Source organism: Syngnathus scovelli, unplaced genomic scaffold (genome assembly GCF_024217435.2).
Source record: "Syngnathus scovelli strain Florida unplaced genomic scaffold, RoL_Ssco_1.2 HiC_scaffold_23, whole genome shotgun sequence".
Lineage (NCBI taxonomy): Eukaryota > Metazoa > Chordata > Actinopteri > Syngnathiformes > Syngnathidae > Syngnathus > Syngnathus scovelli.
Window position 1 is genome coordinate 78,166 of NW_026061323.1, and position 62,893 is coordinate 141,058.

Sequence of the window (62,893 nt, forward strand, 5' to 3'; positions counted from 1 at the left end):
ACGCTAAGCCAAAAAGACCTACCGCCTCTGAGATTGATTTCAGATAAATGTTGTCAACCCAACAGTATGTACTACAATTAACCCAGTAAAACTTTTTATTTGGCAGCATGGTGGAGCACTGGTTAGCATGTTTGCCTTACAATGCAAAGGTTGTGGGTCCGATTTCGGCTACGGACTTTCTGAGTGGAGCTCGCATGTTCTCCCCATGCCTGCCTGGGTTTCCTCCTGGTATTCCAATGTTCTCCAATGTTGAATAGACGTGCATGGTAGGCCGACTGACGACTATAAATTGTCTGTAGGTTTGAGTGTTAATGGTTATTCGTCTATGTGTGTCCCGCGATTTGGTGACAACCAGTTCAGGGTGTCCATGACTACTGCCCAGAGTGCGAGGATGTGCTCCAGCAAAGTAGCACTACTCTGTGAGTAGGCATGTTCAGAGAGCAAGAGTGCGCTCCACTCCTATTAAAGGGTAACTCAACCCAACATTTTCTTTAAAATATGTTATATATGCCCACAGGAGCCGAAATACATCATTCTTATTAATATTGCGTCCTTGGAATGAGATAAGTAACAAAATTCACTCGTTCTTATCCATCACAGGGGGGCAACCATATTGCCACTCGCTGCCGACTAAAAATGACATCACAGTTGCCAGGTCTCAAGTCAAAAACAATCGCAGTTCAGCTTTAGAAAACTGGTGAGCAAAATAGCCACCCGTTCAGATGGTGAAAAACAGGTGGATTTTAACTGTTACGTTCATATTCAACAAGTGAAAAAACATCCCTGCGTTTCAACTACTTGGGCAGCTGAGTCACGCCGAAAGTTACGTCATGCATCCTAAAAAACGGCCTTCGGAGAACGCACCCTGTGAATTTGGACACAGCTCCCGACTCCCAGCTGGCCTGGGAACTCCTTGGGATACATCGGGAAGAGCTAGAAGAAGTGGCTGGAGATAAGGAAGTCTGTGCTTTCTTGCTGAAAATGCTGCCTCTACGGCCCAACCTCCAGATAATCGGTAGATGATGTATGTACGGATGACAGGACAAAAATTCAGTATTTTTACTGGGATAATTATTCACTTTGTAATTGTAATCTAATGGACTTTAAAAAACAAACAAAACAAATGTGCTCTATGCGCTAAAAAAAAATAAAATAAAAACCAGGACCAATAAAGCATTTAGATTTTGTTACATTTTATTTTAAAGATATCACTCAGATGTCCCTATGGAGAGAAAAATGCACATTATAACACAAGATACGTGCTGATGACAAAAATGTCATCTTACTTGGCAACAACACCATCATTCTTTGCCAGCCTGAGGATGGAATCATCAGACTCCCCCTGTTTTGCATTTAGGAGAGAACACACACATGTAAAAAACCACAAGCATTTGAACCATTGAACACAATCCAGGATGACTCACCATTCTGCGGATGGCGCCACAGATGGCATAGGTCTTGAACTGACCGTTGAAACGACCCGTGACATTGTCCACCTGTAGCAGACATAGTTGAATGAATGACTTTATTTCATACATAGAAATACGTCCACATTACATACAATACAGAACGTACATAGAGCTTGAACAAGGACAAACTATATACAGTGTCTGACAGAAGTTCTGTCGCTTGTCCATGTTGTAGAAACAATGGCTTATAACCTGACTTTGACTCACCCAAATGAGGTGTAATGTATGAAAATAAATTTGCTTCACTGCAGAAATATTGATCTTTTAATGAACACAGAAAGGTCAGAGTTTGGCAAACCAAGTTTTGTCGGCTTGTCATACAATACACCCAATCCTAGCAAAACCTTTGCAAGTTAGAAGGCAATATCAACATACTAAAATGTCAAGAAATATTAGCTACCTCTTCCCAATTGTTAGGGTTTTTCAGATTATCCTTATCGGATGATTATGTTGGAATGCAACCGGTAATAAATAACCTACCTTGTCTCATCCTACACAAGGTCGTAAAAGTTCCCCCTGATATGTTTTGGGCTTCCTATTCAGTCTACACCAGCCCCCACTCTTAATAAATATGTCCTTGCAGTTGGGAGGGTTTTCAGACTTCATTCCTGAGCGAGTGAACTCTCCACCTGCAGGTGTCTAAAAGGACTTGCTTGTCTCCCGTGTGGTTCTTGCAAAATAAGTTAGAGTGAGCACAACTCTAACACCTTTTATGATTGGTGTTAGAGATTTGCTCACTCACACTTATTTTGCAAGAACACCACGGGAGACAAGCAAGTTCTTTTAGACACCTGCAGGTGGAGATTTCACCCATTGAAGGAATGAAGTCTGAACCCTCCTTCCTGCAAGGGCATATTTATTAAGAGAAACAGAGTGGGGGTATGAGTAGGCTGAATAGAACGCCCTTGTTCTAGATCAAGGTGCTCCAGTACTGGCCAGCCCAGTCACCAGACACGAACATCATTGAGCATGTTTGGGGTAGAATGATGGCGGACGCTTGGAAGACAAAACCAAAAAATCTTGAACTCTTGAGAGGCACGCAAGACTGCATTCTTTCCTGATGATTTCATCAATATGAATCATTGTCGAACCGCATGGATGCAGTCTTTCAAGCTCAAGGACATCAATTCAGCTACAGCTTTTTCAATTGCCTGTGATGGGTGAGTCGAGTGACGCGACCGATATCGAACAGACACCGCTGCTATGCAAGTACGTGAACTCTAATGGGCCGCAAGAAGAAGTGATCAAATTGACACCACTATTTTTCTTTAGATTATTTTAATAATAGGCATACAACTTATGTATTGACACTATGTTGCATTATAAAAGGCTTTTAGATTTTTAAGGCTCCAGACAGGTATGTTTTTTGTTTTTTTTGGGCCGATATGGCCCTTTGAACATTTTGGGTTGCCGAACCCTGGCATAGACAAAGAGACGTGCTTACGAGCAGTGTTCCCTCTAAGCTGCGCAATTGCGGACTGGTCGTGCAGTCTTGGCGCACATGAAATTACATGCTGCGCACAAAATACAATTCAGCATAAACTGATTGATTAAGATCTACTGTTAGACGTACTCTAATCTAATTAAGTGGATGAATGATTTTCTTTCTGTGCCTTTTTGTAGTGTAAATCAGTAATTGACAGTTGTCCAGCCAATGATATGTTTCACTTAGGCTACATAGTATATGTATGACACATATGTGTCCTGCCTATCCATGCAGTGCGGCAGAGTCAAGCGATGCAAATGCTAAATTAGCTAATCATGGCGAAACGAATGAGCAGCGACACATCCACTCGCCAAGCCAAAATAAATAAGAGATGCTTCTTTTAAGTTTGGATGGCTGTCGGAGTGTGTGCAACTACAAGAGGAAACAGTGAAACTGGGTGAGATTTTCTCTTTTTGAATGAGAAAGGTCTCCTCTGCAAAACATGCAGTGAAGCCAAAGTGGCGGGCGAGTTTACGGAGGGAAAAATACGGAAGAAATGGAAGTTGGACTACCTCGCGCGTCACATTCAGCAGAAATGTCATTTGAAAGCTGTTGGAATTGTACAAAGACTCAAGATGGGAGAGCGGATCGGTACGTTATTGCAAAGAACGCAAAAGATCGACAGAAAAGGAACGAGCTGTCACACAAAACAAAATCCGACCCCGAGCAAGTTAAAGTTCTCATTGACAAGATTTATTTATTTATTTATTTGTTCATTCATTCATTCATTCTGGTGTTGCACACAGTGGTCCACAGTGTGCACAGGGAGCTTGTGCGTTTGCACAGTCACTTGAAAAATTAGAGGGAACACTGCTTACAAGGCACAATTAGAGCTTTCTGGAAAGCCAGGATCATTGCAGAAGAGCAACGTGACGACAAGACAATATGGAACTTGGCATGTTTCATGGCAAACTTGCCCAATTGTTTAATTTGGATACAGAAGTCATGGACTTGGACGGATTTGCATATAAATATCTATTAACAATAATGTGAGTACATAGAGTACATGGTTAAACAGTAGAATAAAGTACAACCAATCTCAGTGTCTTGGTCCTATAACTTTTTGTTTACCATAAGTCATGCCATAAATAGGCCCGATAATGCGCTCTATGTGTGGATTAAATACAAAACAGACCCTGCAATTGTGCCTTTTAACCCCAAGTGCCTTATTGTGCCAAAAATACGGTAAGTTGGAAAAAGATTACCTCTGCTATGTTGATCTGTACGGAAGCGTGGTCCTTGGCTCCGATGATCCGGTTGCTCGCTAACCGCTACAAGACGTCTACTCGTCCTCCGGCCGGGCTGCTTCAACCCTTGCCGGTTCCCCAGCGTCCCTGGTCTCACCTGTCAATCGACTTTGTCACGGGCCTCCCCCCCTCAGAGGGAAACACGGTGGTCCTCACGGTGGTAGACCGTTTTAGCAAGATGACGCATTTCATCCCTCTGCCTAAGCTCCCATCTGCGAAGCAGACGGCGTCCATCATGGTGCGAGAGGTGTTTCGTCACCACGGTCTCCCACAAGACATCGTGTCAGACCGAGGACCTCAATTCGCTTCCACCTTCTGGACGGAGTTCTGCTGACTCCTCGGCGCCACGGCCAGCCTCTCCTCGGGGTTTCACCCTCAGTCCAACGGTCAAGCGGAGCGCCTGAACCAGGAACTGGGCAGGTCTCTCCGATGCATGGCCGCCGGGGACCAGCGCGGGCGGGTCCAACAGCTTCCCTGGGTAGAGTATGCTCACAATTCCCTTCCCAGCTCGGCCACGGGACTTTTGCCTTTCCACTGCGTCTTCGGGTACCAGCCACCCTTGTTCGCCCACCAGGAGCGTGGTGCGGCGTGCCCGTCGGCCCAGGCTTGTGTCCGCCGTTGTCATCGTGCCTGGGCGAGGGGCCGGGTCACTCTTCTCCGCTCTGTTTCAGGCTGCGCCCGCCAGGCGAACAAGCACCGGACGCCGGCTCCGGAGTACAGAGTGGGGCAGCGTGTGTGGCTCTCGACGCGGGATTTGCCGCTGCGAGCGGGATCCCGCAAACTGGCGCCCCGCTTTGTTGGACCGTTCCCTATCCAGAAGGTGATTGGCCCGGCCGCAGTCCGTCTATCTATTAACAATAATGTGAGTACATAGAGTACATGGTTAAACAGTAGAATAAAGTACAACCAATCTCAGTGTCTTGGTCCTATAACTTTTTGTTTACCATAAGTCATGCCATAAATAGGCCCGATAATGCGCTCTATGTGTGGATTAAATACAAAACAGACCCTGCAATTGTGCCTTTTAACCCCAAGTGCCTTATTGTGCCAAAAATACGGTAAGTTGGAAAAAGATTACCTCTGCTATGTTGATCTGCACGGAAGCGTGGTCCTTGGCTCCGATGATCCGGTTGCTCGCAGAGCTTTTAAAAAGAAAATAAAAATAATAATTTAAAAAACAGTGTTTCCATTGATTAATAAAAATACAGTCAAACCTCGGTTTTCAACCACAATCCGTTTCAGAAGGTTGAGAAGCAGATTCAAGTTCAAGTTTACTTTATTGTCAAAAATCCTATGTAACAGGGTTACCACAGAAGTTTGAAATTGCGTTTGACCAGTCTCCAATGTGCAGTTTAACTAAAAACATTTAAATAAGACATTGACATAAATCTCTTTCTTTCTCACACACACATACACACAACACACACAACACAAACACACACACAGCTAACTTACTCATACTGAATTTACAATTTCTTTCTCTGACATATTCATTCACAACATAAACATAGACAATGCACACTTACACATTGCAGTCATTCAAACACTAACATGCTTATAAACATGTGCAGTACTATACAATAAAATACTCTCTCTCACATTCACACACACGCACACACACACACGGTGTGTAATAAGAGTATTGACAATACAGACCCACACACACACACACACACATACATACACAGCAGCAGAAGTACAATCAGTGGTCATAGAAGTAAAGTGAAAAAGTGTATAACTGTATATAAGGTGCAAGAGTAAAGTGCCAAGTGGCATGGTGACTTTGGAATGTTCAAGTGGTTTTCCTCAGTGTGTTCATGAGTCTGATGGCTTGAGGAAAGAAGCTGTTACTCAGTCTGCTTGTGCTTGTTCCTATCACACCAGGTGATGAGTTGCTGTACCTCCTCTCTGTATGCTGAGTCATCGTTGTCTTTGATGAGGCCCACCACTGTTGTGTCATCTGCAAATTTGATGATGTGATTCGTTTCAAATCTGGCAGAGCAGTCGTGGGTCATCAGCGTGAACAGCAGGGGGGATAGCACACATCCTTGCGGCACCCCGGTGTTTATGACGGTGGTCGCTGAGGAGTTGTTTCCGACTCTGACTGTCTGCGGTCTGTTCGTTAGAAAGTCCAGCAGCCAGTTGCACAGTTAAGTTCTGACGCCTATTGTACTCAGCTTATTCACCAGATGTTGGGGGATGACTGTGTTGAACGCAGAGCTGGAGTCAATGAACAGCATCCGCGCGTGACTGTTTTTGTTCTCCAGATGAGCCAGGCAGAGGTGGAGTGCTGTTGCTATGGCGTCATCAGTGGAGCGCTTGGGGCGGTAGGCAAATTGGTATGGGTCCAGAGTAGTGGGGAGGGTGGATGTTAAGTGGGCCTTCACCAGTCTCTCAAAGTACTTCATCATGATGGAAGTGAGTGCTATGGGTCTGTAGTCATTCAGTGATGATGCTGGTGACTTCTTGGGTAGTGGTACGATGGTGGTAGCTTTGAAAATTGCTGGTATGATGACTTGGTTCAGAGAGGTGTTGTAGATGTCTGTGAGGACGTCAGTGAGTGAGTCTGCACAGTCTCTGAGCACGCGCCCGGGTATGTTGTCTGGACCTGCAGCTTTCCTGGGGTTCACCTTGAGTAGGGTCCTCTTCACGTCCGCTGGGTCCAGTTGAAGTGTTGTGCTGTCTGGGTGTACTGGGGTTTTTGTGGGTGTTGTGGTGTTGTTTTCTTCAAACCGGCTGAAGAAGGTGTTGAGAGAGTTGAGGAAGTCTATGTTGTCCTCACACGGTGGGGGGGATGGTTTGTAGTCTGTGACTGACTGGATGCCTTGCCACAGGCGTCTTGGGTCTTTTGTGTCTGTGAAGTGTGAGTTGATTTTTTGACCATATGCACGCCCCGGTGCAAGTTGGCCCTAGCAGTCTTGAGGGCCTCCTTGTCCCCAGACTTGAAAGCAGCGTTGCGTGCCCTCAGGAGCTCACGTACCTCCCTGGTGAACCAGGGTTTTTCATTTGCTCTCACTGTAATGTCTTTGGTGACGGTTACATCTTCCATGCACTTCGTTATGTATCCAGTTACAGAGTCTGTGTATTCGGTGAGGTTGACGTCCTGGTTGGTGGTGGCCGCCTCCCTGAAGACAGACCAGTCTGTGCGTTCAAAACAGTCCTGTAGAGCTGCTGTGGAGCCCTCTGGCCAGGCCCTGATCTGCTTCACAGTTGGTTTGCTTCTCGTCAACAGAGGTCTGTAGGCTGGAATTAGCATAACAGAGAGATGGTCTGATGAACCCAGGTGGGGGTGGGGAAGGGCTCTGAAGGCCTGTCTGATGTTTGCGTAGACCTGGTCAAGTGTGTTTTCTCCCCTTGTTGCAAAGTTCACACACTTGTGGAAGTGTGGCATTACTGTTTTCAATTTGGCCTGGTTGAAATCGCCAGCGATTATGCAGACCAAGTCCGGGTGTGTGTTCTGTAGTGTACTCACAGACTTGTACAGTATGGAGAGTGCGTCCTTTGTGTTAGCGCTGGGGGGGACGTAAACAGCTGTGATGTTGACGGTATTGAATTCACGCGGTAGGTAGAATGGACGGCAGTTGAGGGTTAAAAACTCAATGTTCTCTGAGCAGTGACTTGTAGTAACTACAGCGTTTGTACACCAGTTGTTGTTAATGTAAATCCACACACCACCTCCTCGAGATTTACCCGTGCTGGTGTGGTTTCTGTCCGCGCGGAAAGTTGTAAACCCATCCAGTTTAATGGCGCTGTCCGGAACGTTGTTGTGAAGCCACGTCTCTGTGAGGATGATCGCGTTGCATTCTCTCACCTTTCGTTCTGTAGTTAAGTCCAGCTTGAGATAGTCCATTTTATTTTCCAACGACCGCACGTTTGAAAGGAGAATAGATGGAAGTGCTGTTTTGTGAGGGTTTCTCTTCAGTCGGTGTTTGATGCCGGCTCGGGAACCTCGCCTTCTCCTCCGGCGTGTGCTCAGACTCCACCGCCGCTTCAGCTGCTTCCAGTGTCGGCTGGTGGGGGAGGGGGAGCCCGCTGCCTCAGAGGTTCCTTTGTCTCGGGACATTATTCCAAGACCGCGAATAGTTTCGCGATCCATGGCAAAGTTAACTCCGGATATATCCTTTGTGCAGTTGTTGCTTCTAAGTCCCAATAGTGTACTTCTGTCGTATGCGATTCTCGGAGACGATTTGGACGGTACATTTAACACAAAACACACATTTTTATCGGGAGCCGGCTTGGCCGCAGCCTCACAGGGCGCCGCCATCTTGGAAAATTACGTTTGGGCACATGTTGAAGGTATGTGCGCAAGTCTTCCTGGCTATAGCAGATGGATTAGTGATTTTAAAAGTAAGTCGATTCTGTTTTTTACCATGATAACAAATTAGTATCGAGAATTGTGGAAAATCACAGGTATTGGTACCGACGACTGAAATTCTAGTATCGTGACAACCCTGGCACACGCACATAAATATGTCAACGGGGCAAATTGCTAGTCCGTGGGGGTTGACAGTGTGCCAATTGTGTGAAGCCAGTCTTTCCACCCTGGCCTCCAAATATCTCAACCATTGTCCCCTTCAAGGATTGACGTTCGACAAGCGCATTTTAAGTACCACAACCATTACATTTGCTCACCATTTACGAGGGACGTAGAGGTCCACAAATTCACCAGCGTCATTCTGCATGTTGATTAGCAGGTCGTCTGCAAAGCAAAGCTGCAGAGAATATTTTATGTCAACAATTTCACTACACACTCCAATACTTCCATTCATCCATCCATCTTGATGCACACATTCAAAATAGCCACAGCAGTGCGTTTTAATATAATTGGCTCACATGACCTGGGAGCTATTGAGCAAAAACGCTATTAACAGTATTAATTCATTGAAAAGAATTTAAGCATTCATCACATAGAGCCTATTTGGAACTATCATCCTTCACAGTTTGGGGTCAAAAAGTCACATGACCTGGAGCTATTGAGCTAAAGCGCTAACATTTATAGTCATAAATTCACAAAAAATATTTGAAGCATTCGAATGATATTATGAGGTGTATCTCAACCAGCCTATGTGGACTATCATCCTGCACAGTTGGGGGTTAATAGGTCACATGACCTGAGAGCTATTGAGCTACACCGCTAATATTTACAGTCATGAATTCACTCAAAATATTCGTAGCTTTGGAATGAAATTCTAAGAGGTGCATCTCAACCAGACCATGTGGGGCTATTATCCTTCAGTTTGAAGTCAATAGGTCACATGACCTGGGAGCTATTCAGCCTCTTAGAATTTCATTCCAATGGTTAAAATATTTTTAATGAATTTATTACTGTAAATATTAGAATTTTAGCTCAATAGCTTCCAGGTCATGTTACCTATTGACCCAAAACAGTGGAGGACGATAGTCCCAAATGGGCTGGTTGAGATACACCTCCTAGAATTTCATTTGAATGCCTGCTTGTTTTAAAATTGAATGTATTACTGGAAATAGAATTTTACCTCAATAGCTCCCAGATCATGTGACCTATTGACCCCAAACTGTTGGATGATAGTCCCACATGGGCTGGTTGTGATACACCACTTAGAACTTTATTCCAATGCTTCAAATATTTTAAATGAATTTATAACTGTAAATATTTGCATTTTTCCTCAATAGCTCCTGAGTCATGTGACCTAATGGCCCGTGATATTGCAGGATGGTCGTCCCACATGGCCTGGTTGAGATATACATATTTTCAGTTGAATGCTTATTATTTTATCCGATTTATTACTGTAAATGAGCATTTTAACTCAATAGCTCACAGGTCATGTAACGTTTTGACCGCAAAAATTGCAGGATGATAGTCCCATGTTGAATGCTCCTCAGATTTTTTTAAGAATTTGTTAATTTGATATACACGGATGAGATTTACACATTTATCATTTGGAAAAAAAACGGACGCGTTTACATGTTATCACACTATGCTTTCCCTTCGATCTCTTTAACGGCATTTACATGCTATCGTAATGCAATGCTTTCCCTTCGCTCTCTATACCGGCGCTTACATACTATAGCACTGCCCTGCTTTTCCTTCGCTCTCTTTTAACGTAAAGCCTATAATATGGGCACGCTTCCCGTGCGACTGGCTTGATCGCAGTGTTACCTGGAAGCGAGTCGAACCGTTAAAGCCAGAATTAAACCCAGAACGTCTGCACTGCGAGACGGACGTGCTAACTAGTGCATCACCGTGCCACCCCAACCCCTTTCTCGGCTAAATCGCAATCTCGCGGAATGCAACGTGCCAATGCGTGGGGGTGTAAAACTGACCAGAAGACTCTTAGCATAGCAACTAACATGTGGAACGTCCACGCGTACCGGCGTGGAAACTGCCAATTAAACTGCATTTTAACTTTTTGTCCTCTAAACAAACACACACAGTAACGCTATCTGTTTAACGACGATAAACGTCGGTAAAATACACGGTAATATCACCGCATGTGCTCGTTTAAGGCGGTTCCAGAAAGAGAGCAACGCAGAGACTCACCGTAACCGACAAAAGGACGACGAAAAGGACAGGCCACCCCTTCTTCTTCTCTGATGGTATGACGGTTGACGGCAGTTAGCATCCGTTGCGGCCACACATCAAAAACGTAAAGTCTAAAATTTCAAGAAGCATGGCAGTCATATACAAAGCAAAAGAATTACTGGATTATCATTCACTTCGTACACTTTATTGTTCTCTTGTCTTGCCCTGTGCTGAGGTTTGGGGGAATACTTATAAAACTTCACTACAGCCACTTATCATTCTGCAGAAAAGAGCAATAAGGACTATTCATAAAGTCAACTACTTGGAACACACAAATCCACTTTTCATACAATCCAAACTATTGAAATCCACTGACATAGTATCTTACCAAACAGCAATCATCATGTATAGCAAGTAAGCAAAACAACTACCAGAAAATATCCAAAACTTATTTAGGAATCGGGAGGGAGGTTATAAGTTAAGGGGGAATCACAACTTCAAAATCTTAAACATAAGAACAACCTTAAAAAGTTTTTGCATCACTATAACTGGGGTCAAACTATGGAACAGCTCAGTGGCCTAGTAGTAGAGTGTCCGCCCTGAGACTGGAAGGTTGTGGGTTCAAACCCCGGCCGGGTCATACCAAAGACTATAAAAATGGGACCCATTGCCTCCCTGCTTGGCACTCAGCATTAAGGGTTGGAATTGGGGGGTTAGATCACCAAATGATTCCCGAGCGCGGCACCGCTGCTGCTCACTGCTCCCCTCTCCCCCAGGGGATGGATCAAAATCACATGGGGATGGGTTAAATGCAGAGGACAAATTTCACCACACCCAGATGTGTGTGTGACGATGATCATTGGGACTTTGGGACTTTAACAATCTAAGTGAGGAACTCAAGCAAAGTCCAAATATCCACCAGTTTAAAAGAATGTACAAAAATATGTTGTTTAGCGGGTACAAAGGCTAAAAGTGCCAAAGGGCTACACACAAGTTAAAATGAAACAGAAAAATAAGTGTGAAAGTGTATCTACTTGTGGTCTGTTGTAGAATTACAGTATATGTTGAATCATTGGTTTAATGCACAGGTGTCAAACTCAAGGCCCGGGGGCCAGATACGGCCCGCCACATCATTCTATGTGGCCCGCGAAGACAAATTGTGCATCAAATTTATGTGTCATTACTAGAATTGCAAATTGTCTTCACTTGTAATATCTTTTTAAAAAAATATTTGACCAGTTTTTACTCGTCTGATTTGAAAACGACTTATTTGTCAGTTTGTTTTGTAGCTTTTACTGTATATAATAGTGTTAAGAGTAAAAGTGATCAAGTCATCACAAAAATCACGAAAAAAATCTTATATAAGACGCACCTGACTATAAGCCGCAGGGTTCAAAATTTTGGAAAAAAGTCGCGGCTTGTACACCGGAAATTACGGTATGTGTTGGAAATGATATACTTTTTTATCATTGGATTCTATGTATCTGCTTTTGTGTGCAAGATTCTCCGCAGTATGTGACCATCTAGCCTTGTGAAAATGACTTGGGGGCATATGGCCGGCTAATGACTGGAGTCATTAGCCGCGCTATACAATAAGCCCCATAGTTAGCTAGACATGTTCAGATCATGATTGTCATGGGATGGGTGAAGCAGACAGAGGTCTTATTTAAGTTGAAGTCATGAGTACGGCACAGGGATGTATTCCCAGGGCCACTAAGACTAGGTCTTTGTTAAGCTAATAGTCATGAGACGTCCATACTGCTCCGTCCATAAGAGTATCCCATTTGTTCTGTGGTAATGAGATAACTATGGAATGTACTTCCTGCCTGGGAACCTACCCGATCATGTACACTTGCCCCTTTGTTTCTCTCTCAATAAAAGGCACGGCTAAATTCGAGCAGAGCGCAGATCTCAGCCACACTTGTTGCGTGTGTTTGGGGTGCGCCCTTCTGCGCAGAAGAAAACGCTAAGCCAAAAAGACCTACCGCCTCTGAGATTGATTTCAGATAAATGTTGTCAACCCAACAGTATGTACTACAATTAACCCAGTAAAACTTTTTATTTGGCAGCATGGTGGAGCACTGGTTAGCATGTTTGCCTTACAATGCAAAGGTTGTGGGTCCGATTTCGGCTACGGACTTTCTGAGTGGAGCTCGCATGTTCTCCCCATGCCTGCCTGGGTTTCCTCCTGGTATTCCAATGTTCTCCAATGTTGAATAGACGTGCATGGTAGGCCGACTGACGACTATAAATTGTCTGTAGGTTTGAGTGTTAATGGTTATTCGTCTATGTGTGTCCCGCGATTTGGTGACAACCAGTTCAGGGTGTCCATGACTACTGCCCAGAGTGCGAGGATGTGCTCCAGCAAAGTAGCACTACTCTGTGAGTAGGCATGTTCAGAGAGCAAGAGTGCGCTCCACTCCTATTAAAGGGTAACTCAACCCAACATTTTCTTTAAAATATGTTATATATGCCCACAGGAGCCGAAATACATCATTCTTATTAATATTGCGTCCTTGGAATAAGATAAGTAACAAAATTCACTCGTTCTTATCCATCACAGGGGGGCAACCATATTGCCACTCGCTGCCGACTAAAAATGACATCACAGTTGCCAGGTCTCAAGTCAAAAACAATCGCAGTTCAGCTTTAGAAAACTGGTGAGCAAAATAGCCACCCGTTCAGATGGTGAAAAACAGGTGGATTTTAACGGTTACGTTCATATTCAACAAGTGAAAAAACATCCCTGCGTTTCAACTACTTGGGCAGCTGAGTCACGCCGAAAGTTACATCATACATCCTAAAAAACGGCCTTCGGAGAACGCACCCTGTGAATTTGGACACAGCTCCCGACTCCCAGCTGGCCTGGGAACTCCTTGGGATACATCGGGAAGAGCTAGAAGAAGTGGCTGGAGATAAGGAAGTCTGGGCTTTCTTGCTGAAAATGCTGCCTCTACGGCCCAACCTCCAGATAATCGGTAGATGATGTATGTACGGATGACAGGACAAAAATTCAGTATTTTTACTGGGATAATTATTCACTTTGTAATTGTAATCTAATGGACGTTAAAAAACAAACAAAACAAATGTGCTCTATGCGCTAAAAAATAAAAAAAATAAAATAAAAACCAGGACCAATAAAGCATTTGGATTTTCTTACATTTTATTTTAAAGATATCACTCAGATGTTCCTATGGAGAGAAAAATGCACATTATAACACAAGATACGTGCTGATGACAAAAATGTCATCTTACTTGGCAACAACACCATCATTCTTTGCCAGCCTGAGGATGGAATCATCAGACTCCCCCTGTTTTGCATTTAGGAGAGAACACGCACATGTAAAAAACCACAAGCATTTGAACCATTGAACACAATCCAGGATGACTCACCATTCTGCGGATGGCGCCACAGATGGCATAGGTCTTGAACTGACTGTTGAAACGACCCGTGACATTGTCCACCTGTAGCAGACATAGTTGAATGAATGACTTTATTTCATACATAGAAATACATCCACATTACATATAATACAGAACGTACATAGAGCTTGAACAAGGACAAACTATATACATACAGTGTCTGACAGAAGTTCTGTCGCTTGTCCATGTTGTAGAAACAATGGCTTATAACCTGACTTTGACTCACCCAAATGAGGTGTAATGTATGAAAATAAATTTGCTTCACTGCAGAAATATTGATCTTTTAATGAACACAGAAAGGTCAGAGTTTGGCAAAACAAGTTTTGTCGGCTTGTCATACAATACACCCAATCCTAGCAAAACCTTTGCAAGTTAGAAGGCAATATCAACATACTAAAATGTCAAGAAATATTAGCTACCTCTTCCCAATTGTTAGGGTTTTTCAGATTATCCTTATCGGATGATTATGTTGGAATGCAACCGGTAATAAATAACCTACCTTGTCTCATCCTACACAAGGTCGTAAAAGTTCCCCCTGATATGTTTTGGGCTTCCTATTCAGTCTACACCAGCCCCCACTCTTAATAAATATGTCCTTGCAGTTGGGAGGGTTTTCAGACTTCATTCCTGAGCGAGTGAACTCTCCACCTGCAGGTGTCTAAAAGGACTTGCTTGTCTCCCGTGTGGTTCTTGCAAAATAAGTTAGAGTGAGCACAACTCTAACACCTTTTATGATTGGTGTTAGAGATTTGCTCACTCACACTTATTTTGCAAGAACACCACGGGAGACAAGCAAGTTCTTTTAGACACCTGCAGGTGGAGATTTCACCCATTGAAGGAATGAAGTCTGAACCCTCCTTCCTGCAAGGGCATATTTATTAAGAGAAACAGAGTGGGGGTATGAGTAGGCTGAATAGAACGCCCTTGTTCTAGATCAAGGTGCTCCAGTACTGGCCAGCCCAGTCACCAGACACGAACATCATTGAGCATGTTTGGGGTAGAATGATGGCGGACGCTTGGAAGACAAAACCAAAAAATCTTGAACTCTTGAGAGGCACGCAAGACTGCATTCTTTCCTGATGATTTCATCAATATGAATCATTGTCGAACCGCATGGATGCAGTCTTTCAAGCTCAAGGACATCAATTCAGCTACAGCTTTTTCAATTGCCTGTGATGGGTGAGTCGAGTGACGCGACCGATATCGAACAGACACCGCTGCTATGCAAGTACGTGAACTCTAATGGGCCGCAAGAAGAAGTGATCAAATTGACACCACTATTTTTCTTTAGATTATTTTAATAGTAGGCATACAACTTATGTATTGACACTATGTTGCATTATAAAAGGCTTTTAGATTTTTAAGGCTCCAGACAGGTATGTTTTTTGTTTTTTTTGGGCCAATATGGCCCTTTGAACATTTTGGGTTGCCGAACCCTGGCATAGACAAAGAGACGTGCTTACGAGCAGTGTTCCCTCTAAGCTGCGCAATTGCGGACTGGTCGTGCAGTCTTGGCGCACATGAAATTACATGCTGCGCACAAAATACAATTCAGCATAAACTGATTGATTAAGATCTACTGTTAGACGTACTCTAATCTAATTAAGTGGATGAATGATTTTCTTTCTGTGCCTTTTTGTAGTGTAAATCAGTAATTGACAGTTGTCCAGCCAATGATATGTTTCACTTAGGCTACATAGTATATGTATGACACATATGTGTCCTGCCTATCCATGCAGTGCGGCAGAGTCAAGCGATGCAAATGCTAAATTAGCTAATCATGGCGAAACGAATGAGCAGCGACACATCCACTCGCCAAGCCAAAATAAATAAGAGATGCTTCTTTTAAGTTTGGATGGCTGTTGGAGTGTGTGCAACTACAAGAGGAAACAGTGAAACTGGGTGAGATTTTCTCTTTTTGAATGAGAAAGGTCTCCTCTGCAAAACATGCAGTGAAGCCAAAGTGGCGGGCGAGTTTACGGAGGGAAAAATACGGAAGAAATGGAAGTTGGACTACCTCGCGCGTCACATTCAGCAGAAATGTCATTTGAAAGCTGTTGGAATTGTACAAAGACTCAAGATGGGAGAGCGGATCGGTACGTTATTGCAAAGAACGCAAAAGATCGACAGAAAAGGAACGAGCTGTCACACAAAACAAAATCCGACCCCGAGCAAGTTAAAGTTCTCATTGACAAGATTTATTTATTTATTTATTTATTTATTTGTTCATTCATTCATTCATTCTGGTGTTGCACACAGTGGTCCACAGTGTGCACAGGGAGCTTGTGTGTTTGCACAGTCACTTGAAAAATTAGACGGAACACTGCTTACAAGGCACAATTAGAGCTTTCTGGAAAGCCAGGATCATTGCAGAAGAGCAACGTGACGACAAGACAATATGGAACTTGGCATGTTTCATGGCAAACTTGCCCAATTGTTTAATTTGGATACAGAAGTCATGGACTTGGACGGATTTGCATATAAATATCTATTAACAATAATGTGAGTACATAGAGTACATGGTTAAACAGTAGAATAAAGTACAACCAATCTCAGTGTCTTGGTCCTATAACTTTTTGTTTACCATAAGTCATGCCATAAATAGGCCCGATAATGCGCTCTATGTGTGGATTAAATACAAAACAGACCCTGCAATTGTGCCTTTTAACCCCAAGTGCCTTATTGTGCCAAAAATACGGTAAGTTGGAAAAAGATTACCTCTGCTATGTTGATCTGCACGGAAGCGTGGTCCTTGGCTCCGATGATCCGGTTGCTCGCAGAGCTTTTAAAAAGAAAATAAAAATAATAATTTAAAAAACAGTGTTTCCATTGATTAATAAAAATACAGTCAAACCTCGGTTTTCAACCACAATCCGTTTCAGAAGGTTGAGAAGCAGATTCAAGTTCAAGTTCAAGTTTACTTTATTGTCAAAAATCCTATGTAACAGGGTTACCACAGAAGTTTGAAATTGCGTTTGACCAGTCTCCAATGTGCAGTTTAACTAAAAACATTTAAATAAGACATTGACATAAATCTCTTTCTTTCTCACACACACATACACACAACACACACAACACAAACACACACACAGCTAACTTACTCATACTGAATTTACAATTTCTTTCTCTGACATATTCATTCACAACATAAACATAGACAATGCACACTTACACATTGCAGTCATTCAAACACTAACATGCTTATAAACATGTGCAGTACTATACAATAAAATACTCTCTCTCACATTCACACACACGCACACACACACACGGTGTGTAATAAGAGTATTGACAATACAGACCCACACACACACACACACACATACATACACAGCAGCAGAAGTACAATCAGTGGTCATAGAAGTAAAGTGAAAAAGTGTATAACTGTATATAAGGTGCAAGAGTAAAGTGCCAAGTGGCATGGTGACTTTGGAATGTTCAAGTGGTTTTCCTCAGTGTGTTCATGAGTCTGATGGCTTGAGGAAAGAAGCTGTTACTCAGTCTGCTTGTGCTTGTTCCTATCACACCAGGTGATGAGTTGCTGTACCTCCTCTCTGTATGCTGAGTCATCGTTGTCTTTGATGAGGCCCACCACTGTTGTGTCATCTGCAAATTTGATGATGTGATTCGTTTCAAATCTGGCAGAGCAGTCGTGGGTCATCAGCGTGAACAGCAGGGGGGATAGCACACATCCTTGCGGCACCCCGGTGTTTATGACGGTGGTCGCTGAGGAGTTGTTTCCGACTCTGACTGTCTGCGGTCTGTTCGTTAGAAAGTCCAGCAGCCAGTTGCACAGTTAAGTTCTGACGCCTATTGTACTCAGCTTATTCACCAGATGTTGGGGGATGACTGTGTTGAACGCAGAGCTGGAGTCAATGAACAGCATCCGCGCGTGACTGTTTTTGTTCTCCAGATGAGCCAGGCAGAGGTGGAGTGCTGTTGCTATGGCGTCATCAGTGGAGCGCTTGGGGCGGTAGGCAAATTGGTATGGGTCCAGAGTAGTGGGGAGGGTGGATGTTAAGTGGGCCTTCACCAGTCTCTCAAAGTACTTCATCATGATGGAAGTGAGTGCTATGGGTCTGTAGTCATTCAGTGATGATGCTGGTGACTTCTTGGGTAGTGGTACGATGGTGGTAGCTTTGAAAATTGCTGGTATGATGACTTGGTTCAGAGAGGTGTTGTAGATGTCTGTGAGGACGTCAGTGAGTGAGTCTGCACAGTCTCTGAGCACGCGCCCGGGTATGTTGTCTGGACCTGCAGCTTTCCTGGGGTTCACCTTGAGTAGGGTCCTCTTCACGTCCGCTGGGTCCAGTTGAAGTGTTGTGCTGTCTGGGTGTACTGGGGTTTTTGTGGGTGTTGTGGTGTTGTTTTCTTCAAACCGGCTGAAGAAGGTGTTGAGAGAGTTGAGGAAGTCTATGTTGTCCTCACACGGTGGGGGGGATGGTTTGTAGTCTGTGACTGACTGGATGCCTTGCCACAGGCGTCTTGGGTCTTTTGTGTCTGTGAAGTGTGAGTTGATTTTTTGACCATATGCACGCCCCGGTGCAAGTTGGCCCTAGCAGTCTTGAGGGCCTCCTTGTCCCCAGACTTGAAAGCAGCGTTGCGTGCCCTCAGGAGCTCACGTACCTCCCTGGTGAACCAGGGTTTTTCATTTGCTCTCACTGTAATGTCTTTGGTGACGGTTACATCTTCCATGCACTTCGTTATGTATCCAGTTACAGAGTCTGTGTATTCGGTGAGGTTGACGTCCTGGTTGGTGGTGGCCGCCTCCCTGAAGACAGACCAGTCTGTGCGTTCAAAACAGTCCTGTAGAGCTGCTGTGGAGCCCTCTGGCCAGGCCCTGATCTGCTTCACAGTTGGTTTGCTTCTCGTCAACAGAGGTCTGTAGGCTGGAATTAGCATAACAGAGAGATGGTCTGATGAACCCAGGTGGGGGTGGGGAAGGGCTCTGAAGGCCTGTCTGATGTTTGCGTAGACCTGGTCAAGTGTGTTTTCTCCCCTTGTTGCAAAGTTCACACACTTGTGGAAGTGTGGCATTACTGTTTTCAATTTGGCCTGGTTGAAATCGCCAGCGATTATGCAGACCAAGTCCGGGTGTGTGTTCTGTAGTGTACTCACAGACTTGTACAGTATGGAGAGTGCGTCCTTTGTGTTAGCGCTGGGGGGGACGTAAACAGCTGTGATGTTGACGGTATTGAATTCACGCGGTAGGTAGAATGGACGGCAGTTGAGGGTTAAAAACTCAATGTTCTCTGAGCAGTGACTTGTAGTAACTACAGCGTTTGTACACCAGTTGTTGTTAATGTAAATCCACACACCACCTCCTCGAGATTTACCCGTGCTGGTGTGGTTTCTGTCCGCGCGGAAAGTTGTAAACCCATCCAGTTTAATGGCGCTGTCCGGAACGTTGTTGTGAAGCCACGTCTCTGTGAGGATGATCGCGTTGCATTCTCTCACCTTTCGTTCTGTAGTTAAGTCCAGCTTGAGATAGTCCATTTTATTTTCCAACGACCGCACGTTTGAAAGGAGAATAGATGGAAGTGCTGTTTTGTGAGGGTTTCTCTTCAGTCGGTGTTTGATGCCGGCTCGGGAACCTCGCCTTCTCCTCCGGCGTGTGCTCAGACTCCACCGCCGCTTCAGCTGCTTCCAGTGTCGGCTGGTGGGGGAGGGGGAGCCCGCTGCCTCAGAGGTTCCTTTGTCTCGGGACATTATTCCAAGACCGCGAATAGTTTCGCGATCCATGGCAAAGTTAACTCCGGATATATCCTTTGTGCAGTTGTTGCTTCTAAGTCCCAATAGTGTACTTCTGTCGTATGCGATTCTCGGAGACGATTTGGACGGTACATTTAACACAAAACACACATTTTTATCGGGAGCCGGCTTGGCCGCAGCCTCACAGGGCGCCGCCATCTTGGAAAATTACGTTTGGGCACATGTTGAAGGTATGTGCGCAAGTCTTCCTGGCTATAGCAGATGGATTAGTGATTTTAAAAGTAAGTCGATTCTGTTTTTTACCATGATAACAAATTAGTATCGAGAATTGTGGAAAATCACAGGTATTGGTACCGACGACTGAAATTCTAGTATCGTGACAACCCTGGCACACGCACATAAATATGTCAACGGGGCAAATTGCTAGTCCGTGGGGGTTGACAGTGTGCCAATTGTGTGAAGCCAGTCTTTCCACCCTGGCCTCCAAATATCTCAACCATTGTCCCCTTCAAGGATTGACGTTCGACAAGCGCATTTTAAGTACCACAACCATTACATTTGCTCACCATTTACGAGGGACGTAGAGGTCCACAAATTCACCAGCGTCATTCTGCATGTTGATTAGCAGGTCGTCTGCAAAGCAAAGCTGCAGAGAATATTTTATGTCAACAATTTCACTACACACTCCAATACTTCCATTCATCCATCCATCTTGATGCACACATTCAAAATAGCCACAGCAGTGCGTTTTAATATAATTGGCTCACATGACCTGGGAGCTATTGAGCAAAAACGCTATTAACAGTATTAATTCATTGAAAAGAATTTAAGCATTCATCACATAGAGCCTATTTGGAACTATCATCCTTCACAGTTTGGGGTCAAAAAGTCACATGACCTGGAGCTATTGAGCTAAAGCGCTAACATTTATAGTCATAAATTCACAAAAAATATTTGAAGCATTCGAATGATATTATGAGGTGTATCTCAACCAGCCTATGTGGACTATCATCCTGCACAGTTGGGGGTTAATAGGTCACATGACCTGAGAGCTATTGAGCTACACCGCTAATATTTACAGTCATGAATTCACTCAAAATATTCGTAGCTTTGGAATGAAATTCTAAGAGGTGCATCTCAACCAGACCATGTGGGGCTATTATCCTTCAGTTTGAAGTCAATAGGTCACATGACCTGGGAGCTATTCAGCCTCTTAGAATTTCATTCCAATGGTTAAAATATTTTTAATGAATTTATTACTGTAAATATTAGAATTTTAGCTCAATAGCTTCCAGGTCATGTTACCTATTGACCCAAAACAGTGGAGGACGATAGTCCCAAATGGGCTGGTTGAGATACACCTCCTAGAATTTCATTTGAATGCCTGCTTGTTTTAAAATTGAATTTATTACTGGAAATAGAATTTTACCTCAATAGCTCCCAGATCATGTGACCTATTGACCCCAAACTGTTGGATGATAGTCCCACATGGGCTGGTTGTGATACACCACTTAGAACTTTATTCCAATGCTTCAAATATTTTAAATGAATTTATAACTGTAAATATTTGCATTTTTCCTCAATAGCTCCTGAGTCATGTGACCTAATGGCCCGTGATATTGCAGGATGGTCGTCCCACATGGCCTGGTTGAGATATACATATTTTCAGTTGAATGCTTATTATTTTATCCGATTTATTACTGTAAATGAGCATTTTAACTCAATAGCTCACAGGTCATGTAACGTTTTGACCGCAAAAATTGCAGGATGATAGTCCCATGTTGAATGCTCCTCAGATTTTTTTAAGAATTTGTTAATTTGATATACACGGATGAGATTTACACATTTATCATTTGGAAAAAAAACGGACGCGTTTACATGTTATCACACTATGCTTTCCCTTCGATCTCTTTAACGGCATTTACATGCTATCGTAATGCAATGCTTTCCCTTCGCTCTCTATACCGGCGCTTACATACTATAGCACTGCCCTGCTTTTCCTTCGCTCTCTTTTAACGTAAAGCCTATAATATGGGCACGCTTCCCGTGCGACTGGCTTGATCGCAGTGTTACCTGGAAGCGAGTCGAACCGTTAAAGCCAGAATTAAACCCAGAACGTCTGCACTGCGAGACGGACGTGCTAACTAGTGCGTCACCGTGCCACCCCAACCCCTTTCTCGGCTAAATCGCAATCTCGCGGAATGCAACGTGCCAATGCGTGGGGGTGTAAAACTGACCAGAAGACTCTTAGCATAGCAACTAACATGTGGAACGTCCACGCGTACCGGCGTGGAAACTGCCAATTAAACTGCATTTTAACTTTTTGTCCTCTAAACAAACACACACAGTAACGCTATCTGTTTAACGACGATAAACGTCGGTAAAATACACGGTAATATCACCGCATGTGCTCGTTTAAGGCGGTTCCAGAAAGAGAGCAACGCAGAGACTCACCGTAACCGACAAAAGGACGACGAAAAGGACAGGCCACCCCTTCTTCTTCTCTGATGGTATGACGGTTGACGGCAGTTAGCATCCGTTGCGGCCACACATCAAAAACGTAAAGTCTAAAATTTCAAGAAGCATGGCAGTCATATACAAAGCAAAAGAATTACTGGATTATCATTCACTTCGTACACTTTATTGTTCTCTTGTCTTGCCCTGTGCTGAGGTTTGGGGGAATACTTATAAAACTTCACTACAGCCACTTATCATTCTGCAGAAAAGAGCAATAAGGACTATTCATAAAGTCAACTACTTGGAACACACAAATCCACTTTTCATACAATCCAAACTATTGAAATCCACTGACATAGTATCTTACCAAACAGCAATCATCATGTATAGCAAGTAAGCAAAACAACTACCAGAAAATATCCAAAACTTATTTAGGAATCGGGAGGGAGGTTATAAGTTAAGGGGGAATCACAACTTCAAAATCTTAAACATAAGAACAACCTTAAAAAGTTTTTGCATCACTATAACTGGGGTCAAACTATGGAACAATCTAAGTGAGGAACTCAAGCAAAGTCCAAATATCCACCAGTTTAAAAGAATGTACAAAAATATGTTGTTTAGCGGGTACAAAGGCTAAAAGTGCCAAAGGGCTACACACAAGTTAAAATGAAACAGAAAAATAAGTGTGAAAGTGTATCTACTTGTGGTCTGTTGTAGAATTACAGTATATGTTGAATCATTGGTTTAATGCACAGGTGTCAAACTCAAGGCCCGGGGGCCAGATACGGCCCGCCACATCATTCTATGTGGCCCGCGAAGACAAATTGTGCATCAAATTTATGTGTCATTACTAGAATTGCAAATTGTCTTCACTTGTAATATCTTTTTAAAAAAATATTTGACCAGTTTTTACTCGTCTGATTTGAAAACGACTTATTTGTCAGTTTGTTTTGTAGCTTTTACTGTATATAATAGTGTTAAGAGTAAAAGTGATCAAGTCATCACAAAAATCACGAAAAAAATCTTATATAAGACGCACCTGACTATAAGCCGCAGGGTTCAAAATTTTGGAAAAAAGTCGCGGCTTGTACACCGGAAATTACGGTATGTGTTGGAAATGATATACTTTTTTATCATTGGATTCTATGTATCTGCTTTTGTGTGCAAGATTCTCCGCAGTATGTGACCATCTAGCCTTGTGAAAATGACTTGGGGGCATATGGCCGGCTAATGACTGGAGTCATTAGCCGCGCTATACAATAAGCCCCATAGTTAGCTAGACATGTTCAGATCATGATTGTCATGGGATGGGTGAAGCAGACAGAGGTCTTATTTAAGTTGAAGTCATGAGTACGGCACAGGGATGTATTCCCAGGGCCACTAAGACTAGGTCTTTGTTAAGCTAATAGTCATGAGACGTCCATACTGCTCCGTCCATAAGAGTATCCCATTTGTTCTGTGGTAATGAGATAACTATGGAATGTACTTCCTGCCTGGGAACCTACCCGATCATGTACACTTGCCCCTTTGTTTCTCTCTCAATAAAAGGCACGGCTAAATTCGAGCAGAGCGCAGATCTCAGCCACACTTGTTGCGTGTGTTTGGGGTGCGCCCTTCTGCGCAGAAGAAAACGCTAAGCCAAAAAGACCTACCGCCTCTGAGATTGATTTCAGATAAATGTTGTCAACCCAACAGTATGTACTACAATTAACCCAGTAAAACTTTTTATTTGGCAGCATGGTGGAGCACTGGTTAGCATGTTTGCCTTACAATGCAAAGGTTGTGGGTCCGATTTCGGCTACGGACTTTCTGAGTGGAGCTCGCATGTTCTCCCCATGCCTGCCTGGGTTTCCTCCTGGTATTCCAATGTTCTCCAATGTTGAATAGACGTGCATGGTAGGCCGACTGACGACTATAAATTGTCTGTAGGTTTGAGTGTTAATGGTTATTCGTCTATGTGTGTCCCGCGATTTGGTGACAACCAGTTCAGGGTGTCCATGACTACTGCCCAGAGTGCGAGGATGTGCTCCAGCAAAGTAGCACTACTCTGTGAGTAGGCATGTTCAGAGAGCAAGAGTGCGCTCCACTCCTATTAAAGGGTAACTCAACCCAACATTTTCTTTAAAATATGTTATATATGCCCACAGGAGCCGAAATACATCATTCTTATTAATATTGCGTCCTTGGAATAAGATAAGTAACAAAATTCACTCGTTCTTATCCATCACAGGGGGGGCAACCATATTGCCACTCGCTGCCGACTAAAAATGACATCACAGTTGCCAGGTCTCAAGTCAAAAACAATCGCAGTTCAGCTTTAGAAAACTGGTGAGCAAAATAGCCACCCGTTCAGATGGTGAAAAACAGGTGGATTTTAACGGTTACGTTCATATTCAACAAGTGAAAAAACATCCCTGCGTTTCAACTACTTGGGCAGCTGAGTCACGCCGAAAGTTACATCATACATCCTAAAAAACGGCCTTCGGAGAACGCACCCTGTGAATTTGGACACAGCTCCCGACTCCCAGCTGGCCTGGGAACTCCTTGGGATACATCGGGAAGAGCTAGAAGAAGTGGCTGGAGATAAGGAAGTCTGGGCTTTCTTGCTGAAAATGCTGCCTCTACGGCCCAACCTCCAGATAATCGGTAGATGATGTATGTACGGATGACAGGACAAAAATTCAGTATTTTTACTGGGATAATTATTCACTTTGTAATTGTAATCTAATGGACGTTAAAAAACAAACAAAACAAATGTGCTCTATGCGCTAAAAAATAAAAAAAATAAAATAAAAACCAGGACCAATAAAGCATTTGGATTTTCTTACATTTTATTTTAAAGATATCACTCAGATGTTCCTATGGAGAGAAAAATGCACATTATAACACAAGATACGTGCTGATGACAAAAATGTCATCTTACTTGGCAACAACACCATCATTCTTTGCCAGCCTGAGGATGGAATCATCAGACTCCCCCTGTTTTGCATTTAGGAGAGAACACGCACATGTAAAAAACCACAAGCATTTGAACCATTGAACACAATCCAGGATGACTCACCATTCTGCGGATGGCGCCACAGATGGCATAGGTCTTGAACTGACTGTTGAAACGACCCGTGACATTGTCCACCTGTAGCAGACATAGTTGAATGAATGACTTTATTTCATACATAGAAATACATCCACATTACATATAATACAGAACGTACATAGAGCTTGAACAAGGACAAACTATATACAGTGTCTGACAGAAGTTCTGTCGCTTGTCCATGTTGTAGAAACAATGGCTTATAACCTGACTTTGACTCACCCAAATGAGGTGTAATGTATGAAAATAAATTTGCTTCACTGCAGAAATATTGATCTTTTAATGAACACAGAAAGGTCAGAGTTTGGCAAAACAAGTTTTGTCGGCTTGTCATACAATACACCCAATCCTAGCAAAACCTTTGCAAGTTAGAAGGCAATATCAACATACTAAAATGTCAAGAAATATTAGCTACCTCTTCCCAATTGTTAGGGTTTTTCAGATTATCCTTATCGGATGATTATGTTGGAATGCAACCGGTAATAAATAACCTACCTTGTCTCATCCTACACAAGGTCGTAAAAGTTCCCCCTGATATGTTTTGGGCTTCCTATTCAGTCTACACCAGCCCCCACTCTTAATAAATATGTCCTTGCAGTTGGGAGGGTTTTCAGACTTCATTCCTGAGCGAGTGAACTCTCCACCTGCAGGTGTCTAAAAGGACTTGCTTGTCTCCCGTGTGGTTCTTGCAAAATAAGTTAGAGTGAGCACAACTCTAACACCTTTTATGATTGGTGTTAGAGATTTGCTCACTCACACTTATTTTGCAAGAACACCACGGGAGACAAGCAAGTTCTTTTAGACACCTGCAGGTGGAGATTTCACCCATTGAAGGAATGAAGTCTGAACCCTCCTTCCTGCAAGGGCATATTTATTAAGAGAAACAGAGTGGGGGTATGAGTAGGCTGAATAGAACGCCCTTGTTCTAGATCAAGGTGCTCCAGTACTGGCCAGCCCAGTCACCAGACACGAACATCATTGAGCATGTTTGGGGTAGAATGATGGCGGACGCTTGGAAGACAAAACCAAAAAATCTTGAACTCTTGAGAGGCACGCAAGACTGCATTCTTTCCTGATGATTTCATCAATATGAATCATTGTCGAACCGCATGGATGCAGTCTTTCAAGCTCAAGGACATCAATTCAGCTACAGCTTTTTCAATTGCCTGTGATGGGTGAGTCGAGTGACGCGACCGATATCGAACAGACACCGCTGCTATGCAAGTACGTGAACTCTAATGGGCCGCAAGAAGAAGTGATCAAATTGACACCACTATTTTTCTTTAGATTATTTTAATAATAGGCATACAACTTATGTATTGACACTATGTTGCATTATAAAAGGCTTTTAGATTTTTAAGGCTCCAGACAGGTATGTTTTTTGTTTTTTTTGGGCCGATATGGCCCTTTGAACATTTTGGGTTGCCGAACCCTGGCATAGACAAAGAGACGTGCTTACGAGCAGTGTTCCCTCTAAGCTGCGCAATTGCGGACTGGTCGTGCAGTCTTGGCGCACATGAAATTACATGCTGCGCACAAAATACAATTCAGCATAAACTGATTGATTAAGATCTACTGTTAGACGTACTCTAATCTAATTAAGTGGATGAATGATTTTCTTTCTGTGCCTTTTTGTAGTGTAAATCAGTAATTGACAGTTGTCCAGCCAATGATATGTTTCACTTAGGCTACATAGTATATGTATGACACATATGTGTCCTGCCTATCCATGCAGTGCGGCAGAGTCAAGTGATGCAAATGCTAAATTAGCTAATCATGGCGAAACGAATGAGCAGCGACACATCCACTCGCCAAGCCAAAATAAATAAGAGATGCTTCTTTTAAGTTTGGATGGCTGTTGGAGTGTGTGCAACTACAAGAGGAAACAGTGAAACTGGGTGAGATTTTCTCTTTTTGAATGAGAAAGGTCTCCTCTGCAAAACATGCAGTGAAGCCAAAGTGGCGGGCGAGTTTACGGAGGGAAAAATACGGAAGAAATGGAAGTTGGACTACCTCGCGCGTCACATTCAGCAGAAATGTCATTTGAAAGCTGTTGGAATTGTACAAAGACTCAAGATGGGAGAGCGGATCGGTACGTTATTGCAAAGAACGCAAAAGATCGACAGAAAAGGAACGAGCTGTCACACAAAACAAAATCCGACCCCGAGCAAGTTAAAGTTCTCATTGACAATATTTATTTATTTATTTATTTATTTATTTATTTATTTATTTATTTGTTTGTTTGTTCATTCATTCATTCATTCTGGTGTTGCACACAGTGGTCCACAGTGTGCACAGGGAGCTTGTGTGTTTGCACAGTCACTTGAAAAATTAGAGGGAACACTGCTTACAAGGCACAATTAGAGCTTTCTGGAAAGCCAGGATCATTGCAGAAGAGCAACGTGACGACAAGACAATATGGAACTTGGCATGTTTCACGGCAAACTTGCCCAATTGTTTAATTTGGATACAGAAGTCATGGACTTGGACGGATTTGCATATAAATATCTATTAACAATAATGTGAGTACACAGAGTACATGGTTAAACAGTAGAATAAAGTACAACCAATCTCAGTGTCTTGGTCCTATAACTTTTTGTTTACCATAAGTCATGCCATAAATAGGCCCGATAATGCGCTCTATGTGTGGATTAAATACAAAACAGACCCTGCAATTGTGCCTTTTAACCCCAAGTGCCTTATTGTGCCAAAAATACGGTAAGTTGGAAAAAGATTACCTCTGCTATGTTGATCTGTACGGAAGCGTGGTCCTTGGCTCCGATGATCCGGTTGCTCGCAGAGCTTTAAAAATAAAATAAAAATAATAATTTAAAAAACAGTGTTTCCATTGATTAATACAAATACAGTCAAACCTCGGTTTTCAACCACAATCCGTTTCAGAAGGTGGTTCGAGAAGTTAATCGGTCGAATTCCCGAATATATTTTTCCCATTACAAATAATGGGAAAAAAATGTATCCGTTCCAAGACTTAAAAAAAAAAACGTCTTTTCTAAGCATTTTTTCATTTGCGCATTTTTGTCCGAACACGCAACTGCCGCGCACTGCCGAACGCGCAACCGTAGCGCGCCGCCAACCGCGCAACTGCACCACGCAACTGCACCGCGCAACTGCACCGCGCTGGTCGCATTATTGTGACAGAGCCGTCGCTGAAATTTAGAAAATATTTATACTGTCCTGATGTACTTTCCAAAATTTAAGTTGACCTCAGTGCGCAGGGAGCTTAATTTGGTCCGATTGCGCAACCTCTGCGCGCCGGGCACTCACTGTCGCATTGCTTTAAGAGCGTCTGTGTTTTAGGATGGCTTTACTGCTCCCACTTGCTTTCTTTGGAGGCATGATTAGGGCTTAATACAATCTTCAAAGTAACGAAAATACAATAGCGAACGGAGTCAGTCGGCATCGGGGTCGCGCGGTTGGGTTTTCTCGGGTTCTTTTGGCTCATCTCGCGAGGTTCGGCCTCCGAAGTTTTACAAATTGACCCACTAAAAGTGTTGAAAATGTCATGCTTTCATGGACAATTACATTTTAATGGCTCAACAAACATGCCTTTTTGGGGGTTGGAGGGTTCAGTAGTGATGTTTTTTTTTTTTTTTTACGTAAGACTTCCACCAAGCATAACCACCCCAGAACCTCAACCTAAAAGGACAGTCTACTAGGAAATTTTCTAAATCAATATGTTCTATGTGGCCACACTAGTCTAAACACAGTACTTGATTGTATCTTATGTTTTGACTAATGCTAGACGCCAGTTTTTTATTACTACTGAACGCTCTGCACAGAGGGAAATATTTTGCCTAACAAAGAAAGAATGAGGTACGACAGTGTATGTCCAAGATTGGAGAAGAATGTTCACAGGAAAGTCACGTGGAGATAAAACCAGCAGATGCCAGAGGGAGCCAGCCAAGGACTCAGCCAAAGATGATCGCCAAGGCCGAAAGACGGGACGGAAGACAACAGCCCCCACACACACCGAATCGCCCATAACCAGCACCCACTCCCATGGCGAACTTGCCCCACCCCAAAGACTCATCACCCATCAATCTCAGCCTACAATGTGCAACTGAATATAAGCTGATCAAAGAACCTTAAACATTGCCTTTTCTGAATGAAGACTTTCCGCTCTTTAAGGGCCCAGCGCTGTATTGTACTTTCCTGAAAACAGAGCTTTTTGAACAAGAATTGTGATTGAGCTCAACCAACCTGTGTAAGTCTAATTTGTGCTTCAGTGTCTTAGCATTTTCCTAAATCTGAAGAAATCAAACGAGCACGCAGTGAGTAAATTGGATAACAGGTGATTGGCAATGGCTTTAGCCGGGAGGCGCAGATAACGCGCTCCCTAAATTGTGGACAAAATCCAACAATGGTTTGATAAACGTGTTATTTATTTTATACTTATTTGAATAACTGTTAATATGTTACGCCAGGCTTGTTCTCAGCTCATTTGTGTTCATGTAACGTTAGCATAGCGTATTGTTTAGCCTGTTGTTGCCTATTCATGTCTGTACTCCCAAAAATGCGACTTGTACTCCGGTGCGACATGTTTTTTGCTTCTTCTTTATTATGCATTTTTACAGCTGGTGCAACCTGTACTCCAGAGCGACTTGTAGTCTGGAAAATACGGTAATATTGCAGCACACACTAGGCTTGTGACAAGAACCAATAACCTCGTGCGGGAAGCCCCGGGATGACAGGCCAGGCGTGAGTCGTGCACCCATTGCAGGACGGACTACCGCAGGCCTTCAGGGACGAACAGGCAACCCTCCGGGCAGTTGCTGGGGCTGGGTTGATCGCACCAGGCGGCTTCCACTCGGCGCTCAATCTCCCATGAAAGAGATGCCACCCAAACCGAGCTCGGGAGGATAGTGGGAGGTGGACCCTGTCCCTCCTCCCCACCAGGAAACAAACGTGACAGGGTGTCCGCCTTCACCTTACGGGAACCTGGTCTGTAGGAAAGAGAAAACTCAAACCGGTCAAAGAACAGAGCCCACTGTGCTTGTCTCGTGTTCAGTCTCTTGGCCGATCTCAGATACTCCAAGTTGCGGTGGTCGGTCCAGACAATGAACGGAGTGGTGGCGCCCTCCAGCCAATGCCGCCACTCCTCCAGGGCCAACTTGAAGGCGAGGAGCTCCCGATTTCCGATATCATAGTTCCGTTCTGAGGCTGACAAGCGGTGAGAAAAGAAAGTGCACGGGTGGAGACGATCGTCTTGGCGGCTACGCTAGGACAGCACCGCCCCAACACCAACGTTCGAGGCGTCCACCTCGACCACAAACTGTCTGTCGGGCTCGGGAACTCGGAGGACGGGAGCGGATGTGAAACTCCTCTTAAGCTCCCGAAATGCCTGTTCTGCCCGTTCCGTCCATTTGTACGGGGAGGCGGGGCTGGTAAGGGCGGTGAGGGGTGCGGCCACCGTGCTGTATCCACCGATAAAGCGGCGATAAAAGTTTGCGAATCCTAAGAACTATTGCAGCCGCTTGCGTGCCTCGGGAACAGGCCATGACGTGACCGCTTGCACCTTCCCGGGGTCCATTTTGATGGATCCCTCACGCACTACGTAGCCGAGGAATTTGACAGAGGGGGCGTGGAACTCGCACTTCTCTGCCTTTACGTAGAACCAATTCTCCAGGAGGTGGCGCAGCACCGCCCGAACATGCCTGATGTGCTCAGGGAGCGAGCGGGAGAAGATGAGGATGTCGTCCAAATAAACGAACACGAATTTGTCCAGCATGTCTCGTAAAACGTCATTTATTAAGGACTGGAAAACCGCTGGGGCATTGGTGAGCCCAAATGGAACTACCAAGTTCTCGTAGTGTCCGCTCGGGGTGTTGAAAGCCGTCTTCCACTCGTCTCCCTCCCAGATGCGGATCAGGTGGTAGGCATTGCGAAGATCCAGCTTTGTGAAGATGGTGGCACCCTGAAGGCTCTCGAAGGCGGAAGAAAGAAGAGGCAGAGGGTATCGGTTCTTTATAGTGATTTCGTTTATTCCCCGGTTGTTGACGCACGGGCGGAGCGTGCCCTCCCTCTTCTTTACAAAGAAGAAACCCGCTCCAGTAGGCGAAGAGGATGGCCGTATGATACCGGCCGCCAGGGACTCCCGGATGTACTCCTCCATAGTCCTGCTCCGGAGCGGACAGGGAGTAGACGCGTCCCTTGGGAGGGGAGGTGCCGGGCAACAGATCGATGGTGCAATTGTTGGACCGGTGTGGGGGAAGAGAAGTGGCCCTGGCTTTACTAAAAGCCTCCTTGAGTTCGTGATACAACGCTGGGACATTGGAGATGTCGGCACTGTACCTGGGCGGGGCTCCAGAATGAGCTGCTGTCCTGGGAGGGAAAGAATTAAAAACTGGATGGTTTCATGGTGATTGCCGGAGAGCAGTAACTTAACTGGTTCCGTCGCGAAAGCCACCTCGCCAATCAGACGGCCATCAATGGCACGTGCGGGAATGGAGGGGCTCAGAGGCAGGAAGTCAATTCCCCACTGACGAGCCAGGCCAATGTCCATGAGCTCTGCCTTATGTGTAATAGAAAAGTTACCAAGCTATGTGTGCCATGTCTGCGTTCTGATGGAGCAACTATGTTTGTATAAATTAATATAAAATTAATCTAGAATATTTAGACATTGCTGTTGCTCGCTTTTCAATATTTAATCCTCCATTGTAAAACAAAATGTAAAAATGAAAAAAACAAAAAAAAACAAATGTAAAACGAAATGAATGGACAACTGCTCCTCAGTTGTTCACTGTAAATTTGAACTGGAGATCACTAGCGCCCCCTGCCATAAGGCGAGAGCACTTTTTTCGTTGCCTCCGTTGGATCTCTTGAAACAAGACGTTACAGACAGATGACAAAAAACACTAAATATTATATACATCAGCTGAGTTACCAAAATTAGTTAATTATTATAATTAGTGTTTGAACACTTAAGCAGCGACATAGAGACAGACAGCAGTTCAGTCTAACTGCATAGCCTGTCAGCATAGGCAGCCGTGTGATTACACAATCCTCAGAGGAGGCAAGGCAGGAAGTTGCCTCCTGCGAGCGACTCGTTTTCGGTTTTAGCATAACTATAAAAATTCAGCGATTTTGGTACAAAATAATACAAAACTACTGAAATTAAAAGGAAAATGACTTAATATTATAAAGTTTGTCATGTAACATGGGGGTAGAGATGGTGCAAATGGTAGAATATGGATTGTTCACAGGAATAAATTGGCAGAGCTGAAATTCCAAATTTGTCCAAAAGATGGCGCCAGACCAAAATGGATATAAAAAAGGAACACGGTGTCAGAGTGTGAGTCACGCATGGAAGCACAAATGTTATTTTTATTTTTATTTCTTTGCTTGGCTAAAAATGTATTCTGTAACCGCTTTAAGCAATATTATTTGTCAATTCGATCAAGAAACCCGTCACTATGAGAATAGTGGCGTGACATAAATTGTTTGGGGAAGCACAAATGTGATTTTTATTTTTATTTCTTTGCTTGGCTAAAAATGTATTCTGTAACCGCTTTAAGCAATATTATTTGTCAATTCGATCAAGAAACCCGTCACTATGAGAATAGTGGCGTGACATAAATTAGGTCAAGGGTGAAAAGGGGAAGTGAAAGGTTTTACCACTAGCTGTGCATTTGGTGGAAAGTACTGCGTGGTCAGGGCGGAAACAGCTGCTGAAGGCCACAGATAACAAAGCGTGGGGAGGCTGGCCAGTTCCATCTATGGGCGTGGGAAAACTGGCCAGTTCCCTCTATAGGCGTGAGAAAGCTGGCCAGTCCCTTCTATAGGCGTGGGAAAACTGGGCAGTCTTACCCTATAGGGAAAGTACAGGAGAAAAGAAAGGGGAGGGGGGGGGGACGGAGAGGTCTATAAAAGGTCCTGCAGGAGCAGCTTCAGGGCTTTTTCCCCCAAAAGAGCTCTCATACGTGAAGAGGCCCGGAGGATTTTCAAGATTTTTTCCAAAGTCCCAAAGATCTTTGTGTGAGACGCAGGATCACTGGACTAAAATTAACTTGGATTTACTCCTAAAAATTGGACTGGGCAACTTTAAACGAGAAATTGGTGAGGATGACCGTTTTTATGTATTTTAGCGAGAGGGGGGAATAGTCATCGGGCCGCCGGCTTCCTCGTGGCCAGCCTGTTTCTCTAATTTGGATTTTAGAAGCGAGATCGAACTGATCACTCGACTTTGCTTCCACCAAAAATAGCACGCAACTGGTATTTACCTCTTCCCTTTTTTATGAACTGTGTTTTGCAATCGAATTGTTCTGGGATTGAATGATTTTATTAACACGGGTATCAGTGAGTGAAATTGTTCAGTTTCTGGAGTAATTGAGATTTGTAATTCTATTCCATGTTTCTTCAATAAATGTGTTTTGTATATTACTTACTTCGTTGTGCGCGGATTTGTACTGAATATGCAACCGAAGGCTCAGGCCCGCTTCCCCTTTTAGACGGGCCGCGTAAAAAGGAACTCCGAACAAGTTAGAGACTTAAATAACTTCCGTAGTTATTTGAGCCACGAGTAAATTTCGATCCGTTCGAAAGTTGTTTCGTTTGAATAAATTAAAGGAAGTGTTTAAATCAGATTATTGGTTTTGTGTAGAACGGAAAGTTATCTAACTATTTGAAAGGCTCAGGCCCGCTTCCCCTTTTTGACGGGCCGCGGAAAAAGTAACTCCGAGGAAGTTGGAGAATTAAATAACTTTCGTAAATATTTAAGGGAGGAGTGGATTTCGTTAAAAGTGAATTGTTGGAAATTTACTTCTTCTAAATAAAATAACGACGACGGTTAAAATAAATCATTGGAATTGGAGGAGAATAAAAGTATTTCGATTGCCCGTCGGACGCGGCCCAGTTCCTAAAATTGTCGGGCCGCGTCAAAAGTTAAACGGGACACGATCAAAAAATAGACTTGCCTTCCAAATTAATTATCGGGCAAATCTAAACAGAGCACGACATTTTTATCCGGTTTAGAATAAGTTGTTATTCTTTTTAAAGCAATTAAGAGGGGTGAAGAACTCCGACGGTTAAGAGCTAGATCTGCGTATACGAAGTTAAAATTAATCATATAAAGTGCATTAATTTTCTTCTTAAATGCTATTATTGTCACACTTTTATTAATTCGATTCTCTTTCGAATAAAAAAGTTGGTCGGCTCGCTGCATGAGCGACCAAGTGGAACGGACCCATATCAACCTTTACTTCGGCAAAACTAGTGCTTGGGTGCGCTATACAAACGAATCCCTGAGGTCTTAACAAAGACATCTAAAAAATATCCGTAACAAATAAGAACTTCAAACATTAGCGGGGAGCCATCAATACGATGCGGTCACTTCGAAGTCCTGCCTCGAATTGAGTTACTCGGCACGAGCTTCGGGTGACTTGAGAGGGTTTGGCGTCGTACAGAAATTAGATTGATTCCGGAGGAGTTAATTTAACTCGGGTGGTTAGATTACGGACGAATCTCCGAACCCGGCTAAAACAAACCCGTTACTGGGAAGCCGGGGGCACCTTAATCCGAGAGGTGCGTTTGACAAGTTTATAATAAAAACAATTTGATGAATATGACAATCGAATTTGTTTTTTCCCCTTTTCATGATGGCAGGGGAGGGCACAGTAGAAAATTCAAAAAAGTGACCAAAATGATCCAGTTATAAAAGGCGCAAACACATCAAAATAGTCAAATAAACGTGAACATGTGTGCCGTGTCTGTGCTCTGATGGAGCAACTATGTTTGTATAAATTAGTATAAAATTAATATAGAATATTTAGACATTGCTGTTGCTGCCTTTTCAATATTTTATCCTCCATTGTAAAACAAAATGTAAACATGAAAAAAAAAACTTGATGAATGGACATACATTGTAATTTCTTTTGCTTTTACTCGAGATTTGCATTTAAAAATACAAGCTGACTAACTTTTGATGAGCTCAGTCGATTTCGTCTCTCTGATAATATCTGCCCCATCTTACTGAATATCCTCTCAGATGGGACAAATGTAGCCATAATGCAGTCTCTTTTTCATCACATGAGAAAATCTGCGATAAACCACACCTGTAATTTGCCACCAAGAGAGGGGGTTTGAACCTCGAGTTATAAGGGGCTCTTCCACAAAAGCACGCACCTCCAGCATTAAATCCGCTAATGCATTACGAGAGTTGCTCATAAGATGCAGCTTTAGGAGGGACTCCCAGACTTCCCTCACCCCAGCCACTTCGTCCAGCTCATCCCGGGGGATCCCAAGGCGTTTCCAGGCCAGCTGAGAGACACAGTCTCTCCAGCGCGTCCTGGGTCGTCCCCGGGGTCTCCTACTGGCGGGACATGCCCGGAACACCTCCCCAGGGAGGCATCCAGGAGGCATCCTGATGAGATGCCCAAGCCACCTCATCTGGCTCATCCCAACGTGGGAGAGTAGCGACTCTACTCCGAGTCTCTCCCGGATGACCGAGCTTCTCACCCAATCTCTAAGGGAGAGTCCAGACATCCTGCGGAGAAAACTCATTTTGGCCGCTTGCATCCGAGATTTCGTTCCTTCGGTCACGACCCATAGCTCGTGACCATAGGTGAGGGTAGGAGCGTAAATCGACCGGTAAATTGAGAGCTTTGCATTTTGGCTCAGCTCTCTCTTTACCACGACGGACCGGTACAGGGTCCGCATTACTGCTGACGCTGCACCGATCCGCCCTTCGATCTCGCGCTCCATCCTCCCCTCACTCGTGAACAAGACCCCAAGATACTTAAACTCCTCCACTTGGGACAGGATCTCATCCCCGATCTGGAGAGGGCATTCCACCCTTTTCCAATCGAGGACCATGGACTCGGATTTGGAGGTGCTGACCTCATCCCGACCGCTTCACACTCGGCTGCAAACCGCTCCAGTGAGAGCTGGAGATCATGGCCTGAAGAAGCCAACAGCACCACGTCGTCTGCAAAAAGCAGAGACGCAATGCTGAGGTCCCCAAACGAGACCCCCTCAACGCCTACGCTGCGGCTATAAATTCTTTCCATAAAAACTATGAACAGAATCGGTGACAAAGGGCAGCCTTGGCGGAGTCCAACCCTCACTGGGAACGAATCGGACTTACTGCCGGAAATGCGAACCTAACTCTGGCATTGGTGGTACAGGGACCGAACCGCCCTTATCCGTTGGCTCGGCACCCCATACTCCCGAAGCACCCTCCACAGAACCTCCCGAGGGACACGGTCGAACGCCTTCTCCAAGTCCACAAAACACATGTGGACTGGTTGGGCGAACTCCCATGCACCCTCGAGGATCCTGCCGAGGGTGTAGAGCTGGTCCACTGTTCCACGGCCAGGACAAAAGCCACACTGATCCTCCTGAATCCGAGGTTCGACCTCCCGACGGACCCTCCTCTCCAGCACCCCTGAATAGACCTTACCAGGGAGGCTGAGGAATGTGATTCCCCTGTAATTGGAACACACCCTCCGGTCCCCCTTCTTAAAGAGGGAAACCAACACCCCAGTCTGCCAATCCAGAGGCACTGTCCCCCGATGTCCACGCAATGTTGTAGAGGCGTGTCAGCCATGACAGCCCCACAACATCCAGAGCTCTTAAGAACTCCGGGCGGATCTCATCCACCCCCGGGGTCTTGCCACCGAGGAGTTTTTTAACTACCTCAGTGACTTCGATCCCAGAGATTGGAGAGTCTGCCTCGGAGTCCGCAGGCCCTGCTTCCACAATGGAAGGCGTGTCAGTGGAATTGAGGAGGTCTCCGAAGTATTCTCCCCACCGACTCACGACGTCCCAAGTCGAGGTCAGCAGCACGCCATCCCCACTGTAAACCTAGTTGACGTTGCACTGCTTCCCCCTCCTGAGACGCCGGATGGTGGACCAGAATTTCCTCAAAGCCGTCCGGAAGTCATTCTCCAAGGCCACGCCAAACTCCTCCCCTGCCCGGGTTTTTGCCTCAGCAACCGCCGAAGCTACGTTCCACTTGGCCATCCGGTACCTGTCGGCTGCCTCCGGAATCCCGCAGGCCAAAATGGCCCGATAGGACTCCTTCTTCAGCCTGACGGCATCCCTTACCGCCGGTGTCCACCAGCGGGTTCGGGGATTGCCGCCACGACAGGCACCAATGACCTTACGGCCACAGCTCCGGTCGGCCGCCTCAACAATGGAGGCGCGGAACATGGTCCACTCGGACTCAATGTCCCCCGCCTCCCCCGGGACGTAGGTGGGAGTTGAAGCTCTTCCTTACAGGGTATTCTGCCAGACGTTCCCAACAGACCCGTGCACACGCAGCTACCTCTCTCTGTCCCACCCGAACGGTGTTTTATTCGTTTAGTTAGTGTTTGTCCGACAGTTTTATGTGTTCGTCTTGCCTTCCTACGTCGTGCTACAAGCAGGTTCTACTCGACATTGGCAAAAGCGAGTTTTGCAGCGTTCTGAACTTTGAAACAAAGACATTAAAGGAACTCGGACTACTCCGGCCTGAAACAACGCCGGACTCGCCTGCTACTCCTCCCCCGGATAGAAAGCGTCGGAGGCAGTGTGCGAGGAGGCAGAAGAGAGGCAAGCGCGGAGGCATCCGGCCCAGGCTAGCGGCCAACCAAACTCGTGTCTTCCATTCTTCTGGCAAATGTTCGATCGCTGGACAACAAAATGGATTACATTCGACTGGTGAGATCTACGAACCGGACAGTGAGTATTTGCTGTGTGCTCATGTTCACTGAGACTTGCTTGAGTGTCAACATTCCGGACTCTGCTGTGCATCTGGAGCAGCTAGTGTGCTATCGGGCAGACCGGGCCATTGTGAAGGGGGGGAATCGCGAGGAGGAGGAATCCGTGTCTACATCCGTGACGAATGGTGCCGGGACTCTGTAGTTGTATGAAAGCACTGCTCGCCACTGGCGGAGTTTGTGATCATTAAGTGCCGTCCTTTTTACCTGCCAAGGGAATTTACTGCGATTCTGCTAGTCGTGGTATACATCCCGCTTTCCAACATTGAAAGCGACAGGATCACGGCTCTTAGTGAGTTATACCAGGCTGTCAGTGAACAACAGACAGCGCACCCTGACGGTTTCACCGTCTTCGCTGGGGATTTTAATCATGCTAACCTAAAGTCTGTTTTTCCAAGGCTTCACCAGCATGCTAATTTTCCAACATGTGGTGACAGCTTCCTGGACCTGGTCTACACTACACATAAAGGGGCTTTCAAAGCCACCCCCTAACCCCATATTGGACTTTCTGACCATATCACTGTTATGCTTATGCCCGCATACAGACAAAGAGTGAAAGCATCCAGGCCGGCTCACAAGCGGGTAAGAGTGTGGCCTGAGGGTGCCTCTGATGCGCTTCGAGACTGCTTTGACACAACTGACTGGGAAATGTTTAAGCAGGCAGCCACTTGCAACAATCAGACGGACATAGAGGAGTATACTGACTCTGTTTCCTCTTACATCACGAAATACATTGATGATGTGACCCACACAAAATACATCGTCACTCGGGCTAACTGGAAGCCATGGCTGACAGGGGCTGTCCTCAGGCTGCTGAGGGCCAGGGACAAAGCCTTCAGAGCTGAGGATGAGGCTGGCATGAGAACAGCGAGGGGCGACCTGTCCCGGAGCATCAAGGAAGCGAAAAAGGCATTCTCTTGCAAGATTACCACCCACTTCAAAGACAGCAGGGATGCACGGAGCCTATGGCAAGGCATTCAGACCATCACGGACTACAAGCCCGTGCCGCAGAGCTGTGAGGGCAACATCCCTCTGCTCAACGATCTGAACCGCTTCTTTGCTCACTTCGACGCTCAGAACAGCACTTGCCCGCTGAAGACCCTTCCCCCTCCACACGAGCAGCCCCTGTGCCTCTCTGCCGATAGCGTGAGGACGATGCTTGCCGGTATCAACACCCGTAAGGCGGCGGGCCCAGACAACATCCCAGGTCGAGCGCTGAAGGACTGCGCTGAGGAGCTGATGGGTGTCTTCACGGACATCTTTAACATTTCCCTGCAGCAGGTAATCGTCCCATCATGTTTCAGGCTGCCACCATCGTACCTGTGCCGAAGAAACCTGGTCCATCCTGCTTCAATGACTGACTACCGCCCCGTGGCACTGACACCGATCATCATGAAGTACTTTGCGCAGCTTGTCATGGAGCACATCAGATCCATTCTACCCCCACCATAGACCCCTTCTAGTTTGAGTACCGAGTCAAACGGTCCTCTGAGGATGCCATCTGCTCTGCCCTCCACTCAGCCCTCACCCACCTGGAAGAAGGGACTCGTATGTGAGATTGCTGTTTGTGGACTTCAGTTCTGCATTCAACACCATTGTAGCACAGCGACTCATCTGCAAACTTGACAAGCTGGGCCTCAGTACCTACCTCTGCAACTGGCTACTGGACTTCCTCTGTCAGAGGCCTCAGGTAGTACGTGTTGGCGACAATATCTCCGCCAGCATCACGCTGAGCATGGGGGCCCCCCAAGGCTGCGTGCTCAGTCCGCTGCTCTTCACCCTGCTGACGCATGACTGCACTGCAACTTACAGCAGCAACCGTGTGCTGAAATATGCCGACGACACGACTCTGGTGGGTCTCATCACCGAGGGCGACGAGACTCAATACAGGTCGGAGGTCGACCTTCTGGCCACGTGGTGCAGGGACAACAACCTCCTGCTGAACGTCAACAAGACCAAGGAGATTGTTGTTGATTTCCGGAAGGGTCACACCCAACACCTGCCACTGACCATCAACAGTGCTGTGGTGGAGAGAGTGAGCAGATTCCAGGGGGTGCACATCAGTGAGGACCTCTCCTGGACCACCAACACTGCATCACTGGCAAAGAAAACTCAGCGCCCCCTGTACTACCTGTGGAAACTCAGGCGAGCAAGTGTTCCTCTGGCCATTATGACCACATTCTACCGTGGCACCATTGAGAGCATCCTCTCCAGTTGTATCGCTGTGTGGGGTTGTAGCTGCACTGAATACAACATGAAGGCCCTGCAGCGCATAGTGAACACGGCTGGTAAGATTATTGGTGCTTCACTCCCCTCCCTGAAGGACATTTACACCTCCCATCTCACCCACAACGACCATGATTCAGCTTCATACTCCAGGCTGTTAGGATCCTGAACATTCTCCCCCCTCCACCCTCGGCTGCATAACGTCCTGTTCTTTTGCGCTATATTCTGACTGTCTGCTGTATGCACACTTGCTCCATTTTTGCTCCTTATTTATTATGTTATTTGTTTATTTATTATTCATTCAAAGCTCTTATTTATTCATTGTTTCTGCCTTCTTGTTTTTACTTTTTGTGCTGTTTACTTGTATGTATATTGTGTACTATGTCTTGTCACCGTGCGATAGTGGGAAACGTAATTTCGATCTCTTTGTGTGTCTTGACATGTGAAGAAATTGACAATAAAGCAGACTTTGACTTTGACTTTGACTCACAGAACGTTTGGGTCTGCCAGGTCGGACCGGCATCTTCCCCCACCATCGGAGCCAACCCACCACCAGGTGGTGATAAGTTGACAGCTCTGCCCCTGTCTTCACCCGAGTGTCCAAAACATGTGGCCGCAAATCCGATAACACGGCTACAAAGTCGATTATCGAACTGCACAGACGTCCAATAATAGAACACCGCTCGGGTTCAGATCGGGGGGGGGGGTGGGTTCCACCTAATCACGCCCTTCCGGTTCTCATTGTCATTGCCCACATGAGCATTGAAGTCACCCAGTAGAACAATTGAGTCCCCAGAAGGAGCACTCTCCAGCACTTCCTCCAGGGACTCCAAGAAGGGTTGGTACTCTGAGCTGCCGTTTGGTGCATAGACACAAACAACAGTCAGGACCCGTCCCCCCCACCCGAAGGCGGAGGGAGGCTACCCTCTCGTTCACCGGGGTGAACCCCAATGTGCAGGTGCCCAGCCGAGGGGCAATAAGTATGCCCACATCTGCTCGACGCCATTCACCGTGGGCAAATCCAGAGTGGAAGAGAGTCCAGCCCCTCTCGAGAGGGCTTGTACCAGAGCCCAAACTATGTGTGAAGGCAATTCCGACTATGTCTAGTCGGAACTTTTCTGCCTCACACACCAGCTCGGGCTCCTTTCCAACCAGAGAGGTGACATTCCATGTCCCAAGAGCCAGCCTCTGCAGCCGGGGATCGGACCACCAAGGTCCCCGCCTTTGGCCGCCGCCCAGGTCACTTTGCACCCGACCCTTTGGCCCCTCCTACAGGTGGTGAGCCCATGGGAAGGGGAACCCATGTTTTCTTTTCGGGCTATGCCCGGCCGGGCCCCGTGGGCAAAGGCCCAGCCACCAGGCACTCGCCTTTGAGCCCCACCTCCAGACCTGGCTCCAGAGGGGGGGGGGGGGCAGTGACCCGCGTCCGGGCGAGGGAAAACGAAGTCCATTTGTCTTTTTCGTCATAAGGGGCTTGGGTGAGCCGTGCTTTGTTTGGCCCCTCACCTAGGACACTTTTGCCATGGGTGACACTTCCAGGGGCATGAAGCCCCGGACAACATGGCTCCTAGGATCATAGGGGCACGCAAACCCCTCCACCACGATAAGGTGACTACTCACGGAGAGGGACTCCAGGTTGAATAACAAGGAAATGGGTGAAACTGGGAGAATACAAACCACATTGTATAATCAGTCATACAAACTAAATGAATTAAATCAATATGAAATCTATGAATTAGTGAATCATTATTAACATATTTATTACACATGAACACATTGACTACGGCCACAATAGGGCGACAGGAGAATGACTAACGTTAGTCATGAAACTCAATGTTAACCGACATGACGTTCGCTTTCCCAACAGATCGTCTAACATCACAGAAAACTATAATAATAATAATAATAATTTCAGAACTCAAAGGATGTATTTCGATACATAATAACTTTTTTGTCTACACTGTTTGTACTATGTGTCCTCTCTGTATCCATTGCAGCCTGGTCACCCGAGAAGAGGGACCCTCCCATCTGTGGTCTCTTCTCAAGGTTTCTCATTTCCCCTAGCTGGAGTTTTGAGTTTTTCCTTGCCCTCTTGGGAGTTTAAGATCAGGGCATGTTTGAGAATATCTTCCATTTTTCACGTCCTGAGTGTTGTCACCTAAATGTTGAACAGAGGCTGGGATTTACCGAAGTCAAATTCCTTGTTTGGCACGCTCAAACATGGTGAATTAAAAAACTCTTGAATCTTGAATCTTATACAAAGGTACATACCAACGGTGCCTTGTATAACACAAAATGTAGGTAGTAGTTTTGCCGAACTGCAGGAGAGAATAGAACAAGCAGCGTTTGCTTTCAACACCGTACTAACATGCGCTTACTTCCTTATTATAGTCACGTGACCTACTCTGTTAGAGATTTGCTCACTCCAACTTATTTTGCAAGAACCACACGGGAGACAGGCAAGTACTTTTAGACACCTGCAGGTGGCGAGTTCACTCGCTCCAGAATGAAGTCTGGCTCTCCCAACTGCAAGGACATATTTATTAAGAGAAATAGTGGGGGTAAGAGTAGACTGAATAGGAAGCCCTTGTGCTCTAGTCAAAACATATCAGGGGATGTTTTACGACCTTGTGTAGGATGAGACAAGGTAGGTTATTTATTACCGGTTGCATTCCAACATAATCATACGATAAGGATAATTTGAAAAACCCTAACATACTCCATCGTAACACTGATCACAGACTACAAAGACATGACACTCCCCATCTGGCATTTTGCCACAACCTAAAAAAGGTCCATCATACAGTTCTTACTGTTTCTCATCAGGGGCAAGAAGGAGATGGGAAGCTGGTACAGTTTTGTCCCGCCTGTCTTGGAGACCTTGACCTCAACTTTACATACCATGCCATCGTTGCTGGGGAAGACCTGAGTAATCAGTCCCAGAGGCCACTCGTTTCTCACGACCTGATTGTCTTTGAGAAGGACAAACGTTTGGGCTAGATGTTGGACTTGGCGCCACTGGGACTTGTGGAGGTCTTTGATCCAGTCACCGACTGGGGTTGAAGGTACATTCACCTTCTGGGTGAGAAGGGTTGTGTCGCTGTATAAGGTAGTCTCGTCTAGTTGCATGTCGATCTCTGAGGACATGAGTTCCGCAAGTTCCACTACAAGAACCGCTGCGCAGAGCTCGAGTCTTGCCACTGTGTGCTCGGGGATGGGGGCCAGCTTAGCCTTACCCATAACGAAGCCCACGTGGATGGTGTCCTCTGCATCTGTTAGCCTAAGATAGGCTACATCACTGATTGCTTTAGTTGAGGCGTCGCAAAAGACGCATAACTCTCTGCGTGACATTACTAAGAGAGAGATCTCTCCGTAGGTCCGAGGTATCTGGAGGGTGCCAAGGTCGTCTAAAGAAGACCGTCATGTGATCCACATCTCTTCCATCTCTTGTAGGAGAGGCGAGTCCCAGTCACTATGATCCTTTGTTAGTTTACTGAGAATGTCTTTGCCTTGGATGGTGACTGGGGCGATGAATCCGAGAGGATCGTAAATGCTGTTCATGCTAGATAGGATGCCTCGGCGGGTGAAGGGTTTCTCTTCGTTGCCTAACTTGAAGGTGAAGGTGTCGGACATTAGGTCACAGTTGAGACCCAAGCTGTGCTGCATGGGAAGTGCATCGGAACCGAGATCGAGGTCTTTGAAGTCTGTAGCGTGGTCTCAGGCTGGGAAGGCCTCCACTACTTCTCTATAGTTTGAGGCGATTTTATGCAGTCGCAAGTTTGATTCTGAGAGAGTGTCTTGCGGTCTCTTGAGCAGGTCCACTGCTGCTTCCACTGTAGGGAACGACTTCAAGCCATCATCCACATAAAAGTCCCGTTTGACAAACTGTTTGACGTCAGGGTCCCCATTCTCTCTGCTCTGCCGGAAGCAGTAGATGGCTACCGCAGGGGAGGGACTACTCCTGAATACGTGGACCCTCATGCAGTACTCGATAATGTTTTTGTATGGGTTGTTGTCCCGGAACCACAGGAACCTCAGGAAGTTGCGGTCCTCTTCCTTGACGAGGCAACAGTGGAACATTTGTTCGATGTCCGCTGTCACTGCCACAGCCTTCTTTCGGAACATGAGCAGGGTATTGTTAAGGTCAGGCCCGGTCAGCAGAACATTATTCAGTGAAACTCCTCCATGCTGGGCGCTCGAGTCGAACACCACACGGATGTTGCCGGGCTTCTTTGGATGATAAACGCCGAAGGTTGGCATGTACCAACGCTCTTCGTTCTCTTTCAGAGGAGGGGCCACTTCTATGTGTTTGTTCCGAAAGACCTTCTCCATGAAGGTGAGGAAATGCTGTTTCATCGCTGGTTCCCTTTCAAGACTCCGTCTCAGTAATGAAAGTTGATTTGTGGCCTGGACTTTGTTGTCAGAGAGGCAACGCCTTGGTGACTTAAATGGAAGCGGGGCCACCCAGCTAATATCTTTTTCTTTCTTTAGGTTCCTTTCCATGATGTTCAGGAACAAGAGGTCGTCAATGGAGGGAGCCACCTTATTATCATCCTTTGTGTTAGAGATTTGCTCACTCCAACTTATTTTGCAAGAACCAAACAGGAGACAAGCAAGTTCTTTTAGACACCTGCAGGTGGAGAGTCCATTCGTCGCTGTCTGAACAGCGATTATCGAATGAAGTCTGAAAAGTCTTCTTCCTGCAAGGGCATATTTATTAGGAGGAACAGAGTGGGGGTGAGAGTGGGGGTCAGAGTAGACGAATGGCCGAAGCCCCTGGCTGATCAAAGCACAGCAGGGGGTCCTTCACGATGTTGTGTGAACTAAACAACTTTGATTGCTTCCTCTGCAGCTAGTCACTTTGTTCTACTACTTTTGTTAAGACAGGACAACCGAGTTTAAGTATTACAGGTTACATTCCAACATAATCATAGGATCAAGATAACCTGGAAAACCCTAACATCTCCCTCCTGTTTTATCATATGATTATGTCACCCCAAACAACAAAGACAAGTAAGAAAGAAAAACATATATATATATATGTATAATGAAGAAAGAAGAACAGCAAAAATAAAAACAACAAACAATGATAGCAACACCTTCCAGTGAAGATGAGGCATTACCTCAACACCCCAGATCAAACTTATTGTGTAAGCGAAAAACCTGCTGGCCAGATGTTATTAGCAGGAAAATTCTTACACGGCCCCGTTGCCACAGGCGACCAGAATGCTATCAATAAAAAATAAAAAGAAAAACACAGAAACAGTACATCATTGTATCCATCACTTGTGAAGCATTTTCGGTGGTCAAATCATCAAGTTTCTGTAAAACATGCTCAACAGAACAGCATCTACGCAATCCACGTCTCATTATCATCATCACAACTGTCACGTCTAAGAAGTTGTATATGTGCCCGTGTTTTCGTCTGCTGATGATGTTCTAGTCTGTAGGTGAGGTCTGTTACACACACTCGTGTCCAGTTGGCAGGCAGCATCGGACAACTCTTGTGACCACAAAACCATGATCCGTACTGAACAGGCACGTGCACTCATAGGATGCAGGTGAGGCAGTGCCTCTGAACTTCTGGACGAAGTAGGTCCCGTCCGATGGTGCAGCCATGTTGGTAGTAGTGCCCTTACACCTTGAAAATGGCTCTCTCATCCTGGCACACAGCGGTGATGTCCAAAGCTCCCATCCAGTTTCCTCCTGGAGAGCAGTCGTCGTTAATGCATTTGTGGGTCCTGCAACCTTGGGTGCAACATGTGTAGTCAGCAAGACTTGGAATGGTCCCTCCCGTCGTGGCTGGCCCAGTCCCTTCCTTTGATGACCTCGATGTAGACCCAGTCTCCTGGATTGATGGGGTTGTCGACCTGTGAGGAGGAAAGATCAAGCGGCAGTAAATTTGTCTTTGACACAGTTTGAGCGTCCTGATCATATAATCTGCCAGGGACTGCTCTTCATCTGTTGTTTGCAACTCTCGTAGTCAATTGTAGTGCCCATTTAATTGGCAAATAGGAATGTTTGCGGGAAGAGTTTGAACACTTCCTAATGATTCCCTTTAACCAAAAACTATTTATGACAGGGGTGTTCCCATTTATTGCCTCCTGGTTTAAAAGAGATTGTCTTACCCATGCCTTCTTTCTCCTCACACGCTCGCACCCACACAGGGTGTGAACACACACACACACCCACGCAGACAAAGAGATTCTAATCCATCTCTCATGTAGCTTCTCTTGATAGAATCTCCTATTGGTAAATGTATAGCAGACGTTTTAGCATATAATCCCATACTCTGCTCTCTCACTTCTACTTTTTCATGTCGGTGCAGTCGTAGGTGGCCCTGTTCTAAAATTCATATAACTCGACCTCTACGTCTTAAGCTTGATGAGCCAAAATATAAGATCTTGCTCTTGTTTCCTACCGTTTTAGCCTATTTGTTTTATCCAAATCCGTTCAATCTCTGATTATAATCTGTAGCCCTACGTATTTTTCCAATTTTTATTTATTTATTTATCAAATCTCCTCAGTTCTGTCAAACTCAGTGCACAATGAACCTCCCTTCCACTTTGAACCAAGCTTCACCAAATTTGGGAACGCCGTAGCAAGGAGTGCGATTTGGTTGTCGGACACTCCAAGTCCATATCTTTTTGCCGCACTTCACCCTATCAAGTTGGTGTTCTTTTGTTGTTGCTTCAGAGCGACCCCATCCATCACTCTTGAATGAGTCCATTGTTCAAATGAGTCAATTTTCATCATTGTGAGTTCCTCCGCTTTTCACTGTCTTTTCCGTCCCCGAGGATGTTGTATTTCCTCCGGAGTGTACTTGTCCTCCTCCAAGCACAACAGCAGTCTTTTCTTGTCCTTCGCCAAAGGTCAAAGGTGCTTCAGAGCCAGGCACCATTTTGTGGTTGTTCACGGCTGCAGGCGAAGTCTCGGATTGGGTTTCAGGGACTCTGACACTGAGAATGAGAGGCTGGTTTGAACACTTGTAAGACTATCTCCAAATGTAGCTGCTTCCATCAATTTGCTGGTAATGTTTGTTTACCAAACTTCAAATTCTTCTAATAACAGCGGTCTCGTTTTTATATCGTAAATCCTGCAACTCATCCTATTTTTGAGCTACATTTTATCTATAGTTCCAATTTAATCGGACAGTATGTTGTCTTCAGTATCATTATTGAAAATCAACTCATCGAGGTCTGCTTTCCACATAGAGCCCTGATCTGTATGTCTTGACCTCTCACATGTTATTGTCATGCTTGCTCAAAAATGTGACTTAGAGTATGGTGCTGTGAATTCTCTATCTCCCCAATGAAATTGGATCCCACCTCGTAGTTCTTATCGTTCTCATGTTCCTGTTTAGCCTGCAATTGTCCAAATCAAAAATGTTTTCTTTTAACTGTCTTTCTTTTGGATCTCTAAATCTCTCGTGTTGCTAACCTATCTACACAAGAACAAAAAAATTACCACAATATAACACCAAATGTATTCGAAAATTCATTGTCATAAAGTGTTGTATTATTACTATCTTCCACTATCTGTCCTACTCACTCCCCCCCCCTTTTGAGGCTTGGCAACGCCCATGCCTCACACCTTGACAAACTTTTTGGGAGAATGCGTTCTTTACTACATACGATTCCATCATCATTTAATTTGACTTTCTTTCCAAAACGCTTCTCAATTTCTCAGTTCACACATCTACATGTGTTACTGGTTCTCCAGTTTTTTTCTAGTTAATTATCAATCCAAAAGCTACGTGTTTCTTTCTAACATTCAACCTGCTCAAAATCACTCTTTCATCAAAGTCGCTCTACTAATTTTCTATAGTAGTCGCCAACAACTTCAACCATTCAACCTGTAATTTCTTTTCATTCAGGCTATCATTCATCAATGTTCATTTGCATCTCACACGCAGTCTCCAAAAAGGAGTCTTTCTATCACATTGGTCCCAATTCATCCAAGCTCACTACACAACATTCATATATCATTTCCAACTCAGGTTTCCTGGTAGAACAATCCACCAATTCAAAAAAACTTAACTAAAACAAACAACTGGCAAATTAATCTGAAGTTTTTCTTTGTTTTTAAATTTGAAGAACTCAATCTCTCAGATTTAGCTTGCATTTAGAATTTTGTATAATCTTATAACACAACCAATCAATTATTCCTATTAAATGTAGCATTGCAAAATCTTAAATTCACAATTTAGCTTCTTCCAATTCCTGAAAGCATGTTCTGTCATTTTTTTTCTTCGAATTTCTCATGTGGGCTTGACACTTAACATGCACTAGTGTGGATTAGTTTCTGCTTGCAAACAGATTTCTCTCTTTTTCCTCTCATTTTTATCTTTCAAAATCATTTCTGTTCTGCGGTGCAAATTGGATAGACCACAGTCTAGCAAATTTTTTTTATACTAAAACTTTAGCCAATGTTCATCATTTTAACATATACGCACACACATGCACAGCTCTCGCATGCAAAAGGTAGTTCCCAGCAACAATGATTCGTCACAGGCTGGCCATTTCCTGTGGTCGATCATGAGCTGGTCCCTCCCATGCACACGAGGACAGCACATTCTAATTTTATTTATTTATCTTCTAGAAGCAAGTTGCATTTCTTTACCACTTGATTTGCATATTTTAACTTCAGTGTAACACAATTTGATCCCTATTCATTTGTAATTGGGCCTACAAACAGCATTGTCATACTTCTTGTGTGAACAGGATTTCTAATAATCTAAAAAAAATTCTAATAATCTGACAATGACATGTTTTGCTGTCATATGGGCATCTATTCTTTCTTTCTCTGTATGAGCATAAGCGGTCAAAGAGGAGGAAGCTTGTCATGCTAAAAATTTGGCTTCTCCTCTGCTCCTTCCTCCACCCTTTGATTGATATTGTTTTGCAAAACGACACTCTCGTGCGAAGTGTCCTCGTCTCCCACAGTTCCAACAGTTGTCAGAATCTCGTGGGGGTTTTGAATTATATGGCGGCCTGCAACCTTGTTGGCCTCTACCTCTCCCTCTGCCTAGCTGGGACCCTTGGAAGAAGACTGTTGTATCTTAATCTAGTTCATCATCATCATTATCTAGATGAAATACATCAGAACTTTTGCCTTTTTTGATCACTTTTTCAGCATGTCTAGCCCTTTGCATAGTTGTTGTCACACTTGCAACATCCACTTCCACCAAATGTTTCCTCACCCAGTTGCCTATTTCAGGGCGGAAATTAGTGAGGAGCGCATTTTTAAGCTGTTGTTGATAAGCACTCTCAGCTGTATCATTGAATGGGATGCCACTATGTACCCAGAATTCTTTTTCAAATCTCAATTGAATGGCGGCCTCATCACTTTTCAACTTTCTATCTTTTGTCTTTTGGATTTGTTCTCTTCTTTCTTGTGAAGCTTTCAACCACATTTTAGCACTTCTACCACTTCTTCCACATTTCAAATTTCCTTGTACTCCATACATTTTCTTCCACTTCAGCATGTATTGCATACAATTAAGAAATCTACTTGCCATGAACTTCTCGTTTTAAAGAAGAGCAGAGCAAGAGATTTACCGTTCTTATTTCCCATCTTAATTTTATTAGTTTAAGGTTTTACAATTTTTTTTCAATTTTTTTTTTCTTTGAGGATCCTCAATGCAGGTTTAAATTGACCTTTCAACAAATTACTAGCCTGTATTATTGCCGTGGATCAATGCTAGAACTGTTATTTAGTCAATTTATCCTACCAGTCACACACTCAATCACACAAACTCCAGCGCTTTTTTAGGCCTATCCAGGGATGGGTGTAAAACCCTCCCAAACAGCTTTGGAAAAACGGACAAAAGAAAAAATCTACACCCTTCTTCAATTAAGAAAAAGAAGCTCTGTTTTTCTTAGCCCGTTTCTTCCACTGGGACTTGAACCCAAGCTATTCTTTGGCTTGGAAAAACATACAAAGAAAAATCTACGCCCTTCTTTGATTAACAAAAAAGAAGCTCCGTGTTTCTTAGCACGTTCCTTCCACTGGGACTTTAACCCAAGCCAGATCCCTCAGCTCGGAAAAACAGACAAAGAAGAGTCTACACACTTCTTCGATGAACGAAAAAGAAGCTCTGCCTTTCTTAGCCTGTTTCTTCCACTGGGACTTGAACCCAAGCTATCTCCCATGCACCTCTATGTGTTACGCGTTTAACAACACAACACAATTTCAAGCCTTTAACTTACTTGTCCCCTGGTTCGTTGCACTGCCGGGTCCCGTCAATCCACCTCTGTCAGACGAAGGCAGACCTAAGATGCTGGCCCAGCGAAGAATTCTCTTCCCAGGTCTTTCTTTACCAGGTCCTGCTAATGGACGCTGGCCCGTCGACGGTGTACAGCGCGTCGTCCTCCGTCAGCCAGATGATGGGTATGAGGGTCCCGGGTTTCGGCACCAAAATGTTAGAGATTTGCTCGCTCCAACTTATTTTGCAAGAACCAAACAGGAGACAAGCAAGTTCTTTTAGACACCTGCAGGTGGAGAGTCCATTCGTCGCTGTCTGAACAGCGATTATCCAATGAAGTCTGAAAAGTCTCCTTCCTGCAAGGGCATATTTATTAGGAGGAACAGAGTGAGGGTGAGAGTGGGGGTCAGAGTAGACAAATGGCCGAAGCCCCTGGCTGATCAAAGCACAGCAGGGGGTCCTTCACGATGTTGTGTGAACTAAACAACTTTGATTGCTTCCTCTGCAGCTAGTCACTTTGTTCTACTACTTTTGTTAAGAGAGGACAACCGAGTTTAAGTATTACAGGTTACATTCCAACATAATCATAGGATCAAGATAACCTGGAAAACCCTAACACTTTGTTTGTTGAAACACTGTAGAACCCAGCTGGTCGGTTTCTCTGTTGCCGGCAAGTTTCTCTGTCGACTGTGGCTTAGGATGATTGGTGCCTTGGAATTGACTGTACCTCTCTTTCACCTGAAAGACGTTCGGGCAGGGTTCGAAGATGGAGGGGCGTTTCTGCTCTGTAGTCCTTGTTAGGGTTTTTCAAATTATCCTTATCGTATGATTATGTTGGAATGCAACCGGTAATAAATAACCTACCTTGTCTCATCCTACACAAGGTCGTAAAACATCCCCTGATATGTTTTGACTAGAGCACAAGGGCTTCCTATTCAGTCTACTCTTACCCCCACTCTTTCTCTTAATAAATATGCCTTTGCAGTTGGGAGAGGCTCCAGATTTCATTCCTGTAGCGAGTGATCTCTCCACTTGCAGGTGTCTAAAAGAACTTGCTTGTCTTCCGTGTGGTTCTTGCAAAATAAGTTGGAGTGAGCAAATCTCTAACAGTCCTGGTATACAGGGCCCCTGTTTATGGTGTCAGGCTTGTGAAACCCTCCCAAACACACATTTCCGACGATCACCCATCCAAAGTCGAGTTTCTGGGCGAATGGAGCATCTCTTGGACCGTTCACCTGCTTGGGGACTTTTTGGGCCGTGATGATGTCTCGCCTAAGGAGAAGCATTATGGGAGTGCTCTGTTCAAGTTCTGGGATGAAATGAGCGATTGATTTCAGGTTGGATGCAGCATTCGGAGTTGGTATCTCGGATCTGTTGTTTGGGATGTCGTTACATTCTACAAGACTTGGTAGGAGAAGCCTAACTTTGCCGTCCATGGATTCAATTTGGTAGCCCAGAGCTCTTCTCCCCATGGTTTCTGTCACTCCAGAGCATGTGCGGAGAGAGTATGGAGAAGGGGGTCCTTGGACATTGACACCTTTTTCAATAAGGTGCCCCCGGCTTCCCGGTAACGGGTTTGTCTTAGCCGGGTTCAGAGATTCGTCCGTAATCTAACCACCCGAGTTAAATTAACTCCACCGGAATCAATCTAATTTCTGTACGACGCCAATCCCTCTCAAGTCACCTGAAGCTCGAGCCGAGTAATTCAATTCGAGGCAAGACTTTATAATTTTATAACTACGAAGACTATCCAATTCTTTAACATGTACGGAGTGACTTTTTACGCGACCCGTCAAAAAGGGAAACGGGCCTGCGCCCTCCAAAGAATTAAATTGTGTGAACTTTTCGCCTTCACACAATAATAATAATAATAATAATAATAATAATAATAATAATAATAATAATAATAATAATAATAATAATAATAATAAAAGTGAATGGTGTAGAATAACATATGAGTGAAAACCATTGCCTTCACACAATAATGAGGATTGGTGTAGAATAACATATGTGTGAAGGCCATCGAAGGGGCTCACAACCCCCTTATGATGAATAAAATAAATGGATTGCGTTTTCCCTCGCCCTGACGCGGGTCACTGGGGCCCCCCTCTGGAGCCAGGCCTGGAGGCGTGACTCGAAGGCGAGCGTCTGGTGGAAGGGCCTTCGCCCATTGGGCCCGGCCGGGCACAGCCCGAAAAGGAAACGTGGGTCCCCCTTCCCATGGGCTCACCACCTGTGGGTGGGGCCAAAGGGGTCGGGTACAGTGTAAGCTGGGCGGCGGCCAAAGGCATGGACCTTGGCGGTCTGATCCCCAGCTACAGAAGCTGGCTCTTGGGATATGGAATGTCACCTCTCTGGCTGGAAAGGAGCCCGAGCTGGTGTGAGAGGCAGAAAAGTTCAGACTAGACATAGTCATACTTGCCTCCACGCACAGTTTGGGTTCCGGTACAAGCCCCTCTTTCTTGGAGTCCCCGGAGGAAGTGCTGGAGAGCACTCTTTCTGGGGACTCCATTGTTCTACTGAGTGACTTCAATGCTCATGTGGGCAATGACAGTGAGACCTGGAAGGGCATGATTGGGAGGAACAGCCCCCCCCGATTTGAACCCGAGCTGTGTTCTATTATTGGACTTCTGTGCTCGACACGGATTTTCTATAATGAACACCATAATCAAAAATAAGGGTGTCCATGTGTGCACTTGGCACCAGGACACCCTAGGCCACAGTTCGATGATCGACTCTGTAGTTGTGTCATCGGATTTGCGGCCGTATGTTTTGGACACTCGGGTGAAGAGAGGGGCGGAGCTGTCAACTGATCACCACCTGGTGGTGGGTTGGCTCCGATGGTGGGGGAAGATGCCGGTCCGACCTGGCAGACCCAAATACTCTGTGAGGGTCTGCTGGGAACGTCTGGCAGAATCTCCTGTCAGGAAGAGCTTCAACTCCCACCTCCGGCAGAGCTTTTCCCACGTCCCGGGGGAGGCGGGGGACATTGAGTCTGAGTGGACCATGTTCTGCGCCTCCATTGTTGAGGCGGCCGACTGGAGCTGTGGCCGTAAGGTCGTTGCTGCATGTCGTGGCGGCAATCCCCGAACCCGCTGGTGGACACCGGCGGTAAGGGATGCCGTCAAGCTGAAGAAGGAGTTCTATCGGGCCGTTTTGGCCTGCGAGACTCCGGAGGCAGCCGACAGGTACCGGATGGCCAAGCGGAACGTGGCGGTTGCTGAGGCAAAAACCCGGGCGTGGGAGGAGTTTGGTGAGGCCATGGAGAATGACTTCCGGATGGCTTTGAGGAAATTCTGGTCCACCATCCGGCGTCTCAGGAGGGGGAAGCAGTGCAACGTCAACACTGTTTACAGTGGGGATGGCATGCTGCTGACCTCCTCAATTCCACCTACACGCCTTCCATTGTGGAAGCAGGGCCTGGGGACTCCGAGGCGGACTCTCCAATCTCTGGGGTCGAAGTCACTGAAGTAGTTAAAAAACTCCTCGGTGGCAAGGCCCCGGGGGTGGATGAGATGCGCCTGGAGTTCTTAAGGGCTCTGGATGTTGTGGGGCTGTCATTGCTTACACGCCTCTACAATATTGCGTGGACATCGGGGACAGTACCTCTGGATTGGCAGACTGGAAGGGGGACCGGAGGATAGGTTCCAATTACAGGGGAATCACACTCCTCAGCCTCCCTGGTAAGGTCTATTCAGGGGTGCTGGAGAGGAGGGTCCATCGGGAGGTCGAACCTCAGATTCAGGAGGAGCAGTGTCGCTTTTGTCCCAGCCGTGGAACAGTGGACCAGCTCTACACCCTCAGCAGGATCCTCGAGGGTGCATGGGAGTTCGCCCAACCAGTCCACATGTGTTTTGTGGACTTGGAGAAGAAGTTCGACCGTGTCCCTCGGGACGTTCTTCGGAGGGTGCTTCGGGAGTACGGGGTGCCGAGCCAACTGATAAGGGCGGTTCGGTCCCTGTATCACCGATGCAAGAGTTTGGTCCGCATTTCCGGCAGTAAGTCGGATTCGTTCCCAGTGAGTGGCCTTTGTCACCGATTCTGTTCATCATTTTTATGGACAGAATTTCTAGGCGCAGCCGAGGCGTTGAGGGGGTCCGGTTTGGGGACCTCAGCATTCTCTGCTTTTTGCAGACGACGTGGTGCTGTTGGCTTCTTCAGGCCGTGATCTCCAGCTCTCACTGGAGCGGTTCTCAGCCGAGTGTGAAGCGGTCGGGATGAGGTCAGCACCTCCAAATCCGAGTCCATGGTCCTCGATCTGAAAAGGGTGGAATGCCCTCTCCAGATCGGGGATGAGATCCTGCCCCAAGTGGAGGAGTTTAAGTATCTTGGGGTCTTGTTCACGAGTGAGGGGAGGATGGAGCGCGAGATTGAAGGACGGATCGGTGCAGCGTCGGCAGTAATGCGGACTCTGTACCGGTCCGTCGTGGCAAAGAGAGAGCTGAGCCAAAAGGCAAAGCTCTCAATTTACCGGTCGATTTACGCTCCTACCCTCACCTATGGTCACGAGCTATGGGTCGTGACCGAAACAACGAGATCCCGGATACAAGCGGCCAAAATGAGTTTTCTCCGCAGGATGTCCGGGCTCTCCCTTAGAGATAGGGTGAGAAGCTCGGTCATCCGGGAGACACTCGGAGTAGAGTCGCTACTCCTCCACGTTGAGAGGAGCAAGATGAGGTGGCTCGGGCATCTCATCAGGATGCCTCCTAGATGCCTCCCTGGGGAGGTGTTCCGGGCATGTCCCACCGGTAGGAGACCCCGGGGACGACGCAGGACGCGCTGGAGAGACTATATCTCTCAGCTGGCCTGGGAACGCTTTGGGATCCCCCGGGATGAGCTGGATGAAGTGGCTGAGGAGAGGGAAGTCTGGGAGTCCCTCCTGAAGCTGCTGCCCCCGCGACCCCGGATAAGCGGAAGAAGATGGATGGATGGATGGATGGATGGATGGATGGATGGATGGATGGATGGATGGACGGACGGACGGACGGACGGGCGGGCAGGCGGGCGGGCGGGCGGATGGATGGATGGATGGATTTGGATTAAAAATCTGACATAATGCAACCTGGCCTGTTTACTGCAGTCACAAACACCAATATCATCCTTGTTATTAATGCAACAATAACAATAATAAAACAAACTTAATACACCTAAGAAAAAGTCATTCAACTTTCATAAAGTTGTTCATTTGTATTTAATTTATTATTATTTTAATCTTTAACTTTTCTGGTAGTGTAAATGACAACAGATTCTCATTTGCAATATTAACCTGTCTGCAGAAAGTAAAATATATAGTTATATATTTACAAGTTCATTTACAGTAGTAATGGTTCGAGGAATGTCAGTGCGAATGGGCTATTTTCATCTAACAAAATATTGCCCACGTTACAAAAAGTTTGGACACCCGTGGTGTAGAGAGTCTTAGCGTTTTGTTTTATAAGGTTGTGGAAACAGATACGAGTGGACCATTTTAGATAACTAACTAAGCAAATCATTTGGAAAGTTTCAACAACTGAATCTGGAAACTTTCCACGAGTCAAGGAAAGGTGGAAGGTTTTAGCAAAGTTAATTATTCTAGTCTACATCCCAACATAGTCATACAATCAAAGTAATTTGTCAACCCTAACACATAGTCATGGGTTTTCATTTGTTATGGTTAGTATATGTGGTCTATATTTACTTACTTTTATGTATTACGTACTTTTATTTTGAAGGATGGTGCACAGGAAGTATTGTTTTTACTATTTCTGTTTGACAAATGTGCTCAATAAAAAAAACTGTTGTTACCAATGTGTTGATTGGCACTGGCAAACCAAAATGAGTTGTGATGGTCATCATTTTGTTCTTTGTCCACAGTATTACTCATTTTATTGAAATAACTCTGCTAACGTTTTCGACCGCAGTGGGGGATGCCTTGGTGGCTACAGTTGGCCACCCAGGTATGAGGAACAAGCAAATTTTGGGTCACCCTTTCCAGACCCTTCTCCAATTTTGGGTGAGCAATGCAAACCCTAAATAGGGCTGCTCAGTCCAGCAGGTGCTGAAGCAAGATCTTGTTCCTGAATCCCAATCTTCCAACGATCATCACACCCGCTCCGCCCCTGTGAAGGACTCAAGCTTGGAACTTCCAGTCACATCCTTGATCTGCCCCCTTCGCTTTATCCTGTCACCAGAGGACTTTACAAAAGAAGCTGAAGCTTGCGCAAAGAGTGGATTTCTGTGAGGAATGGGGCGCGCATTTCCTTCCCCCACAATCCACATAAAGCCACACTCACCATATTCCAGTGGCACGTGAAGCTCAGGTGAGTGCAGTTGCAGGGGACTGCCAGAAATCCGGTCTATCGGAAATCTGCCCATATGTGTATCCCCGGAGCACTGCATCGCTCTTAGTCTGGCCTCAATCCTTCGACCTGTTCCGCTACTCCTGGCAGTGTTACCCAAACCAAACAGGTCGAAGGGTAGAGGCCAGACTAAGAGTGATCCACTGCTCCGGGGGTACACATATGGGCAGATTTCCGTTAGACTGGATCTCTGGCAGCCTGCAACTGTACTAACCTGAAGGTGTATCCCATTATCCCCGGAGGGATACAGTGACCCAGCGGATCTTATTGAGTGGAGAACTACAAATTCCTGGGTGTTCGCCTTAACAATAAACTGGACTGAACTGATCACACCCACGCCCTGTACAAAAAGGGCCAGAGTCACCTCCACCTGCTGAGGAGACTGAGGTCCTTCGGTGTCTTCAGGGCTGGGCAAAATACGGCCCGCGGGCCACATCCGGCCCTTTGTGCGTCCCTGTCCGGCCCGCATGAGGCCAATCGTAAATTATATTTGATTACAACTTAATTAAGAGCAAGCTCTGTCCTGGGCTGTCCCCTGGACTCCATTGAGGTTGTGGGTGAGAGGAGGACGTTGATTAAGCTTAAATCCTTCGTGGACAACACCTCTCACCCCCTCCATGAGATTGTGCGGTCCCTGAGCAGCTCCTTTAGCGGCAGGCTTTTGCACCCTCTGTGTAGGAAGGAACGGTTCCGCAGGTCCTTCATTCCCTCTGCTGTCAAATTTTACAACATGCATGCCACCTGATAAAATGAATGGGTTTCGTCTCTGCTAGCAGCGCTTGTGTTTGTCCTTGTCTGTTATTTCCCCTTTTTTATAATTCTGGCACTTGTTTTTATTTGGACTCGTATTGTTCTTGCATTCATTATGCGCTGCTGTGACAAGTGAATTTCCCCGGTGTGGGATGAATAAAGTTCTATCATCGTCATCATCATCATCATCATCATCATCATCATCATCATCATCATCATCATCATCATCATCATCATCATCATCACCTTATCGTGCGCGTCTCCATGACCCCTAGAGCTAGTTTTGTACTCCTGGAAGGGTTACACACACGCACGCATGCACACAAACACACACGCACACGCGCGCGTGTGTGTCTGTGCGTGTCTGTGCGTGTGGGCGTGGGTGGGACAGTACATAGATGCAAAGACAAATCCAACAATTTATGGCAAATTAAGTTTTTCAGGTCTCTAATTGTGTACTTCGCTTGCATTCATACTTCCAACTAAGTTAATTTATCATCCATACATACCCAGGTGAGCAAATTAATATGAATCTTGAAACCTGACATGAAACAAGAATTATATTTACAAAATAAAGGATTAAAAACAGATTGTTTACGTTGCAGACCATCATTCAAATATTATCTACAGAAATCTTCCGGAATTTAAAAAGAAAGAAAAAAAAAGTATGTTAGAACAGTTAACACGCCTTAGGCTGGTTAGATGTTCTTGGACCTAAAAATACATTTGAATCGCATTAATCGTTTCCCAAGACGCTAGAACAAACTGTCACAACTCACTTGCTGTGTTTCACCAGAGAGAGCCAGACTGTATTGAAAAAGAAAAGAAAAAGGAAAAAAATTAAAAGGTTTTACACTATACCTTGCTTGGGCTGCAGGGCGATGAATTTCGAAGCTTCGTCCATTTTTGTCTGAAACCCCGTGGAAAGCTCATGCTCGCGTAGAAAACAAAATAACATACACTTCTAGCATCAAACTCAACGACCAATATATAAGTACCGAATTCTCACATAGTTGGAAAAACGGCACCAGACGCAAAAACCTTAGTCAAACAAAAGCACACCGGCGGCCGAAAATAACCCCATTCAGAATTTCGGTCGCTGCTTTGCTTCCAATGTGTTGCTTTATCCAAAGGTATGATTAAAATTATTTTGGGATTCGAGCGGCTTTTAGCAGCCTCTCTGTCCGCTACAGGCGGGACCATATCATACAGACTGCTACGTTGTTATTATCCTGGACTCCGCCTCCGAGACGGTTTCCTCTTCAAGCTCGAAAACTGTTCGGTAGATTATACTACTGTGAAAAAAGTACCTCACGGATATCATTGTAAAAGGTCACTTAGTTTTGCCTCATACTCATTTTCTTTATTGTTACTACTGTAGTTGTATTTGTTTATTCTACTTCTTTACATTCAATTTATTTTTGTTATTATTGAGTATGTAAAATGTTGATTGTACGACTGTGTCTTTCTCTCTCCCTCCACTATACATAAGAAAATAATGAACCAAAGTTGTGTTGAATAAACAAATGATAGAAGATCATGGAAAGGCTCTTTTTTCTTTTTTCAAATTTTAAACAAGAAACGGGAGACGGCTCCTGTTAGAGATATGCTCACTCCAACTTATTTTGCAAGAACCACACGGGAGACAAGTAAGTCCTTTTGGACACCTGCAGGTGGAGAGTCCATTCGTCGCTGTGCGTGCAGCGATGATCGAATGGAGGTCTGAAAAATCTCCTTCCTGCAAGGGCATATTTATTAGGAACAGAGTGGGGGTGAGAGTGGGCGTCAGAGTAGACAAATGGCCGAAGCCCCTGGCTTGTTGATCAAAGCACAGCAGGGGGTCTTTCACAATGTTGTGTAAACAAAACAACTTTGATTGCTTCCTCTGCAGCTAGTCAATCAGTTCAAAAGATCTTAGCACTTTGTTCTACTACTTTTGTTAAGACAGGACAGGCGAGGGTAATTATTACAGGTTACATTCCAACATAATCCTACGATAAAGATAACCTGGAAAACCCTAACATCTCCCTCCTGTTTTATCATATGATTATGTCACCCCAAATAACAAAGACAAGTAAGAAAAAAACATATATATATGTATAATGAAGAAAGAAGAATAGTAAAAATAAAAACAACAAACAATGATAGCAACACTTTCCAGTGAAGATGAGGCATTACCTCAACACCCCAGATCAAACTTATTGTGTAAGCAAAAAACCTACTGGCCAGATGTCATTAGCAGGAAAATTCTTACACGGCCCCTGTGCCACAGGCGACCAGAATGCTATCAATAAAAAATAAAAAGAAAAACACAGAAACAGTACATCATTGTATCCATCACTTGCGAAGCATTTTCGATGGTCAAATCATCAAGTTTCTGTAAAACATGCTCAACAGAACAGCATCTACGCAATCCACGTCTCATTATCATTATCACATCTGTCACGTCTAAGAAGTTGTATATGTGCTCGTGTTTTCGTCAGCTGATGATGTTCTAGTCTGTAGGTGAGGTCTGTCACACACACTGGCGCAACCTTGGATGCAACATGTGTAGTCAGCAAGACTTGAAATGGTCCCTCCCGTCGTGGCTGGCCCAGTTCCTTCTTTTGATGACCTTGGTGTAGACCCAGTCTCCTGGATTGATGGGGTTGTCGACCTGTGAGGAGGAAAGATCAAGCGGCAGTAAATTTGTCTTTGACACAGTTTGAGCGTCCTGATCATATAATCTGCCAAGGACTGCTCTTCATCTGTTGCTTGCAACTCTCGTAGTCAATTGTAGTGCCCATTTAACTGGCAAATAGGAATGTTTGCGGGAAGATTTTGAACACTTCCTAATGATTCCCTTTAACCAAAAACTATTTATGACAGGGGCATTCCCATTTATTGCCTCCTGGTGTAAAAGAGATTGTCTTATCCATGCCTTCTTTCTCCTCACACGCTCGCACCCACACAGGGTGTGCACACACACACACACACACACTCACACACAGACAAAGGGATTCTAATCCATCTCTCATGTAGCTTCTCTTGATAGAATCTCCTATTGGTAACTGTATAGCAGACGTTTTAGCATATATTCCCATACTCTGCTCTCTCACTTCAACTTTTTCATGTCGGTGCAGTCGTAGGTGGCCCCTATTGCAGTCATTGTCTTGTTAACTGTCGCCGTGTGACTCCTATGCATGATTGTGTGAATGTCAAAAATTGAACGTACCTAACTTTCTGACCATCCAACCTCCACTGTGGAACAAAAAACCTTACTATTGTATTGAGTAGGTACATTGAGCAACCTAGCTTCCTCCTGACTGCCAAATGTCCTGTTCTAAAATTTATATAACTCGACCTCTACGTCTTAAGCTTGATGAGCCAAAATATAAGATCTTGCTCTTGTTTCCTACCATTTTAGCCTATTTGTTTTATCCAAATCCGTTCAATCTCTGATTATAATCTGTAGCCCTACGTATTTTTCCAATTTTTATTTATTTATTCATCAAATCTCCTCAGTTCTGTCAAACTCAGTGCACAATGAACCTCCCTTCCACTTTGAACCAAGCTCCACCAAAGTTGGTAACGCCAAGGAGTGCGATTTGGTTGTCGGACACTCCAAGTCCATTTCTTTTTGCCGCACTTCACCCTATCAAGTTGGTGTTCTTTTGTTGTTGCTTCAGAGCGACCCCATCCATCACTCTTGAATGAGTCCATTGTTCAAATGAGTCAATTTTCATCATTGTGAGTTCCTCCGCTTTTCACTGTCTTTTCTCGTCCCCGAGGATGTTGTCTGTCCTCCGGAGTGTACTTGTCCTCCTCCAAGCACAACAGCAGTCTTTTCTTGTCCTTCGCCAAAGGTCAAAGGTGCTTCAGAGCCAGGCACCATTTTGTGGTTGTTCACGGCTGCAGGCGAAGTCTCGGATTGGGTTTCAGGGACTCTGACACTGAGAATGACATGCTGGGACATCAAACTTGTAAGACTATCTCCAAATGTAGCTGCGCCATCAATTTGCTGGTAACATTGTTTACCAAACTTCAAATTCTCCTAATAACAGCGGTCTCGTTTTTATATCGTAAATCCTGCAACTCATCCTATTTTTGAGCTACATTTTATCTATAGTTCCAATTTAATCGGACAGTATGTTGTCTTCAGTATCATTATTGAAAATCAACTCATCGAGGTCTGCTTTCCACATCAAGCCCTAATCTGTATGTCTTGACCTCTCACATGTTATTGTCATGCTTGCTCAAAAATGTGACTTAGAGTATGGTGCTGTGAATTCTCAATCTCCCCAATGAAATTGGATCCCACCTCGTAGTTCTTATCGTTCTCATGTTCCTGTTAGCCTGCAATTGTCCAAATCAAAAATGTTTTCTTTTAACTGTCTTTCTTTTGAACCTCTAAATCTCTCGTGTTGCTAACCTATCTACACCCTAACAAAAAATTTACCACAATATAACACCAAATGTATTCGAAAATTCATTGTCATAAAGTGTTGTATTATTACTATCTTCCACTATCTGTCCTACTCACTCCCCCCTTTTGAGGCTTGGCAACGCCCATGCCTCACACCTTGACAAACTTTTTGGGAGAATGCGTTCTTTACTACATACGATTCCATCATCATTTAATTTGACTTTCTTTTCAAAACGCTTCTCAATTTCTCAGTTCACACATCTTCTACATATGTTACTGGTTCTCCAGTTTTTTTCTCTAGTTAATTATCAATCCAAAACCTACGTGTTTCTTTCTAACATTCAACCTGCTCAAAATCACTCTTTCATCAAAGTCGCTCTACTAATTTTCTATAGTAGTCGCCAACACCTTCAACCATTCAACCTGTAATTTCTTTTCATTCAGGCTATCATTCATCAATGTTCATTTGCATCTCACACACAGTCTCCAAAAAGGAGTCTTTCTATCACATTGGTCCCAATTCATCCAAGCTCACCACACAACATTCATATATCATTTTCAACTCAGGTTTCCTGGTAGAACAATCCACCAATTCAAAAAAAACTTAACTAAAACAAACAATTGGCAAATTAATCTGATTTTTTTCTTTGTTTTTAAATTTGAAGAACTGAATCTCTCAGATTTAGCTTGCATTTAGAATTTTGCATAATCTTATAACACAACCAATCAATTATTCCTATTAAATGTGGCATTGCAAAATCTTAAATTCACAATTTAGCTTCTCCCAATTCCTGAAAGCATGTTCTGTTGTTTTGTTAACTCCGAATTTCTCATGATGGCTTGACACTAACATGCACTAGTGTG

The 62,893-nt window shown here is 45.0% G+C and overlaps 3 long non-coding RNA genes across 5 annotated transcripts; all 3 read right to left on the bottom strand.

The window, feature by feature from the left end:
* Window positions 1–1,176: 1,176 nt before the first annotated feature.
* Window positions 1,177–12,791, bottom strand: LOC125992662 (uncharacterized). 3 transcript variants are annotated; one of them, XR_007489722.2, is made up of 5 exons: window positions 8,835–9,657; window positions 5,281–5,344; window positions 4,161–5,050; window positions 1,425–1,496; window positions 1,177–1,342 (listed from the first exon to the last, which is right to left on the bottom strand). It is a non-coding gene; the product is annotated as an uncharacterized lncRNA (long non-coding RNA). The 3 variants fall into 3 exon arrangements; XR_011086260.1 differs by lacking the exons at window positions 1,177–1,342; window positions 1,425–1,496 and adding an exon at window positions 10,723–12,791 and having other exon boundaries at window positions 3,025–5,050; window positions 8,835–8,914; XR_011086259.1 differs by lacking the exons at window positions 1,177–1,342; window positions 1,425–1,496 and having other exon boundaries at window positions 3,025–5,050; window positions 8,835–9,664.
* A 1,058-nt stretch (window positions 12,792–13,849) lies between these two features.
* LOC137839861 (uncharacterized) lies at window positions 13,850–24,060 on the bottom strand. Its single transcript, XR_011086261.1, has 2 exons — window positions 16,846–24,060; window positions 13,850–14,169 (listed from the first exon to the last, which is right to left on the bottom strand). It is a non-coding gene; the product is annotated as an uncharacterized lncRNA (long non-coding RNA).
* Window positions 24,061–25,109: 1,049 nt separating this feature from the next.
* Window positions 25,110–27,131, bottom strand: LOC137839862 (uncharacterized). The gene is made up of 2 exons (XR_011086262.1): window positions 25,358–27,131; window positions 25,110–25,275 (listed from the first exon to the last, which is right to left on the bottom strand). It is a non-coding gene; the product is annotated as an uncharacterized lncRNA (long non-coding RNA).
* Between the last annotated feature and the right edge of the window lie 35,762 nt (window positions 27,132–62,893).